This window comes from Lissotriton vulgaris, chromosome 11, assembly GCF_964263255.1.
Source record: "Lissotriton vulgaris chromosome 11, aLisVul1.2, whole genome shotgun sequence".
Classification (NCBI taxonomy): Eukaryota; Metazoa; Chordata; class Amphibia; order Caudata; family Salamandridae; genus Lissotriton; species Lissotriton vulgaris.
Window position 1 is genome coordinate 99,885,799 of NC_141699.1, and position 72,089 is coordinate 99,957,887.

Here is a 72,089-nt window from a genome sequence, read left to right on the forward strand (position 1 = left end):
GAGTAGTAGAGAGTGAGTAGTAGAGAGTAGTAGATAGTGAGTAGTAGGGAGTGAGTAGTAGAGAGAGAGTAGTAGAGTAGTAGAGAATGAGTAGTAGAGATTGAGTATTAGAGAGGAGTGGAGTAGTAGAGAGTGGGTAGTAGAGAGTAGTGGAGAATATTCCAAAGTTTGGCAAAGCACCACTTGCACAACAAGTCCAATCAAATCATATCACTTAGAGTCTTTGTTGAAGCGCTGAATCTTGGTGTATATTCAAATGCTTTTATTTTCCTTAAGTTTATGTACCACAGCCAGCTGACGCATTTCGTTCCGTACAACAGAACTTCTTCAGGGTGTTCTTATTTCCTTCAAGTTATGTCGGTATCCTGTTATCATATAACTAGATATTTCTTCCAAATGTTAGATGAGACATAAGTACATTCTTATTTAAAGTGACTAGGTATCAATTTTACCCACACAATTCGGGCTGACTTGAGTAATTTATAGCATCCTCAAAGTCAGTCTATCAAAAATTCCAAAGTATAGGACATGATAATCCAAATCCAAATGTTTCTCAAGAAAAGTCATTTTCAATCGTTCGGAATATCGGCATTTGGGCAGATATGACCCACGGACTCGGTTTATGACTTTTCTTGAGAAACATTTGGATGCTATAAATTACTCAAGTCCATGGATGCTGCTAGGAACGCCCCCAGCAACACCCATTGCACACCCCTTTAACGCAGGACGCTGCGTTATGGGACTGATATTTATCAGGCAGGATTACGCCACAAAAAGTGGCTTAGTCCTGCCTGATAAATATCACTCAGTCTTCTGCGCCACCGGAACGTCACAAAAAGTGCATCATTCATGACATGGTCAGTGACATCACTGATGACATCACTGATGACATCTCAAATGACATCACTGATGACATCACACATGACATCATCCATGTGACAATCAAATACACCTCATCACACACTAGTATAATCTTTCATCACTCACTGTAAAATAGACAGTTCCATATTTGAAACCATTGACACACCAATAGAAATTTCTAAACACCCACTCAGTTATTCATAGAACTATACACACATCTAAACTCTTACCTATAGATTCAGTGTTATATGCAGTGAACAGAACACTATCAAATATACTTTTGAAAACAAACGTGTAGAACTCAAAAAGGGGGCAGGGTAGAAGGACCCTGACCCCAAGGCCTGCTCAGGGGGTCCCACTAGAACCCCCCAAGCCAAAAAAAAATAAAAAAAATGTTTCGAAAAATCGCGGGGTGCACGTAGAACCTGGCTATATGCAAATCAGTCTGTCCCTGGCCCAGTGCATCATGGGAACAGGGCAGACTAAACTACCAAGCCAATTCTTCACCAGAAAGGAGACAAGCTACCGGGGACCGGTTTCTGGCATTTCAGCCGTCTTCGGCCCGGCTTGCTTGAATCCTGATGGTGCAGTGAGAAAGGGACTCATGTCTGAGTATACCCTGCCATACCTATAGTGGCCAAAAACGATTCAGAAAAGGGGGTGGTGATGAACAGAGTGTCTGAATTAAGCAGACCACTCTTACCCAGTCCAAAGATCAGGGCTTGATCCATCACCGTTATTTATCTCACTGCACCATCCCAGCTCAGAACCTGGCTATATGCAAATCAGTCTGTCCCTGGCCCAGTGCATCATGGGAACAGGGCAGACTAAACTACCAAGCCAATTCTTCACCAGAAAGGAGACAAGCTACCGGGGACCGGTTTCTGGCATTTCAGCCATCTTGGGCCCGGCTTGCTTGAATCCTGATGGTGCAGTGAGAAAGGGACTCATGTCTGAGTATACCCTGCCACACCTATAGTGGCCAAAAACGATTCAGAAAAGGGGGTGGTGATGAACAGAGTGTCTGAATTAAGCAGACCACTCTTACCCAGTCCAAAGATCAGGGCTTGATCCATCACCGTTATTTATCTCACTGCACCATCCCAGCTCAGAACCTGGCTATATGCAAATCAGTCTGTCCCTGGCCCAGTGCATCATGGGAACAGGGCAGACTAAACTACCAAGCCAATTCTTCACCAGAAAGGAGACAAGCTACCGGGGACCGGTTTCTGGCATTTCAGCCGTCTTCGGCCCGGCTTGCTTGAATCCTGATGGTGCAGTGAGAAAGGGACTCATGTCTGAGTATACCAGCCACACCTATAGTGGCCAAAAACGATTCAGAAAAGGGGGTGGTGAGGAACAGAGTGTCTGAATTAAGCAGACCACTCTTACCCAGTCCAAAGATCAGGGCTTGATCCATCACCGTTATTTATCTCACTGCACCATCCCAGCTCAGAACCTGGCTATATGCAAATCAGCCTGTCCCTGGCCCAGTGCATCATGGGAACAGGGCAGACTAAACTACCAAGCCAATTCTTCACCAGAAAGGAGACAAGCTACCGGGGACCGGTTTCTGGCATTTCAGCCGTCTTCGGCCCGGCTTGCTTGAATCCTGATGGTGCAGTGAGAAAGGGACTCATGTCTGAGTATACCCTGCCACACCTATAGTGGCCAAAAACGATTCAGAAAAGGGGGTGGTGATGAACAGAGTGTCTGAATTAAGCAGACCACTCTTACCCAGTCCAAAGATCAGGGCTTGATCCATCACCGTTATTTATCTCACTGCACGATCCCAGCTCAGAACCTGGCTATATGCAAATCAGTCTGTCCCTGGCCCAGTGCATCATGGGAACAGAGCAGACTAAACTACCAAGCCAATTCTTCACCAGAAAGGAGACAAGCTACCGGGGACCGGTTTCGGGCATTTCAGCCGTCTTCGGCCCGGCTTGCTTGAATCCTGATGGTGCAGTGAGAAATGGACTCATGTCTGAGTATACCCTGCCACACCTATAGTGGCCAAAAACGATTCAGAAAAGGGGGTGGTGATGAACAGAATGTCTGAATTAAGCAGACCACTCTTACCCAGTCCAAAGATCAGGGCTTGATCCATCACCGTTATTTATCTCACTGCACCATCCCAGCTCAGAACCTGGCTATATGCAAATCAGTCTGTCCCTGGCCCAGTGCATCATGGGAACAGGGCAGACTAAACTACCAAGCCAATTCTTCACCAGAAAGGAGACAAGCTACCGGGGACCGGTTTCTGGCATCATCACCACCCCCTTTTTCTGAATCGTAATCGCGTAGGCAGCAGATGTCGTGCCATCGGGCAATTTCAAGCAGGACCGGCCAACCCACAGTTCCCCATCAACACTAGAAAAGGGCGTATCTTGTAGGTCAACACGACCCTTTGTTTGTTCTTTAGTAAGGGATATACAGTCATGGGACTCTTGTGACTGGGCTGAGTAGCTTGAAATGGCAATAGTGTAGCAGGATTTTCATTGTGATATGAGGGGCCAAAAGTGTCAATTCATAACCTGTCAAGCGAGCACTAGTCAAATGTTGTATTTTCATTTGGTTTAACAGAGTGTCAACTGAATGGGGCACTAACACAAGCAATCTGTGTGACAAGACTATTCCCACACTCTAACGTATGGACACAGCTGTCGCTGCTACCGCTTGAAAACACACAGGCAAAGCACGAGCGAGTGGATCAAGGACAGCTGAGAAATATGCACCAGTACTCTGCTTTTCACCATGTGTCTGGGTGAAAACCGAGAGCACAACCGTCCCTCTCGTGTACATAGAGTGTGAATGCCTTAGTGTAGTCTGGAGTTCCTAATACTGGTGCAGAACAAAGAGCATGATGTAACGGTTGGAAAGCATTCTGGCATTCGGTAGTCCATGGGAGAGGCAGCGGAGTGTCTTTAGTCAAAAGGGCCAACAAGGGTTTAACAATGTGAGAAAAGCTAGGAATCCACTGCCTACAGAAAGAAGTAAGGCCAATCAGTGCACGAACATCCTTCTGAGTACAGGGCACAGGCGTATCCAAAATTGCCTGAATGCGATCTGGTATGAGCGCACGTTCCTCCTTAGACAGGAGGTGACCTAAGTAGGTAACCTGCTGTCTACAATATTGCAATTTCTTCTGAAAGACTTTGTGATGATGATATGCAAGGAATGAGAGCAATGACAATGTTCCATCTTCACACTGTTCAGGGGTATCAGCAGCCAACAAGATGTTATCGACATATTGAATAAGAGCCACCCCTTTCAGCACAGGGAAAGAATCAAGTTGCCTTTTCAATGCCTGGCTATAAATGCTAGGACTCTCTGTATACCCTTGTGGAGCTCTACAAAATCTGAAGGATCGAATATTCAAAGTGAAACCGAACAAATAACGGCTGTCAGGATGAATAGGTATTGAGACAAATGCGTTTTCAAATCAAGCACACTGAATGTACTTGCAGTAGGAGGAACCATAGTAAGACGTGTTGTGATGTCAGAGACTACCAGATAATGGGGCACCACTATCTTATTGACTTCTCGCAGGTCAATGATAAATCTATAAACCTTAGTATCAATGTCCTTTTTCAAGATAGGGAGAATAGGACTAGTACATGTACTTTAGGGGACTTCTTCCACAACATCCATTCCAAATAAATCCTGAACTATGTGTATCAATGCTTTGTCACTTTCTCGAGAGATTTTATATCGGGGCAATCGATGCAATGAAGCACCTTCCTTCACTTGAATATGTACTGGTGGGATATCCATTAGTATCTGAATAAGCCCACAAGGTACTAGGTAACGATGCCAAGGCAATATCCTCTTTAATAAGACAAGACTTCTCAACCATTGGATAGTTGTCGTTCAAAATAACACGCACACCTTCTGGGAAACAATGCATTGTAGCATGAAATTGTTTACGAATATTGATACGCACAATGTTATCCGGGGTGTTAGGAGAAAGCAGAAATGGACACGATGCAGTGAATTTATCAAGACTAAATGCAAGTGGCTGTGACAGTGGGCTAAGGAAAGGTGCCCCATCGAATCCTATCAATGTTAGCATTGTGCCAGACAGGGGAGCCATAGGAACCAATTGTTTAGACAGAGCACTACGAGTAGCTCCTGTATCAACCAGAAAGTGATCAATAGAACCCAAGACATTTGCATCGACATAGGGACCCCTCTGATCTACTGGGACTTCAACCGATTCCTTAACCCATCATAGGCATTCCTATGCATAATCAGAATCCATAGGACCATCAGCCGAATAATCAGACATTTGGTATTGGTTTCGTCTGTCAAAGGTATTAAAAAAAGTTGGGTTATTTTCAACTGCCTCAAACCTAATACGATTATCTATGCCTCCCCTATTTCCCGCATTCCCCGGGCAGCCTCTCATATTTCCTCTACCCAGCTGATACTGCTGACCTCGCAAATGGGGGCAATCAGAACGCCAATCTCCTTACAATACGCACACTGGTCAGAAGACAGTTGTTTGAGGGAAAGGGGCTACATCAAGGTGATACATTATACGTCCACCTCTCACACTACCTCTAAATAATGGACCATAGACTTGAGTCAACATAACTTTAGTTTTTAAATCCTTAACCTTTTTATCCTCCTTTCCTTTTGCTTCCAATTCCTGATGCTCATAATACTGGGCCATATTTAAAAGTGAGATGGGGGATGACATAGTCCATGAACTCTCGCTGGCTTTTAGGCAACTAGCTATTTCTGGCAACATGTTAGCGACAAATTTGTCGACAAACAAATGTTTACCAGTCATGGAATGTCTCTTTAAATCGTGTAAAGAAATCAGAAACTGACTAATCCGCTTTCTGCTTACAAGACGCTAATGCTGTCCAATCTATTTTCTTAAGGGGTATAAGAGTTTTGAAATAGTTACAATAACTTTGGGAAGATCTAATATCACTTGTTGTGGTTTCTGTGCAGGATCTCTAGCAGCATCTATTTCCTCTACGTGCACCCAAGTATCACCATAAACTACATTATCATCTACCTTCCAAATTGATCTCCACATATCAGGGGGTAAAATAAGCTCAAAGAACATGTCAATGTCAGGCAATGTCATAGCTCAAGAACTAATTGCTCCTTCTACTTCTTCATAAAAGGCGGCTGGATTTTTTTGCGGATCCGGCAAAGCAACTTTAAGAGCTACTCTACTCCAAGGGGTATAGACCCAATTATAAATAAAATATCCCTTCGCATTATCTGAAGATTTATCGTCACTTGTTCCCGCTCCCTTTGGAGGAACATACAAAGGTGCAGCTTCACGCATCGGCTTCACAGTAACTATAATATCACCAGTATCTTTATGTGTCCCTGCAACTCCTTCTCGTCGCGCCGGAGACTGAACTGTTTGTTCAGCAATAGCTTTATCAGCTGTCTTTTTCTCTTCTCACAAACGGAATGCATCAATGTGCAATTTAACCACTCCCCTAATTAGATCGGACACCTGTGAAGAAAGAAAGGTGCGTTCACTTAACTGTTTACAATCATTTATTTATATCAGATGGCTCCAGAGCACCAGAATGTTTTCTAAAACTGAGTATTGCCTCCCAAGTAAACATCTCTAAAAAATGTAGCTGCTCTAAATCTGACCATTGCTGAATCATTGCTATGAGGTCTGGGGCAGAGTCACTCCCACAAGCTGCTTTACGAGCAGCGGATCTATGAGTGGCCTTGTGTTCAGTAGTTAAAGTAGAGCGAGTTGTCCACCCAATTTGCTTATCGTCATCTTTTTCATCTGAAGAAAAATGCTCATCATCAGAACCTTCATTCTCAGGGGCACTAGGGAATTTATACGGGGGCGGAGGTCTATCTAACAAAATAGAATCATCTTGAGGTTTATTAAGTATGGGATAAATGGTGCGCCTAATAGGGTACTGGCCAGTTACCTCTTAATGATGCTCACTATCTTCTTTCTCTTTTATTTTCTTCATCTCTTTATTTTTCAATTCCAATGCTTTCTGATAAATTGTCTTGCGCTGTTCTTTTTCAAGCAAATCCAAAACAAGAGTGCCACTTCAGCGACCTTACCAAACCAGAGTCTCCAACCTCCAACTGCCAAGCTCTGGTCGACCTAATAGTCACTGGAAAAAACTTACGCCAAAGGAGAGCTCAGTCGGGACCGGCACCACCTGGAGGATCAGATCGGGAAAACCGGAAAAACACGTCGGTCTGCAAAGACAAAGAGTTTCCTTGTGCAGGGTACCTCCTCAGTAGATTCCTGTCCTCCGTCAAGACCACTCCTTCGAACGGCCGTGTCTCCGATGAGCCCCACAAGTCGGGCGCCAATTTGTGGAAATGAGCCTTTTTAGGGTCCCACTGGTGCAGCGGTTCACACTTATCTGTCCACTGGTCCTTGAACCAACAAAATAGAGATTGGCATGGAAGTTGGAATATCAAATAGCAAGTTTATTAATCACTCATGAGTGGGACTACATCAATACAACACCCACCGGCACTGTACGAGGTAGTGTCAGGAACCAACGACTTGCGACTACCTCGGACCAAATTCGAGGAATATCCAAGAAACTACATTACCCAGAAGCCCAGATCAGGAGGAGCCTCAGGTTACTTTAGGGAATCATGCATGTTCACCTACATGCGTAATTCAAAGTACGAGGACGGTGTTCCTCGCGGCTGCTGGTTTTGTTTTCAGTTCAGCAGCGGAGTTTTAGGATTCTAAGGCAGTGGATTGTTGCATCTAAGGCCGACCGTGTGAGAAGCAGAACTGGCCCTCTTTTTCTTTTTCTTTATGGACTCGCGGTAGGGATTCATACCGTAGTCTGGAGACAGCGGGTTGATGTTTTCGTTGATCGCCTGAGGGGGAGTGGAGCAGGATTTCATTATCTTTCCGACACGTGGTTACCTTCCAAACCGGAGTCTTCCCACTAATGGCATACCCACAGATAGCGTCACCTGGCAAGGCGCTCGAGGGAGGCTGGGAGCTACTGGTAGTGGCTCTGACGGCGTTGGAGTCTCCTGGCTGCTCGGGATCGAGTGCTTGCAGGCATCAGGAGTATTCAGGCTGGTTATCGAGACACTGCTTAAAGAGGTACTGTGGGGGAGTGTGTTACGAAGAGCCTGTAATTTTGGTTGTTGATTAGGGGTCATGCATTGAAGATTCCTGGATTTCCTTTGGTGTTTATTTTAGCTCAGTTAGAGGAATCAAGGTGTTTCATCAGAGACTTTACTGGTGGCTACACTACGTCCCTTTAAGAGCTGCTGGAGCAAGGATATTTGAACCTATATTTTTTTCCCATTTTTTCTTTTTCTTATTCTTGCTCCTGTCTTACTTTAAATGGGGAGTTCATCTATTAGGATACGTATGTATAAGGGAGGTGGTTTTGTAGGAATGAAGGCCGTTTTGACTGAAATGCTAATTGTATGCTTTGTGTTATAGGGTTATCCTCTTACAGTGGTGAGCAGTATCATTTCTGGTTGAGAGAGTTTTTGAGGAACACTGGCAGATGGAACGGACAGTTCAAGTACTACTCATTGTAGTGAGATCATATGAGAGTAGTAGATATTTAGATTGATATTAATCAAGGTGTCCCATTCCCCGCTGTTCCTACCCTAATTCCTTTCCCTCACTTGCTCGCCTCAACACCAAAGGTGGACCCCTTTGAGCATCACCAGGATTCCATGGAGTACCTTTGGCTGTACCAGGTAGTACAAGGAATACAGAAACCATGGTGCTTATATCCCCAGTTTGTTGCTGAGTAAGCATGGAGACTCAAATAGAGGGTACAGGCCATACACAGGAATAGCTGTCGACTAACATGGGCAGATGGATATCACTTAGTCAGCAGAGTGGGAGGGGATACAGAACTGCTTACATCAGTTGAAACAGCCTGACAGTTACATTCTAAGACAGGTGCATTCTACCAGCTACAGGCCTTTCTGAGCTCATACATTGCTCTCGCTCAGTACTGAAAGAGTTAACTACAGTTGATGACTCAAGCAGAGTAGAAAGGCAAGCAACATTGAAGGCAGAAGATTTATGTGGCTAACAAAAATGGGTGCCACGACCAAAATGGTTTCAGGTCATGCTAACGCCAATTTCTGTTGGTTCCCATGCGATAGAAGGAAGGCACTGACTCCGTGAATTTAACTCAAGAAAGTTTAATCCGACATGCTGCACAGACGCGTTTCGGCGGAAGCCTCCGCCTTGCTCACTTGATATATATATATATATATATATATATATATATATATATATATATATATATATATATATATATATACAATTCAAGGTTGCTTGGCAGCTCGTACTACAAGAATACACATTGTGTAATACAGAGTTCGCCGTATACGCTTTATTCTGTCCCTGTGATAAAGCCTATATAGGCAGCACGATACATAAAGCCAAAATCAGAATTTTGGAAAACTTGAGGGCCATTAAAAACTGTGATAAGGCTTACCCCATGGCGAGGCACTTTCAGACTGAACATAACCAGAATACCAATCTATTGAGATTTTGTGTCCTGGACATGGTAAAACACGATGAAAGAGGGGGCAACAAAATCCAAAAACTTCGAAGATTGGAGTCCAGGCTGATCATTAAATATCAAAGAACAGTACCGATTGGACATAACTGCGATGAGGAACTAGAAACTCATCTAGGTTAAAGGACTAAATTAATGTGAACACAAGCATTTGGGTCCAGGATGTTTTGTTTTGCATTTTGGGTTGAAGACATTGGAGGATCTCTAAGTTTAAGAAATGATACACAAAGGATAGGGGAAAAGAAATCAGTTTGGCAGACCTAACGTATAACTGAGAGAAACTGTCTAAATAGCTTTGAAAATGTAACCACGACTTGGGAACCTCACCGGTCTCTAGGACATGAATGATGATATCTTATAGTCTTGCATTTCTAAATAACAAGAAAATGTTTTTAAATCACAGGGTTATGCTGGAATATGTGTGGTTAATATATTTTTTGTCTATGTATTTTCATAGATACTAATGAAGAATGGAAGAGGAGAAAAATGTGGATGCATGTCAGCCGTGTTATAAGAGGATGAAAAAGAGAAGGATTTTTTGACAAAGACAGCCCCTTTGGGAGAATGAGGGTTATGAGTTTATGCCCACTGGGGCAGAATAACTGTTGTAAAAGTCATGAAATGTTATAAGCCCACTGGGGCATTAGGACTGTTAGTTCCTTATCAACATCAGCAGAGCTATGTTGTTGTGGAAGTGAGGTGAACTGGCTAGAAGTTAGTAGCAACAATTTAATGTAACATCTGACAAGCAGTGAAGTATAATTGATACCCTCAAAAACTGCTGGAGCACATAATTGCATTTGCTAGTATCATTGACTATTGAAAATGAAATGTTTTCAGATTGACAAGGAAATGGAGTTATGAAGTTAAACCCACTTGGGCATAATAACTCTTTGGCACACAGTAGAGGAAATGCAATGTGAACCAGCTAACAGCGAGTAAAAATAGTAAGTCGTAAATAACGATTTATTAGGCATTTTTCTCATGTGTGATTGTGTCATTTCAATTATGCATATGCATGCACTATAATTTGTCAGAATGCACTTTACAGAATGAACAATTGGAGGCTGCTGAGATTATGGTACTCGGTCAAACATCAGCATTAGTATCTATTCACTTGTTATGTTGCAGCGCTAGTCTGCTTTCTATGATTATGCACGAAAATGTCACTTGTTTGTTTAAAAACCTATCGTGATCACAACACTTTTACTCGTGAGCAAGGGAGGTGAGCTCCTGAAACGCGTAGAGTATTTTTGCTTGGAACCTGCAATAAAAGCGTTTCTTCAGCAAGAAGTTGTTCGTGTGTTCCTGACCTAAATAAGGAAGTCAGAAATCGATTTATATATATATATATATATATATATATATTCCACAGAAGTTGCCTGTTGTAGAGAAGGAAGCCGCACCAGAAGATTCGTATTCAGCCACATTTATTCAAGGAGGCAAACAGCGTAGGGGAACACAGCATGCAGCAAATTCAACGTCCTGCCTGACGCGTTTCGTGCGCTCATCACTTCCTCAAAGGCACTGGACTCCACAGGAACTGACACGGCGACGTTCTGGTACCACTATAACATCCTGCCCAGGAGGGCGTAGCCACCCCGTGGCCTGATGGTACTTGTAGTACTATCTTTCACAAGTGTGCTCTTCGTGACAAATCCCCTTTCTTTGTTCACATAAAACCACAGTGGGTTGTGCAGCAGTGCTGTCACGAAGAGCACACTTGTGAAAGATAGTTTACCTCCTTGAATAAATGTGGCTGAATACGAATCTTCTGGTGCGGCTTCCTTCTCTACAGATTAGACATACTAGAACATGTCACTCTGTCCCTCTCAGGAATAGCGGGAAGAACAACACTCTTTTGTTCAAACACTCATACTTGTCCACAACATGAGTGTAGCGACAGGGTAATTTTAGTGCCTTTTCAGACTGGTGGTGACCATAATCCACTACCATCTCAGTCCTAGTTGCATTTGCGTTTATTTGTAGGGCTTAACTATGTACTTTGACAGGGTTTAGTGCCTTTTTCCATTTTCTCGGGCCTATAGGCCCGAAAGCTAGAGAGAAACCATTTTGTACTTCTGCCTCGACTGTCCGAGGCGCTTGCAGGGTAAAGGTAGTGTTTAGAATTCATTCTGTTATTCGCTAGTGAGGAACCGGTCAAGACTGGCCCTTTTCAAAGGAATGTGTTTGTTTCCCCGGCTCTAGATGCAATACGCAGGGGGTCACTGTGGAAGGCGAAGGGAGCCGGTGACTGGTACAGGAATTTGGTGGGAGTCGGCCTAATACCGGAATTTTCCATAGAGAAAGAGAGCTCTATATTATCAAGGAACGAAGAGATAAAGGGGGAGAGCAACGTGTGGAGTAGACCGAAGAAGTTGGTCCAAAGGCTGGTGCATAGAGACTAATACCATCAGCTAATTGAAATCCTGAAACGAAGAAGGAAAGTGATTGAGGATCCTGTAGTGGCATTATACAGGAGTGGCAGAGCCTGAGTCCAGAAGAGTGTTTGAGTATTTCGGAACCAGAACAGCGTAGATGAGGTGTAGCGGTGCAGACGTGTATTCGTGAGCCATAGAGGGAGAGCAGAGTCCCGAGCATATTGAAGACAAAGCGAGAGAGAGAGAGAGGGATCAGCCCCGCTGCTGAAATGGAAAGACACACGTCTAAGGTGAGGCGTTCTGGGCTTAGTGTAGAATATATCTAATCATTCATGTTTACTCCCCTTTTAGGTTATAGGTAGCAACTAACTTAACTCATGTTTCTTTTGCTCATTCTGTCATGTTTAATTGTAGAATAAAGATTTAATGTTAACTATCTTTCAATGTTGTTTTTATGAATGGGATTAACCTTTCCTTTTAACCAGGTGCTGAAATAAAGAAGGATGGGATATGCCCTTCTGAAAAGGTAACTGATGATGGGGGGAGAGTGTGAACTTCATTTGGGAAATAACTTTTAAAGGTGAACCCCCGTTAGTGTACCCATTAGTGTATATCGTCGGGAGACGTTAAAGAATCGTCGGGAGACGTTAAAGATATCGTCGGGTGACGTTAAAGATAAAGAATAGTCGGGTGACGTTAAAGATATCGCCGGGAGACGTTAAAGAATCGTCGGGTGACGTTAAAGATAAAGAATCGTCGGGCGAAGTTAAAGATATCGTCGGGAGACGTTAAAGAATATAAGATGAGGTAATTATAGGATGAGATATGGAATCCCTTAGGTGTTAGTGGTATGTTTGACTGAATAGGCTTGTAAATAGCTCTTTTTCACCTTCTCAGGTGAGTATTCTAGATATCTTGTAAATAGTGGCCTGAGAAGAGTGTTGTTACGTGACGACTGGGTTAGCCACGGTTGGTAGGCTGCCTCTTCTGAGAATCCGGTCGTTACAATGAGTAAACAGAGGCACAGTATAGTTTAAAATGTTTATTTTAACTAACACGCTCTATAATACAGTACACAAGCCAACACTAGCAGCAAAATGCACAAGACTAATATAATCAGCATGGTTACAATTCCATAAAGCACAAAAGGGGAAATCATATTATCATGATAGTGGAAACAGGACTACAATGCCTTACCACCCTACCCATGCTATAAGCTAGTTTATTATAAGTATAGAAGACCTCACCTCTAGGCTTTGTCAGGGGGAGCCCATACCTTCAAGTCTAAATGTAAGGAATCACATCTCAGGACAAGCACAGCTCTTCTTCGTTGGAATGAATCTCTCCAAGTGCCTTTTCATGCATGCAATGCCATATTAAAAGCACCCGACTTTCAGTAGTGCAGCTGTGTTCTATGTTGTGTCTATGGGTGCGGGTCTGACCAAAGTGTATCAACAGCATACATTGTCTTTCGACCTTGAACACGCTGTGCAGACTAGGAGCACAGTGTACAGCTAAATGTGTGAAGGGCAGCAGTTCTCATGCACAAATGCACCAGCAGTTTATCCACGAGAATAAAGCCATATAGTAACGCTTGCAAAACGGCAAAATGGCTGCCAAGCATTTACGAACTAATGCTAACTTAGCAATGTCTGTAATTAATCCCATGACCTCACTACACCCTCTCCTGGTCAGTCCATCGGACAGAGGTTAATGGAGATTACAGAGTTCAAGTAGTCTGAGCAAGAAGTTAGAGCATCGATCACTAAGTGATTGCAGATACCGGCAGAAAAAGTAAATTTTGGAATTCAGCATATCAATTTGTGAAGAAAGAAGAGAGGGAAAAAAACGTTTGCCCTATAACACGGTCGACATATACAATATGTCAATAAAAGACGAAAGAGAGTAAAGGGGAAAGATAGAGAAGGGAAGAAAAAAAAATCCTACAGATGGTCGGTGCCAGCCAGGTTAATCCATCAAAGTGAATGAGCAGTAAGCTGCAACAGCCTCCAAAAGGAAGTCATGGTTATCATCAGAAAAAAAGAGACGCCATCCATTCAAGTAAACTGAAAGAACAAACATTTTCCTCAATAAGGTGTGCTTCCAGCACCATCGGAGGACAACCTGCGTGATACTCGATGTAACTTTGTTGTAGGAAATCTTGCGCCACTGCACAGATATCCCACTGCGCCAAAACTTCAAGCGCAGCTGCACAAGCCATAATCCCAACACTGGAATACTCGTGCTCATGGGACACTAAGGGACTCATCAGCAGATCAAAATCCAGGGCAGAATACACCGTATTGGAGAGGGAAAGGTCCAATGCCCATTCAGATGAACATTCCAAGCAGGTGAAGACAGATTGCACGCAAGTGTAATATGGAAAACGAAAGGACAATCCGTAAGCTACACTGAGTGTGGCCTTGGGCAGAGTACCATAGCATTCAAGCATACGGCTACGAAGCATCTGCAGTTGGTCTTGGCTGTGTAGGGCCACAGGAAAAGCAGCCATTGCGCAGCAGGCAAATTAAAAGCAATACTCTAGCAGCTACAGCAAGTAATAGTGGAAACACACCGAAAACACTGGAAAAAATAGAATGAATAAATGCCGGTATTACACCAAAAATGGTTTGGAAAGAAGACCCAAGGCCAGAGCCCACAATTTTCAAAAAATGGGCCAAGCCGGTAGTATGAGAGGCATTGAAAATAGTATGAATCAAAGCACCGAAATGCAGTGGGAGGTCAGTATTAAGAAGGGCTTGCACCTCAGATCGGGTATTGGCCACATGAAGGATGAATGTCTCACGTGCATCTGTGAGAGAAACTTCTTTTTGGGATAACAATGCTATAATTCTGCTCAAGGTATTGAAGTCTGCTCTCAAGGTCGGAATAGAAGGCCAGACCGAGTTATCAAGGCTCCCATGTGGGGGTGGAAACAGTAAATTCTTACAGCAAACCACACGTTGGGAGACTGTCACAATTTAAGGGATTTGGAAAAACAATGAGAGAGAAAGGGTATTCTACAAGGTGCTGCAACAAGGTGCTGCGACACCTGACTACAGTGGAGCCCATGAGGCATGCTAGCTTAGCGCTGCAAGATTTCTCTTTTTTAGAATCCAGGAAAGGAAACATAAACCACCACTGTGAGTACTAAGTGGGGTTCGTGATTAGCCATGGGTAGGGTACACCTTAGAGTGTGTATACCGCCCGGGTTACCTCCATTGGGCCTGACAAAAACCTGATAGACATTCATGAGTTTGAAACATGTAGACCATTTTTATTCTTCACTTCACTTCTGATACCACAGGCCAACCTAACCTGGCATGGTATCCCACACATTTTTATTGTCGCCCAGTTACTACAGAATAAAGAGTCTTTTGTAGAGAGTTTTAAACCACTTTTTTCACTTACATACAAAAAAACAACCCGCTCCACTGTAGTCAGGCGTCGCAGCACACCCTGATGGCACTCGGCTCTCCGGGTGGGACCCCGATGATAAAGCATGTCACCAACTAGGTTGGTGAGTGAGGGGTATTCTAACAAAGGATGAATCTGTCCTTCTCTTGTACACCTCTATCTCTTTGGCGGAGGCATTGAGGTGCCTCCAGGGTGTACTCCTATTGTTTAGTGACAATGTAAGGGATGCCAGCAAGCATATGGCAGCATTCTTCATTATTTAAAAGCAGATAACTACAGTTTTCAAGCAGAGTGAAAGTTGGTGTAATATTGGGCACTGGAATACCTTTCAGAACACATGCGAGATTCGTGGCTGTTAAGTTACAGGTGCTGTGCAACTGTATATTTTTGCAAACCAGAGTGACCTATGGTTGAGTCGCATGATTCCCCAGTTAGGTAAACTTCTTGATCATCCTGCAAGCATCTGTAAGTGAATGGTAATGACCACACCTCATCCTAGCCCAAGAACAACACTGTGTACTCTGCAATGTGTGATTTCGCAAAGTTAAACTTACAGGCCTAATCCGCAAACAAAAATAAGATGTGGTTCACTCGACAAAGATGCGGCCATAACTCGTCGTCCGTGAGATAAATATCATCAATGTACGGGTACGCATCAAAGTCTGTGCCGTCTAACAAAGAGACGACACAGGCGGGGAATACACTTGGACTGTTCTTATAGTCCATGGCCAAACGCCAAAATAGTTTTTGTATTGCGCCGGCGGTAAAAGCGGTCCATTGACTGCTTTAAGTTGACAGATTGCGACTGAAAAAGCTATTGGAAATATCACGGGTAGTTTTATATTTTTTACGAACAGTAATGTCTACTAGAGCAGAACTATGGGTATTCTGAATCGCACAGGTTCGACAATGAGAATTCAAATGTCGGTAATCCAAAACTAATCGGTACGACCCATCGGGTTTGGTTACGGTAAACAGAGAGTTTATTCATCGGTGACACACAAGTCTCAATAACTCCTTGATATTCTAATTGATCTAGAATCTCAGAAAGGGGAGCTTTTGTCTCCCACCGGATGGGATACTGGGGTTGTGGCTGTGGCATAGGCAGTAATGGTATCTCATGCGGGGGAGAATTTTTATCCCGGCCCACATGAGTACGGTACAGTGCAGGTGCAAGCACCAAAGCCGACTCTTCTTCAAAAGCCTGTGCATGCTCCTTGGAGACGTTATTTGAAAAACTCAGGAGTATTACTTCCTCCCCCCTCGGAGCGGCAAGAACAAATGGCAGGGGCCAATCCGCCTCTGCCAACAAAATGTCATAAGAAGAAGTCAGATTCTCCCAAAATATCGCTTTAATTACATGCTGTATGTTACCTTCAATCATAAGGCCTAGTCATATAATCTGTCAGTGGGGAGCCACTTGGGTGTCAGCCGTTTCAACTGTGATGAACGTTTCAGTTGCTGTCGCCTCCAGAAATGGACGCAGTGCTTGCCGCACTATGGTAACCTCTGCTGCACTGTCTAGCAGCGTTACTGCCCTTGTAAAGTTCCGGAGTCGTTTCCTCACCATCTGTGGCATATCTCGCTATTAAAGCAGCAACTGTCTTTTTCTGAAACTGTGGGCGCTGATGAGGAAAATCGACAGGTATCCCTTTTCCGTCAGTCTGATGAGGTTGCTCACGTCCTTGTGGAACAACCAAAATATATGGAAGGTTCCCCTGGTAATATACACAGGTAGGGGTAGAGTACTGTTAAAAAAGGAAAAACCTGTGCTTTGTGGTAAACTAAATAGAGTCAGGAATGCTGACTTGAGTTAGACTATACTAGGGAAAAACTGATTTCTAAAGGTGAGTCATCACAGTACTCTATGGTAGTGATTAGAATATCAAGCACTGTCCATTTGTATAACTCCACACAACATTATAATTAATAAACAAGGTATGTTTCTCTTTTAGTCATTAAGAAGACTTCTTAGTCAACCAGATATGTATGTATCATCCGGTAAGTGTGCATTATCAGTATCTGCAGATTTGTACTGTGACCTGTTTTTCAATTCAAGGTGCACAGTAAAGAAACCACGGAGGAGCCACCGGACTTGTCTTTCAATCGTAGTCTATGTGGTGCAGTCTTGGGTCCTTTTCGGAACTTTTAAGATCCCACACTTATATGGTCTTTATTTCCAAACGGTGTATATGTTTAAGTGGCAGAGGTTCATCACCTGAAAGTTTTGGGTCGGCCTCCCTGCTCCTCCGTGTTCTGCGTCATCCGAAATGATGACGCAGAACACGGAGGAGCAGGGAGGCCGACCCAAAACTTTCAGGTGATGAAGAAACTTCTAACAAGATCAGATAAATTGTGAACCGTCAAAGTGTCCTGAAGAAGGTGTAAAAAATGTAAACGAACACCGAAACGCAGCGTCGACCTTTGTTACTTTGACCTTTTGTACTTTGACCCCCTTTTGGTTTTTTAAAATTTACCTCACTTCTGTGAATGTTTTATTGGATTTTATTTAGATTGTAACCCTCATAGGGAGGCATTTTAATAAATTGTGTTTATACCTTTCAAATTGTATCTTTGTGTATTTACCTGTTATACCTTGTTTATTAATTATAATGTTGTGTGGAGTTATACAAATGGACAGTGCTTGATATTCTAATCACTACCATAGAGTACAGTGATGACTCACCTTTAGAAATCAGTTTTTCCCTAGTATAGTCTAACTCAAGTCAGCATTCCTGACACTATTTAGTTTACCACAAAGCACAGGTTTTTCCTTTTTTCACGTCCTTGTGGGGCACCTCGACCTCTTCCGGGCTCCTGGAGTTCCCTGCCACCAGCCTGTGAACCTGATGTGTCCTGTAAAGAACGAGGAGAACGCTGATCAGGAACCTGAAATCTATCAGGAGACCTGATTCTCACGTGGTCGTGCAAATCATAAGTGCGTTCAGAAGACTTGGGTACCGGTGACACTGCATGCGACCCTTGTTTCTGTTGTTGCTTTGCCTGCTTTTTATTTTTCCAATTTTTCTTAGGAAATGTTGGACGGTCGTCTTTTACAGACTGTGCCATTTGTGTTTGCTGTTGCTCTGGTATTCTAGCAAAAGGTTTAACACCCAAACTTTTGCAGCCAACTGTCTCATAGGCTTCTGCAATGATTTTGGTAATTCGCGGGGTTTCTCATCTTCCAGGACAAGGCGCAAGGCATTAAACACTTGAAAGTTAACTGCATCTCCCTTGACATTAGCAAGGATCAGATCAGCAACTACGTCGAACACTCCAACTCATCCCCAACTCCACAGCCGCCTACGGTCCGTACTCATCTAAAACACGCATAATCACGTAGGGGAGCACTGTCATAGATGGTGTGCCAAAACATTTCACATACACTGTCGCGAACACTTTAACCCAATTTTCATAATCGGTTACTTCAGGTATTAAGTCTTTTTGCAAACTCAGCACTCTCAAATAAATATTGATTCATACATATTTTTCAATATAGATCAATTTGAAACACCAGCAAACCAAAAGAATTTAGTTATCTTTCTTTTCATCTTTTCACACATTAACATTTGAACAAGAACCGAATAGGCACCCTATGAACATTGATACAATAATGGTTCATTAAGCCATTGTATACAACATTTATTTATTCATGATTATTTTTCTTCCTCTAACTTCACCAATGGTTATAATCAATTTGGTAAGCTTTCGTGCACATTTTCACTCATTGATTTATATTTTTTAGATTTAAAATGATAGAATTAGATACAAAAATCAATACGGAACGTTTTAAAAATGCCACTTATTAATGGCCGCCTTTGGCTCAGTAGAATACGATAAATCTGGTTGCATTAGTCCATCTTCTGTTTTCATGAAATGAACGGAAGAGGCAACCCATTTGACAAGATGTCGTACGTACTTGATGGGAAGATGCTCTAAAAACAGTGCCAAGAATTGGAATGATGTTTGTTTGACCTACTCGGAACGGCCTCAGTGCACAGCGGAATGCTTACGGACAGAGTAGTGTCAACGAAGTGGGAGTTTTAGAGCGTTTCTACTCGGAATCGTAAAAGACCTTCTTTCTAATGTTTTAAAAAAACGCTTTGGCAAAATCTTTCTATATTCTGTGAATCAAAAATTTGCTAGCATTTGCGACAAGAATTTTCAATTCTATTAAGGACACGGAGGCGAGGATTATGCTTCTCAATCTTTACTGCATTAAACACAGCAGCCAATGAAAATGGATATTTTCACAAAAAGCAGTAAACAAACTTCATTTCCCATAAGTACACATGAGTATAGGCACGCCCCCATAGTCCATAAGAACCCCGGCGTGCTCCCATCATCCTCTTCCTTTGAGGCGAAACAAGTCCAACAAAACTTGAACAATCATAACTCCTCCAACGTGGAAGAACAGCTTCAGGTTAACATCCTGACGTCCGACGTCGATCAATCCGACTTCTTATCAGATCCTGCAATAAAGGAAATAACACCACCGTAATCACTGAATAATTGGGTGGGCAAGCTTATTACATTATTATTATTATTATTATTATATAAAATTTATAACGCGCTCAGTTACCCAGGGGCATCCCGGCGCTGTAAGGAACGAGAAGGGAAAGCTCAGACTCAGTCACTACACCGGAAACAAATGCGTCTTCAAAAGTTTCCTAAAGTGCAGGATATTGGGCTCTGAACGAATCTTAAAGGGCAAGGAGTTCCACAGTGCCGCCACTAGCACTGAAAAACGCCGGCCCCCAGAGCGAGCTCTTTTTACTCTGGCTGACTGGAAAAGATGTCTTTGGTCCGAAAGCAGTGGGCGTGTGGGCTTATAGGGGCGTGCCATAATGGACAGGATAGAGGGGCCCCTACCATGCAGGATTTTATGAGCCGTGCATAACGCTTTGAATTTCACCCGCTCCTTAACGGGGAGCCAGTGAAGCATTTTCAGGGCCGGGGCAGCTGAGTGTCTTCTAGGAACCTCCATCAGCACTCTAGCGGCTGCATTCTGCACCTGTTGAAGGGTTTTAAAAGTCGCTTCGGGAGCACCAAGAAACAGCGCATTCCCGTAGTCAAGTCTCGACAAGATTAAACCACGAATCAAGAGCTTCCTAGATGGATTAGGGAGCAGTGGTAGCACCTTGCGAGCTGACCGCAACAAGCCAAAACACCCCCCCCCCCCGCGGTCTTCCTGGCGTTCGTCCTGAAGGACAGATCTTCCTCTAACCAAACTCCCAAGCTCTTGATCTCCTTCTTGGGAGATGGTGGGTCACCCAGAGACCGAGGCCAACAGCTAGCGATGAGTGAGGGACTAGATTTGCCCAGCAACATAAGCTCAGTTTTCTCTCCATTGAGCTTAAGGGCAGAGTAGGACATCCAACGATGAACATTGGCGAGGCAGTCATGAAGGACTTCGGGTTGTTCCGCCAGCTGGGTGAGGCCTACAACCAGCTGAGTATCATCAGCATAGCTGATGCTCTTCACTCCTGAAGGGGAGACCACTCTTTCAAGAGGAGTCATATAAATATTAAATAAGGTAGGGCTCAAAGATGAGCCCTGAGGGACTCCACATTGTAGAGGGAACAAGGTCGACTGCTCTGCCCCTTCCCAGACTTGATAGAAGCGGTTGGAGAGGAAGGATTCAAGCCATTTCAAGGCCATCCCTGTCACACCCACCTCTGACAGTCGTTGGAGGAGCACCTGGTGACTTACGGTGTCGAAGGCAGCACTCAAGTCCAGGAGGATCACTGCCACTGACCCCCCTGTATCAAGAATGCTCCTTGCTTCCTCCACCACTGCCAATAAGGCTGTGTCCGTCCCCTGACCAGGGCGAAAGCCCGTCTGGGAGTCTCCCAGCAGATGATGGGATTCTAGGTGATAAGAGAGCTGGCGGTTAGCCATCTTTTCTGCGACTTTTGAGAAGCCGGGCAAAAGTGAAATAGGCCTAAAATTGGCCAGATTTGAGGAGTCTAATCCTGGTTTTTTCAGTAGTGCTTTGACAACTGCATTTTTCCATCTCTGAGGCACCGTGCCCTGGGAGAGTGAAAGGTTAATGAGGTCAGTAAGCGGAGTGGACAGAGTGTTTGCCACTTGTTTGAGATATTTCATAGGCACCGGGTCACTAGGAGACCCACTCTTCATCCCTTTAAGGACTTTTACGACCTCCTCCTCTGAAAAATGGCCGAAAGAGGACAGCTCAGAGGGGCATATTACTGGGCTAAAGTCCATCTCCGGGATCTGAGAGGTCGCAGGCAGCGAAGACAGAATCTTCTCTATTTTCGAATGAAAAAAGTCAGCCAGCTCTTCACGTTTTTCTTGAGGGTTGTCGTGCACAACTGAAGGGACCGGAGCCTTCAGGAGTTCCTTAAAAATTTTAAAGGATTCCCCTGGTGAGTTACTTGCCCTCTCGATCCTATCGCTGAAAAAGTTCCTTTTGGTGTCTTTCAAAGCGACTTTATACTTCCTCATCGATATCTTGTAGTCTTCCCGACTTTCTTCCGTCCGCTCTCTCCTCCATGCCCGTTCTGATCTTTTACATGATGTTCTGAGACCCCTAAGTTCGGGAGTATACCAAGGAGTGGAACCGACTCTTCTTTCCCTGATGGGCCTTCTCTTTTTCGGAATCAACGAGTCCAGAGTATTAGTCAGCCAATTTCCCACATGCTGATCGGCAATAATGGGGTCAGTGACAGGGGGAGGACAGGTTCTTGCCAACTCGGCCGCCCAGCTATCCACTGGCAGCCTCGACCAGTACATACAGTACATTAAGCCGGATGGGATAATCCTCGCCTCCGTGTCCTTAATAGAATTGAAAATTCTTGTTGCGAATGCTAGCAAATTTTTGATTCTATTACAGGACCGGAGGCTTCGGATTATGCTCGTTTAACGCTGAGTAAATACCACTGAAGTAATATCTCCCACCTGCTTATAATAAAACGTTTTAAACGTTGACTCAGAAGACCAATCTGCACAACGCATGATATCTTGGATACTTGATCCCAAACCATATGACTTCGACGCCATAGCGCCTCTCACTGAATGAGCACCAAAGATCTGTGTATCAACACCTGCTTCTTTCATTAAGAAGCGAAGCCATCTGGCAATAGTGGCGGCCACCACAGGTTTAAAGGGCTTTTGAATAGCAATCAACAATTGAGCACAGCCCTGTGGCCGCAAGGCCTTCGTACATTCCTCGTAAGTCTTCAAACATTGGACCACACATAATTTTTCATTTTCAGGGAAAGAATTGTAAGAAATATGTCGAGACAATGTTTTAGTACGACCTGTAATATGGAAAGAAACCCCTTCCGGGGTAAACACTCTACCTGTTACGTCGAGTGCTCTCACATCCGAAGACCTTCTGCAAGACGATAAGCAAAGCAACATGGCCAATTTCGCCGACAATTGCTTCCTAGACAGGAGAGTATTAACCGGCCATCTGTTGTACAACGAGATCACTAAAGAAACGTCCCACAACCCGGTATACTTGGGTTGGGGAGGGTTAGCTACCCTGATTCCTTTCAACAACTTGCAAACTACCGGGTGCATGCCTACCGGTTTCCCGTCTACCTGAGCATGCCCCGCCGAGATAGCGGAACGAAAATTATTGACCGAACGGTACGCCAATCCATCAGCAGCTTTCTCCGATAGAAAGTTCAAAACTTGGAATAACTCTGCCCCCACGGGATCCAGGTGTCGTCCCACGCACCAATCCACCCAGTTCTTCCAGGCTGCGGAATAACGTTTCCTGGTGGAAGGAGCCCATGCCTGTTTGATAAACTCAGCAGTTTTGCTTGAAACTCCCGGCAGCTGCCACTGTTCCGGGAAAGCCTCCATGCCATCAGCGATAGCCTGCCCTCCAACAGCAACGGATGCTGTTCCTGACGAGGGCCCTGCAACAACCACTTCGAGTCCGGTAATAACCGGAGAGGATCGCAGCTCCACTGCAACAACTTGGGAAACCATGCGTGTCACGTCCACCACGGAGTCACCATGACTATTTCCGCCCTTTGTCTGATCACTTGAGTCGTCACCCTGGGAATCAATGAGAAGGGGGAAAGGCATACTGAATCTCTTGAGACCAATCCTGCAGAAAGGCATCGGTCGCTGTCGCTATCGGGTCCAGCTGAAGAACCGGGGAACAGGGCCGGCTCTAGGCATGTGCAAACTGTGCACCTGCACAGGGCCACCAAACCCCAGGGGCCACCACGCCAATATATATCCTTAATATATTAATCCTCTGAGGATGGATACATATTTGCGTGGTGGCCCCTGGCAGGGATTTGGCGGCCTCCGGCTCTGTTCCACTTCTAAACTCCCTGACCCCTTCCCCTCTTTACTGGCCTGCGCGCTCCACCCCGCCCGGACCCCCTCTTCCAGGCCCCCTACCTACGCTCCCTGCCCAGGGCCACCAGAAGCCTAGAGCCGGCCCTGCGGGGAATTTGATAAGTCAACCTGGAGGCGAACAGGTCCGTCTGAAAAGGACCCCAAATTGCTTGTAACCAGTGAAATACCTTGGGAAGCAGCTTCCAGTCGCTGTAATCCCTTAGGTGTCTGGAATTCCAGTCCGCCACCTGGTTGGACTGTCCTGGAATGTACTCCGCTATTACCGAGATCTGGTTTTGGAGGCAATAGTGCCAAAAGTCCTTGGCTATTTGGACTAGAAGCGACGACCTCGTGCCACCCAACTTGTTGATATACCTCACTGCGGACACTTTGTCCAAACGGAGGAGGATGCAACAAGATGTCTGCTTCGGGGATAACGTGCGAATCGCAAACGACCCCGCTAGCAGTTCTAAACAATTTATGTGAAGTTCGAGCTCTTGCGTCGACCATCTGCCGCCTGTGGCAACATCTCCGTAGCGCGCGCCCCAGCTCCACCTGCTCGTGTCTGACTCGATTACTACCTCTGGCTGTGATCTGAAGATCGCCCTGCCGTTCCAGGCGTCCACTTGGCCTAGCCACCACTGAAGCTCGGTTCGGACCTCCTCCGATAGGGGAACAGAGTCCGTGTACGAGAGTCCCCTCTGAAGATGTTTGATCTTCAGGTGCTGGAGGGCCCTGTAATGCAGGGGCCCGGGGAATATCGCCTGAATCGACGATGCCAAGATCCCCACCTCTCTGGCCAGCGTCCTGAGCGTGACCGATTGCTTGTCCAACAGCTTCACTATTTCTTTTTTCAAATCCCTCAATTTCGCTTGGGGAAGACACAGTTGTGCTGATTGGGAGTTGATCGTGAACCCTAGGAATTCTATTATCTGTGTCGGGACCATCACTGACTTTTTCAGATTTATCACAAATCCTAAGCCCTGGAGTAGCGTAGTAGTCATGATCAGCTGCTGCCGCAGAATAGACTGGTCTTGCGCCATGATCAGGATATCGTCTAGATAAATGATCAGTCACACTCCTCTTTCTCTGAGATAGGCTACCACCGGTTTCATCACTTTGGTCAAGCACCAGGGAGCCGAGGAGAGACCGAAAGGAAGAGCCAAGTACTCGTAACATTGGCCGTCCCAGAGGAACTGCAGGAACCTGCGATGTGGAGGAAAAATCGGTATAGAAAGATATGCATCCTTGAGGTCCAGACGGACTAACCAATCCCTTTCCTGCAGCAATTCTGCTAACAAATGAATACCTTCCATTTTGAAATGGTTGTAGGTCAAGTACTGGTTGAACTCTTTGAGGTTGAGCACTAACCTGTTGCCACCCCCTTTCTTCTGGACAATAAAGACGTTGTTGGAGAAACCGCGAGGGCCTCTCTGACATTGAGCAAACGCGCCTTTCTTCAGGAAGTCTGCCACCTCTTCGTCTATGAAACTGTGATCTAATTGGGAAAAATGGAGAGGTGGCGGGGGAAACGCTTGCGCCGGGTGAGAATAGAACTCCAGCTGAAACCCCTGTATGGTCTGCAGCACCCAAGCGTCCTGAGTAAAGGCTTGCCACTGTGGCAGACAGTGCTGCGTGCGCCCCCCCCAGCGGAAGAAGAGAGACATCTGTTACACTCACCGGTATTCTGGTGCGACTTTAGGCTCGCTTTGTTGTTTCCTCCTTGGAAACGTCCTTTGTTGAATCTTCTTCTAGACGGATAGAAGGTGCCACCGCGGGTGGAGTCCCACTCTCCACGCCCGCGACCAAAATCTCCTCGCTGGGAGCCTTGTTGGAATCCTCGGCCTGACGAGCGACCCCCGCCTCGCCCGGCCCTGTTGAAAACCCCTTGAGTAAGGGCGCGTTTGATTCCACTCTGCGCCTTATCCAAGGCGGTGAATGTCCCTGCATACTTAGTGACATCTTTAACGAATCGGTCTCCGAAAAGAAAACCCCCAGCCAGGGGGCCTGGTTCAGCCTCAGCGAGTTCCGTCAGGTTACTGTCCATCCTGAACAACAAGGACTTGCGCCACTCCGAAGAGATTGCGCAATTTGCATTGCCTACAAGGCAAATGGCGCGCTGAGCCCAGCCCGCCAAGATGTCTGGATCCACCGGAGTCGTCCCTTCCTTGGCCACCAGGGCCATTTCCAGGATTTTCGCCAGGGGCCCCACAACGTCAAGCATTTTATCTTGGCAGCCTCGCCAAGCCCGGTCTAACCCTCGTTTGGGATCCTTCGAAAATTTCCTTAAAAAGGTTAACATGCTGGCATCTATCTCCGGAGTGTCAGCCACACTGTCCGGAATGTCTGGGCGCGGACACTCCGACCGCAATCGGTTACGGACCTCCCTATTGAAGCTCTTCCTGAGGTTCTCGTGAAGGTACTCCGAGACTGCCGGCGGCGGGACCCAGTCCGAAGACCGGGAGTGTACTATGTCCGAAGGATCAAAGTTGAAGGTTTTGACAACCTTGTCCTCCGCCGCCTTGGGGGTAATCTTAGCTTTCTTGGGAGGGGGAGGATGCTCCTCCGAGGTATCAGTGTCTGTATTGGTATCTGTATTCGTGGTGGTGGTATCCGTGTCCGCTGGAATCGGTCGTTTTCCCTTCGTTTTTCCAGCTGTATAGGGCTGGTCTAATGCCCCTCTTACTGGCAGAGAAGCCATGGACTGCTCATGCGGCCATTGTTTCTGCTCAGCCGAACCTGTGGCGGAAGAAGAAGAGGCTGCCTGCTTTTGCTTTTTCTTCTTATCATATCCGTGGCGTTTCGCAAAACCCTCAAGCTGTTTTCGTATGGGGCGTAGGGCCACCGCAAGTGCCTGTTGCACTGTCTATCAATCAATCAATCAAGGACATTTATAGAGCGCACTACTTACCCGTAGGGTCTCAAGGCGCTGAGGGACCTTCGTCTCCATGGCTCGATTTACTGAAGGTTGGACCGAGGCATCCAAAGCTTCGACAATATTGTCCTCTAAGACAGCTTCCTGCTGTACCTCAACAATCTCCTCCCCATCTGCGTACTCCTCATCCGGGTACTGTACCCAATCTTCCATGGTGCAGATATACACCTCAACGTATAAGGGAGAAGACCCTATGAAATCTCACACCTGGGGGGTACATGGGGGGGGGTCAGCCCAAAGCACACTTGTATAATTAAGTCTGGCAATGTTTCCCAAACCCCCTCAGCAAAGCTGTAATCAGTTAGGTCAGTGACCTTGGCCCCAAAGTCTCCTGAGCGTGTGCACACTCTGGGCCTCCAATATTTTACAACCAAAAAACTCTGGCGATCGAACAGGAGCAAGCCGGTGTGTGGAACGCTTGAAACGCGCGTTCCTGTGAGCCAGGGTATCGCGCCGAGGCACGCAGCCCAAGCGCTACCAAAACTACCAAAAACTAGCCCAATTTGGTCAGCGTTTTGGGCGCGCACGGCGGCCGAGAGCCACCCGGCCTGAACGTCAGGCCGTATCAGGGAAGCCCATGCGCGCCCTCAGGCTGCCGGTACCGGGCTCCGATGAAGTGCGCAGCGGCCCCTTGCCGGTCAGAGACCGTCTCTACGAGCGCCACAGCGGGAGCAACCACGGCAAAACGCCGATCGGCCCAAACTAAGTACGTGGGAAAAACCAAGGTCAGAGAGTTACACTTATTGCACCTGAACAACGATCACCAAGAGTTCAGAATAACATGTGCTAAACACTTTAAATCACCAATAATAAGCGGATGATCCCGCAATATCATTAAATCATACAATATAAACCCCCAACAGCACCCCAAACAACAAGCAGAGTGAGGGGACCAGAGGGGAGGTGCACTTAACTCTGACTTGTGAGCAGCAAAGAAAGAGGATGATGGGAGCACGCCGGGGGGTCTTATGGACTATGGGGGCGTGCCTATACTCATGTGTACTCATGGCAAATGAAGTTTGTTTACTGTTTTTTGTGAAAATATCCATTTTCATTGGCTGCTGTGTTTAATGCAGTAAAGATTGAGAAGCATAATCCGAAGCCTCCGGTCCTGTAATAGAATTGAGATGTTAAGTGGAGTTAAGTGGAGAAGTGTGGCTCACTGGTTAGAGGAGGCAGACCTGGAAGCAGAGGTCAGCCCGGGACCAGGGTTCAATTCCTGGCTCGGCGGGGTCTTGAGTCCTAAAATGTCCATGGACTCGACAATTCTCGCTCCGGTGCCTATCCAGTGCCTACTCGATTCACTGGTTCACACTCTGCGACTCTGGGCAATAGCTTGCTTAATCTCCACAACGGCCCCTCGCGGCGGGAGGCCTGGCTTTCACCTTGCGGATACCCTGCCGGGGTTATCTCACAGGGGAATACCAGGACGGGTTCCCTAAGCAAGCGCTTAGAAACCGCTCGGTGATTTGCGCTATGTAAATTCCTGTACATTTACATTTAAGTTAATACTATATGAGTCAGCATCTGCATAGCCCCTTTACCTGTAATTTTTAGGACCGTTCTAGAAATATTAAGTACACTACTGCTACAAAAACTTAAATCATATGTTGGGATGGGGTTGACTATACTTAATAGATTCTGGGTATGGGATAACTAGCAGTATTCACATTGCTGCATCTGACTCAAGACTTAAATAACACACACATTTATGGGGATATGTGTATGTATTTCCTAAGTATTTACTATATGCAAATAATAAATCCTATATCTTTTTTCTAACGTACAGATCATCATTTCTCTTACATTTTCAGAGGCATATCACAGCCCTACATTCTTCGCTTATAAATCTGTAAGTTGTCAATTTTGGAATTGTCTATCTAAATAATTGGGACTACACTTTATATATAGGTGTCTTGTCTTCTTGCTTTTTATCAACGATTAATTTTATTGTGTGGCTCATGATGAGCCGGGTTATAAATTCTTTTGGCTGAAATAAATATGCAATAAAATTTTGGCTAGAATAAAGCCGTTTTAAAAATAATATTTGGAGCTAATCAAGGAATAGGAATGGCCTATTGGTAGTGGACCCAATGTGACGAGTTCCTTACGTAATTCTTATTGCATGGCCGACTATGGACAATGAAAATAAAATTTAAGAAATTGGCAGATATCAATCACACTACCATACAGTGTGTTATTTTTATCTTTGAAACTACAAAGAAGATCCTATAATTGACTTACGAGGGATACCATTTGCTTCTTCTTTTCTTTTGCAGATGACTTATATTGAATACATTTTAAAGTATGGGGTGCTACTTTCCTTACTAATAAAAATACTATTTAGAATAGGTATATATGCTATAATTTTTATACTTTCTATGAAGTTTTCGCTATATATAAGAGACTAATTATCCACTCTTGGATTAGGATCTCTTTACAAGATTTATTTTTGCCTTCTCTCATTACTATTTACTAGGAACTGATTATTTCCACTGCAAGGCCTAAATGTCTACGGAATAATTTTGGAACTTATCCATCAATTATTGAAGGTATTGTAATGGGACTTGCTCAGTGTAGTTCCCATCATTTGTTATGTTTATTCACAAATCTTTGGTTTAATTAAATACTCACATCTTGGTGTACGAACACTGCATGAATGATGTTATTTCACTATTCGATGCTTTGGGTCTATTCTTACTTGATTTTAAAAAGAATCAAGTTCGACAAATGGGACCTAATCGGGATTACTCAGATTAAGGCTGTCTCGGGAGAGGGCACAGTTCAAACGTTTCAATCCCTTAAGCAGCAATACCAACTTCAAGATAGTGAACACTACCGTTACCTTCAGGTTAGCCATGTGCTACGTACACTTGTCCCCAGAGACACGATACTCCCTGACGCTCCCCCCCTCGAGGCCTGGGTGTTGGATGGTCACCTTCCTGAAAAGACTACCTCGCTAATCTACAAGAAGCTAATTAACAACATGGCGGACCCATTGGCACTTATAAAATCGCACTGGATCGAGGATGGGCTGGAGTTAGACGATGAGGATTGGCAGGAAGTGGTCTCCTCTCACCGTGTGGTAGTGATACAGATGAGGCTCAGACATGTACAATTGAAGATCCTACACAGATTGTACATCAAGGGGCCTTGTTTAGTTCGTATGGGTCGCTCGGAGGGTGGGGAGTGTAGGAGGGGGTGTGGGGAACCTGGTACGTTTATCCATATACTGTGGCATTGTACTGAGATACAGATTTACTGGGGGAGGATTCATGACAAGTTGCAAGAGGTCTTGAGGGTGAAGCTGTGGCCCGAGGCCCGCAGGTGTATCTTGAACGTTTGGGAGCCAACAGACCTGAACATATATAAGAAGCAATGGGCGACTTTGGCATGCATAACAGCTAAGCGGAACATTGCCCAGTTGTGGGGAGCGAGTCAGCTGCCCCGCATTGAGAGATGGATGGAAGACCTGGACTGGTGCATGTTCAGGGAACGAGCAGTCTATGTGGCTAGGGGGTGTCCTGGGAAGTGGGGAAAGGTTTGGGAGGCTTGGAATCATTACCGAGGAGATATATGTGCACCCCTGGCACGCCTGGAAGAGGAGGAGGCGCAGGTGTCCCCTTGATCCAATATCGCTATTTTGTATCATTGTTTTGATGTATGGAACATAAAGATGACCACCTGACAGAGCTTCCTTTGTCATCTGCTGTCTTTTTCTTTTTCTTTGATTTATTAATAAAAAGAATTAAAAAAAAGAATCAAGTCTTTGTATTCTACTATAACACTATGGCTGTTAAATACAGTAGATCTTGTGCACATAACTTCTTTTCTCTCGTTGTTCCCAAAAAAAAACCTCTTATTCCTGTTTCCTATGTTGTTTTATATTTTCCTTGTTATAAACATTGGATTTTTCTTTATGGCATTACTTGCAGCCTTGAAAAAGTTTCTTTGAAATGAAACATGTGTCGGCTGGCGGTCCATCGTCTGACAGGAGGATTATTGTATCAAGCTTTCCATCCTTGGAATACAATGATTTCGCTTCTGAATATATGGCCAAAATTGTATGTTCCATATGTATATTAAATTGAACAGCAAGTAAAAATGTTTTTGTTTTGCTGGTGTTTCAAATTGACCTATATTGAGAAATATTTATGAATCAATATTAAATTAACTAGAGTGCCGAGGTTTATGTATATGTGTTGACATTACTACTTGGTTCTTTTGGGCCACAGTAGGTTGACACCTTAGGTATTGGGGTGTAGATTTCTAACCTTGAGGGGCACCAATACTGTGATGCCAATATATAATGCACATAGAGAGTGATGTGCTACCAATAAGGCCACCACTACCATTTGTAAATGATGTCTTTTTGCAAACTAATAGTTAAAATCCTGTGTTTTTCTACAAGAGGTGTGTTCGAAAATATCGCTTTCAGCTGGTCAAATTACTCTGCAAGCCTGTAAGGTAAATCATCCCTACTCTCCGAATCAAACATGACAGGACTAAAAGTTAGTCCGCAAGGTCCAGCTGGTTGCGCTGCCACCCCAGGTGCTCCCACCTGGAGGTTGCATAAGAGTTATTGCACCAGGGCCCTGTGCACCTCCATTTAGGAGGCGTGCAAGACATGCAGTTCTTCCAATTTTACTGTCAAATAACATGGATGTGGTGTGTATCCTCCAAAACTGGCCAAGTGGCCCCTGGAATTGATAAAGGGCCTAAATGGACCGGAGTCACTGTGTGGGGTACGGCACCATTAAACCAAATATGGTGTTGCCATGCCAAAATCGGAACTTCAAGAGTTCTTTATGGACGATAAACATTAGGTGTTGCAGTGGGAGTCTATACATGGAACAAGTTATCATCTCCATTCACTGCTGGAAAGGTAACCCAAGAATAAAACACCTCAAAGTGGTAAGCCGGATCAGCTCCAACCACAAAAATAAGATCGATACCCGAGTACGGCACTCCATATGCTTGCAAATGATGATGGAGCGGTGCGCGGCTAACTGCCGCAATATCGACATCAACCATAAGGACTAAGAAAGAAGAACAACTCAATGCATGGCAGCGCAATAAAGGGTAGAAATTCAAAAGGAAACCTTTTGAATCAAGCTTGAAAAGAACCTATAAAAACATCAGTATAGGTAGGTTATGCCGTCACAACTGTTTACCGGAAAACAGAAGCGAAGGTATTGTAGACAAGCACCAGTACTGATCGAGTGCCTCTTAAATAAGAACTAGACCAAATATTAGGTGCGCCATGTTGCAGGGATTCTGCACATATTCAGAACTATGTGCAGGAAACCAGGACCTCGGTGTGTAGTGGTGTACCAGAAAACCCAACTCGGTGCCCAGAACCCCCATCCGACTAGGTATAGTGTCTCATTCGTTCTCCATTCTACAGCAAAGGTACCAATGATTAGACATCCTAGAAAATGTCACTCTGTCCCTCTCAGGAATTGTGGGAAGAAGAACACTATTTAGTTCAAACACTCATACTTGTCCACAACATGAGTAAACAGAGACACTGTATAGTTTAAAATGTTTATTTTAACTAACGTGCTCTATAATGCAGTACACAAGCCAACACTAACAGCCAAATGCATAAGAATAATATAATCAGCATGGTTGCAATTCCATATAGCACAAAAGAGGAAATCATATTATAATAATAATTCTAGAAACAGGGCTACAACGCCTTACCACCCTCCCCATTTTATAAGCTAGTTTATTATAAGCATAGAAGACCTCTAGGCTTTGTCAAGGGAACCCCATACCTCCAAATTTAGATGTAAGGAATCACATCTCAGGACAAGCACAGCTCTTCTTCGCTGGAATGAATCTCTCCAAGTGCCTTTTCATGCATTCAATGCCATATTAAAAGCACCCGACTTTTAGTAGTGCAGCTGTGTTCTATGTTGTGTCTAAGGGAGCGGGACTGACCAAAGTGAATCAACAGCATACATTGTATTTCAACCTTGATTACGCCAACATTCTGTACGCAGGAATTCCTGCATGTCACCTCCACCGACTTCAGCTGGTGCAGAATCAGGCTGCTCGCCTGATCTTCCGTCAGCCCAAACACCAGCACGTCACTCCCCTCCTCCGAAGCCTGCATTGGCTCCCTGTTTCCAAACGCTGCACTTTCAAACTGGCATGCACTACTTTTAAGGCCCTATCGGACGCAGCTCCCAGGTTCATCTCTCTGGCCTTGTCTCGTCACACTCCTTCCAGAGCCCTTCGCTCAGCATCACTAAACCTCCTTGAGGTCCCAAGATTTAAAAGGAAAAAGCATGGAGGTTTGAGTTTTTCCGTACTGGCTCCCTCCACCTGGAACGCCCTACCTTCTTCTCTCCGTCTCTGTCCATCGTATGACTGCTTTCGTACACTTCTAAAAACCCTGCTTTTTCAAGCTGCCTATGATTAATCCCTTACCCTTGATCATCGCTACATGTCACCCTCGACCAACGCTATATGTCAACGCAATATGTCAATGAGCGCCAAGAAACCGCTGGTGATAGTGCGCGTTATAAATAATTTTAATAGAATAGAACCTTGAACACGCTGTGCAGACTAGGAGCACAGTGTACAGCTAAATGTGTGAAGGGCAGACAGTTCTCATGCACAAATGCACCAGCAGTTTATCCACGAGAATAAAGCCATATAGTAACGCGTGCAAAGGCGGAAAATGGCTGCCAAGCATATACAAACTAATGCTAACATAGCATTGTCTCAATGCCCCATGACCTCACTACAACCTGACTCAGGACTAACCTTGGCCGTGGCCACCCTATCCAGATATTGGGCTGGACCATCCTGTGGGACACTCTGAGCTCTGCATAGTGTCTCATAAAATTGTTGGAAAGTTGCAGCTATCCCCTGGTCCATGGACTGTACCTGGCCCAGTGTATCCATGTCTCCGGGGGTGTGGGATGCCTGTCTCTGTGCACGCAGCCTATTAGCCAGTAGCTTCCCAAACCTGTCCCCCCCACATAAAAGGCATGCCGAAGCCAAAGGGCGGCATATTCGGCCCTGTCCACATCCAAGCCAGCTAACTGAGCCCTTGCTGCTTTAATTTCTTTCCAGATCCTCGGGCACCTGTTCACTGGTGAATGCGCTCTAGCTCGGGTATTGTGCTTGAAAGTTGTTCCCATTTCTCCCTCCTAAGTCTATAGTCCACCGTAGAGATCCCCAAAACTGCACTCTGACGACCGCTTTTATGGCATCCCATAGGGTCTCTATCGAGACGTCGGGGGTACTGTTGTTCGTCAAGTAGTCCGTTATAGTTTCTGTGCCACCCGAACCGCAGAGTGGTCAGACAAAGGGCACGTAAGAATTTCCACGTCCTGAGACTGTTGTGTAAGTATGTCAGATGTTAAGATGTAGTCAATCCTAGCATACATTTTGTGGAAATGCGAGTAGAAAGTATATTCCCAGAATGCTGAATGATGGGACCTCCAGACATTCATAAGCCCTGTGTCCGTGAGCAGGCGCTTCCTATTGCAAGCGATGGCCCCAGTTTGTCCCGTCGGCTGAGCAGGCTTATCCATCTCGCTATCGAGAACCAAATTGAAGTCCCCCCCTATAAGTAGGGAACTGTCAGGGAGACTCGTCAGCTCCTGGAACACCTACCGAAGGAACCCTTCTTGCCCTCATTAGGGACAAGTACTGAGGCCACTGTAAAGGCGTGTGGTCCTACTGTGAAGGTATAAGCTAGTAGTCGACCCCGGAACTCGGCCCACTTATGACCTATGGTGCTCTGAATCCCAGCAGCGACTAGGATTGCCACCCCCACCATTTATGTGGACTGGTACGAGAATAGTTGGTGAGGGAATGCTCTAGACCACAACCTATGTGTATCGTGAGGTAGAAGGTGCGTTTCTTGAAAGAGACAAATGTGGGTATCTGAGTTTCACAGAAAGGACAGTACTGCTCGCCTCTTAATGGGGCTATTAAGGGCCTTGACATTGAGAAACAGGATTTTAACTGAAGCCATCACGAGAGTAGTTACCAAGATGCCGAGGGAAAGGCTTGGGATGAAGGGCCCAATCCCACCAATATCCACACCTTGAAATGACCAGCCAAACGTCCCCGCAACCCCACGGCTTTCCATAAATCTAATAAGATGTCCATGCATAGAAGAAGGAGGAGAGGACCCAGTTCCCCAACAACAAAACAAACCAAACTGAACTTGTACAGTCCATAAGTGTCCTGGGTGAATAAACCCATGGTGTGGCGTAAGATGTCCAGCAGGAATCCCCCGCCGCCCCGATTCCACCTAAGACCCAGCCTGAAAGGCCGAAAGGGACCCCTCTAACAACTCGCCCCAGTGATATCAGATCTATATCATCTTCATTCTGCTGCAGCCGAGTCATCCACTAGGGTTGCAATAACTGCCTTACGGTTCCTTTGCCATGGTATCAGTCGGGCGCAAGGAGTGTCCAGGCAGGAATACCAATACCCCAGAAGCGAAGTTATGCCTCCACGTTTCCCAAAGGTGTTTCCCTCTCTGTGTTACAGAAACACAACAGTGAGGAAAGAACCACTTCAGAAAATGAAGAGACCAAGGACAATATGTCCGCAGCTAAGAGCCATAAGCTGGAGGGAGTGGAAAGGCTCTCAAAGGAATATGGTGGAATCACTGCAGAGGAGGAGAACACAAAACAAGAATTACTCAGGTAAGTATCAAAACAGAATATACTAAGCGTATTCAATGTTGCCTCCCCACTGTGTGCTATCTCATACTCACCAGCGAACATCAAGTAGAAGGATCGATACCTAAGGTCTTGGTCTCTTGTATAACAAAAGGATTGTGCAAACTATGCACCAAAAAGAAACATAGGTTCCCAATTGTGTGAAAACGAAAAGCTCCAAGAGTCCTTGTGAAATTTGACACAATGTCCCAAATGTCTTGTAATGAATTCGTTGTGCAACAATGTCTAAGTCAGAGGAGCAACGGAATGTATCCAGGTGAGTCATACGCGAAGAAACGAAGCGTGTTATCCAGGCGAATTCACAAGTAGCAATAAAAGTATCAGGGTGAGTCACACGCTAAGGAACGATGCGTGTTATCCAGGCGTTTCCACCAACAAGGATCTGGACACGAGTTTGTTCAGGTAAAGTTTTCAAAACATAAAAAAAAGGAAGCGTCTGCCCGTTACTCCACGAGGACGCCCAGCATCGGTGTTCGTGAGGAAAATCAGGCGCGTCCACTACGAGAAGAGAGAGAAGGTAGAGCGCACACTGGGAAAGGAAAGCGGGTCTCCAGGTAAGCTGCTGTAGAATCGCCGCGACTCTGAAAGTTCAAGGGAGGGGTGACGGGAGGCACGACTCGGCAGATGCACCAAAAGCTACGAACAACACGCAGCTACAAAAATGAATATGCCAAGCAAGGGGAATATCCGTTTATCAAAAGCGGAGCTTGACTCCGAGGAGGCGAAGCAGGAAAACAGGGAATCCAAGGCAGGATACTTCAGGACTGAGCAGGAAAGCCAAGCGCCGCCATTACTTCTCTGATAGCTTAAGAACCTCCCCTGGTATCAGGTGACCCATCGCAAGGCAGTATGGGACAGCACACGATGCAACCCCTACACAAGGTATTATGGTCTTTGTAGTACCTTTCCTGTAGCCCTGGTTCGAGGTCTAACAGTATCCGAGTCAGGGCGAAGGCGCAGAGAAGCATTCCCCACCCGCTGCCACCTGTCTGCTCCCCTGCGCCGACCCCCGGTGTTTTCGCCTGCTGGGGTTGCCGTGTCCTCTTCGGGCAAGTTAAGGAGCAATGAGGCCTCCTGTAAGGAGGTGATCTGGCGTAGCTTGCCCCCCCACTTAAAGACAATCCTGAAGGGGTGTCCCCATGAATAGGGAATGTCCTTGGAGCGCAGTAAAGGTTTGACAGGCCTAAACGCTCGCCTTTTCTTTAGAGTGGAGGCAGCTAAGTCCTGGAATAGGGGAGGTTTAGCTGAACGAAGCTCTATGGGGTGATTGGCCCATGCTTCCCAAAAGATCTTTTCTGTGAGTTGAAAATCATGCACGCACATTAAAATGTCCGGGGGGGAGCAGTCGCCTGCCATCGAGGTCCGGCTCCATGGGTCCGGTCCAGCTTGAGCCGTTGTTCCGGAGGGGCACCCAAGATATGACAAAAAGCTCCATAACGAAGGATTTAATATCCTGTCCTTCAATACCCTGAGGAACCGACCGGATCCTGATGTTGTTCCGCCGGGATCGGTTCTCGAGGTCTTCCGCGTGGGCCTGGAGGTTCAATTGCTGATCTTGAAGTCTGAGAACCTCCTGCTGCAGTGTCGCAGGGTTTCCGTTCTCTCACAGAACTGTGCTCAGAGACCTAGAACCTGGGTGAGTCAGGGTGACCCACAACTCACCTATGTTTCAGAAATCCCCTTACCAGGCTAGCTACAGTATCTCATCGGCAGTAAATACTTCCCGATGTCTTAGACAATCCAGAACATGAACTTAGAATACCTCAGGTATCGTGGAACACATGAACACTCTTTCGTTATATTATCATTCCAAACCGAAACTGGGAGGCAATGAGAACACGTGCAAGTTTGAAATGTTTATTTTTTCAATGCAACATTCTCAAACGCAGTATCTTGTATAATACCAACATACATATTATAAAAATCAGAGTCAGCAGCATAGTCACTAATCCATAATAAGCAAACTGTGATAACATATTATGATGCAAAATCTATAGAATTCTGTATCACCTATATTTCGCGCACCCTAATTAGCATATTATATTATATCTAAGAAGGTCTCATTTGGGCTTTAGCTGGCCGAACCCATACCTCAAATTCTCAGTAGTAGGAGATCACATCAACAGCTACCAGCTCTCAGCATGTCCAGCATCAAGTGTGTTTAGAATTTCCTGTAACTGTATCTTGAACTCACGTAAAGCCCAAAGTTGGCACAAACATTATTTGTGTTATGACTAACGTAGTGCGAGGATCAGGCCTACAATAACCTTGTGTTAGAGTTTGCAGCTCTCAGTGTGCAGACAGTTGTTCCAAATGTTCCAGGCACGACTGATATCAGTGTAATAATATATTATTCTGAAGTAAATCAAATCTTTCTTCTAGGTTAAAAGCTGAAATAACAATTAGGTGTCGTGTGCAAACCGAAGCAGAAAGAAAAGATGGCGTTTAAACTTTTAACAAGCACATGCTAACTTAACACAACCTATGGAAACGTAATAACCATATGACACCCCCCCAATGGTCCGAGGACGGTCAAAAGACAAATATATAAGCCAATACTCTATGAGAGGCAAGACTTGAAAGCAGAGTTCAATGATATTGAGCCAAGCTAAATGTATGTAATGTATGTAAAATTTAAAAAATACAAAAACTATGTATGAATGCCTATAGTGGCCACACAAAATATAAAAAGTCGAACTTGAGGCCTAAAAATAATAAACAGGCCTTGAACATATGAAAAAATCGAATGTTCGTATTGAAAGTGGCACCATTCAGAATTACTAAAAAGTCACGTGCCATATAGATGGAAGTATTCAAAGTCATCCCTCGTTGAATGAATATGCAAAATATGTAGCAACAGCTTCCAACATGAAATCACTGTCATCATCCGAAAACAGTTCAGCCATCCAATTAAGCAATGGGAAAGAACATACGTGCTCCTCCAGTACTGAATCCTCTAGCATCATCAGAGGACAACTCAGCGGGTTCTCGAGAACGCTTTGTGCCAGAAAGTCATGCGCTGCTGCGAAGATGTCCCACTGACCCATTAGTCCATGCATCGCTGCCATAGCCATAACCCTTTCGCCAGAACAGACCAACTCATGAGCCACTACGGGGGACATCAGCTGATCAAAATTGACGTCAGGAGAAGTCGGTAAACAGAGACACAAATCAATGGCCCAGTCGAAATCACAGCTTAGGCAATGAAACACAGGCTGGACACAGGTGAAATAGGAAAATCTGAAAGATAATCCAAAAGCCGTGCTTAAAGTCGCAAGCGGCAGGGATCCATAATAATCAAGCATCCGGTTGCGAAACTGCATCAGTAGGTGCTGTGCGTTTCCTAGCGCAGGATGGACATCCATGTTTCATGAAATAAAATATCACCAGAACGCCTGCAGCCAAAGCCAGCAAAACAGGAAATCCGCCAAACAGACTAGCGAATATAGAATGGAAGAACGCAGGGATTATACCAAATACTTTTTCAAATGTAGTCACAAGACCACTGCTAACCATTTTAAAAAAATGAGCGAGGTTGGATGTGGAGGAGGCATTAAAGATCTGATGAACCAGCTCGCAAAAATAAAACGGCAAATCAGTACTTAAAAGAGCTTGTACTTCTGTGCGTGTGTTTGCTATGTGAAGGACTTAAGTTTCACGGGCAGAGCTCAGGGCCACCTGTTTTTGAGACAAAAGGGCTCTTATACGGCCTAAACCATTGAATTCAGCTCTCAAGGTTGGTATTCTCGGCCAAATTAAAACTTCTGCATTCCCATGCGTGGGTGGATACAACACATTCTTGCAGCAAACGACCCTTTCAGACACGGTAACCACATATCCTATTCCAGGCTCTAGCCCACAACAAAACTCGTTATTTAAAAGTAAATAACTACCGTTGGACAACAACGTGAACGTGGGAACTATTGCAGGAACTGGGGTCCCTTTCAAAACACAGGCCAAATTAGGTTTGTCCTGATTACAAGAACCATGCAACTGGATGTGTCTGCAAATAAGTGAGCGGTCTGGGGACTGTGTACATTCTTCACCATTCAGATTCACTTCATTCCCATCCTTAAGACATCTGTAAGTGTATGGTAAAGACCATGTCTCATGGAGGAAAGCACTGCCTAATGGTTCATAGCGCCCAATGGCAATATATTTCATACAATTTGTTAATTTATACAAAGCAAAAGGTAACGTTATAACACCATGAATAAGCCATGTTGCTGCAGTTACTTCAGCCACCGAAAACGGCAGGGATTCTAATTTTTCAATATGTAACATAGAAAATGTAGCATCTCTCATTGACAACATGCGCTGTTTTTCAGTCAAATTAAAAGGGGCAAATAATGATGAGATGTTTAAAAAAGTCCATGGCACTCGACCAGACTTAAGAGTCTGTAGTGTCCATGCAAACTGCATCACAGAACGCAATTGATTTTGACCATGATACAACACGGACACTTCATCATGTACTATGTCGACAACAGAAGACACAATATTATTTAAAGTGTAAATTCGGGAAGAAAGAGTGTTAATGCTGTTATCAACCACCGCAAGCACTTTTTCCAAATTAGCTTGATCAATAGCCCTTAGGCGTTTAGCAGCCTCAACCTGGTTAACTTTCCAAATTTCATTGTAAATTGCATACAGGAATCGCTTAGATCTACCTTTAGCAGGGCCTTTTATAAAATCGTTTAAATCCACACTATCATGTAATTGAGACAAATGTAGTTTAACTGCTGCTAAAGTAGAATGTTGTAACCAATTTTGACACAGCTTACCCACAGAATAAGTCGTGACAGAATAGTCTCCCTCAAAACGTGGATCGGGCCTGAGTTTTGTGAATCCCTCAGCCAAACCCATAAAACGGCGCTGGCAAGAATCAGCACTTTTTTGCCATACCAGCCAACCCTTGGAATCCAAACTGGAAATGTCAAAGGATGAATTGTGTAAAAGAGTTTGCAACTCTTGAATGGAGGAAGCAGTGAAATTACCCCAACCAGTATATTCATTTAAATCTGGGATGGTTGGTGTATTTAATTTTTTAGAAGTAGCCAATCCAAAGCATGTTGTCTGGAAAATGGTAGAATTTAAAAACAACATGTGATTCGGGATGAGACATGCACGGTGCAAAGCCTCAGTGCCTTGTACCTGCCAATCTTTGGTACCCCAAACCGATTTAAGGTCAATTGTTCCTTTCCAGAACTCGTAGCCATCTACAGCCAACCTGTCTAAAAAGGACTTCGAATACAGCAATTTTGTATCGGTAAGTCTAACTTTGGAAATGGGCTTTTGTGTCATTTTAAAATAAAATGACTTGGGATTAGACTGATCAAAGTCTGTAAAATATGTATATTTTTTCAGAAATGTATTGGAACTGCCACTGAATGGAGCAGGGCAATGTTCCCATTGTGTATAATTCACAGCAACCCTCCTGGAATTTGTCTTATGTAAAAAATGATTACCATAGTGTTGAAAACAAAACAAATCACCATAATTAATAGAATCAGTATACAGATCCTCAGCATCGAAGGCAGCATAATACTTTAAATCAGAGAATAATGCTTCTACGGCCTGAATATCCCAATCATCAGAACGTACATTTTGTTTAATCACATCTCCCATGTTTACTCTAAGCACATTTGGAACATTAATCACTTCAGTAGGCCCATGTATCTGAAACCTAACCGCATCCCACACAATCCCGTCAAGGACAGGCCATGCTGTAATGTTAACTGCTTTTAAGTTTCGTTTCTGTCTGAGCGCAGAATGTGAAGAGGAGAGAGGGTTCAATGTTCCATTAAGGTACCGAATTCCTGTTCTTTCTTTAACGTAGTGACCATCGATCAGGCGGAAAAAATAAAACACAAAACCAATTGACATAAAAAGATAGAATGAAAATAGGATTAACCAAATGTATGTCCAAGGCGGAATTAAAAAATGTTTTTTGAACAACGTGGCATATCTTGCAATGTTTGTGGGTTTCTTTGATGTTTCCGAAACAGAGTCAAAAGAGAATCTGGACTGGCCTGCCAAACGGGTCTGCAAATCAGGCATCGATAGATCAGCAGGATAAGTGTAGGTTAGCTCATCAATGTTAGTATCAGGAATAGTATTTAATAAAGGTCTGGATATGGCAGGCATCTCGAGGGACATCTCCTGTTCTGCACCTGATGTAATAGCCAGCACAGAGTGCCTCACCATGGAAGGACAGGATACAGCCGGTGTCATGCTATGAAGAATCGGCCACCCTGTGTGTCTTGACATTGTCAATAGAAATAAATCTGTTTTCCTTACGACCTGGAAGTGGTGGTAAAATGACTGTTCTTGTGCCCTTCACTCCAAGTACTCGGACTGGTGCTCGATATGAGGGACCAAACTCTTTTTTGTTATCGATCTTCTCTCGAACCAGTTCTCCAACTTGGGGTAGCCAGCCAACTACCGGGATCTGCAACGCATCATCCGATGTGGAGGGCAAATGTTCCTTTGCAAGACTGTCTCTGGTCTTTTGTAGATTCTGTAAAACATTGCAATGTTCATCTACGTCAAAGGCCCCGGCCTGGGCCTTGTAGTCCGGCCCATCAAGGTCAGGTACATATATCTTGATACCAAAGAGCATTTCGTATGGGGTCCGCCCACCCAGAGACCTTCTAGGGAGATTATTAAGCGCACGCTGCACGCCTATGAGGTGGGCTAGCCAGTTTCTACTAGTGCCTATAACTCGGGCTGTCAAAGATTGCTTTAAGTCGCGGTTCATTCGTTCTACTACACTATTACCCTCGGGTCTGTAGGGGCTTGAAAACTTGACTTGGACTCCCAACGAAACCATAGCAGCCTTGTATGCCTTAGAGGCAAAAGCCGGTCCTTGGTCCGAATGGAAAGTACCACAGGCAAAAATTCCCACAAAGACACGCAAATCCTTAATGACAGTCCGCGAATCAGCGCTTCGATGCGGCCATACCCATACAAAGCGTGTGCATGAATCAACTGCTACTAAGATGTATTTGAACGCAGTATCAGAAGAAAAAGGACCGCAGTGATCCAAATAAACGCAACCAAGTGGTTTATTAGAGATGTACAACTGTGTCTGAGGCGGACGCGTAGCAGTACAAGGCTTAATCTGCTGGCAAATGTCACATTGAAGAACATATTCACGCGTCTGTTTGTACAGACCCCGCCACCAGAATCTCTGTTGTAGCTGAGTTACAGTGGCCGAGACGCCCGCATGCGCAGACGCCACACCTTCATGCGCCGCTGTAATCAAAGCAGCTCTGCGATCCGAGTTGGGAACTAGACGTTCGCCAACTTCAGGGATTTTCACATAAGGAACCTTATCGGGACTTAAGTGGTATGTGTATTTAGAAGGGAATCCCGCAGGATATTTACTTCCCTTCTCCGTTGCAGCTACAGCTGCCAAGATGTCATCATCGATTTTGCTTTTGGACCTCGTGACTGCTGCAACCAAGTATTTTGATACCGCTGACTTCGCCGCTTCATCAGCAAGCGAGTTGCCAACAGCGTGGACCCCCACGCGCTGATGACCGAGAGTATGAATCACAAACACGAGTGGCAGTTTCTCTTTAAGTTCCGCCACTCGGACCCAGATAGTTTTATGTTTTATTGTGCTACCTTTCGAATCACGAAAATCATTCTGAATCCAAAAGAACAAGTTTTCATTGTAAGACTGGACACAGTAGTAAGAATCGCTTACGATTAAAGTCGTCACACTTGGATCTGCGTACTCCAATGCAAGCATCAGAGCACGAAGCTCTGCCAATTGTGCGGTGCAGTCTCCAAGCGTCTGCGTGTGCACAACACTGGACTTGAACTCATCGTTCTCCATGGCACCGACCACAATGGCGCAAGCGGAAACGTAGGCATGTTTAGAGCCATGCGCAACCTGCGCCGAACCATCAGTGTAAATGATGCAATGGAAATCCTCCAACGGCCGCATCGCTAAAGGAGCAGGATGAACAAATTCATACTGTAAATACTCCTGAGACCGTAAAGTGGCGTCAAAAATAAACGCGACATCCTGGGATGCCAAGGATGCAGCCCATTGAATCCACCGAGGGTGCAAAGCTTTGGAATTAGGTACACTGGCTTTCGTAACCGCCTCTAAGGCAGGGCACGGGGTAACAACCAACATGCGCTTTCCCTGTGACAGGGCACGTTCCTTAAGAATTGCCATCTGCACAGCCGTTAAAACTTTCTCCACAGTGGAAAAACGCAATTCAGCCGAAGTGTACAAGTGTGACTTGTAAGCCATAGGTACTGTATCTCTTTCATTAAAAGTCAGGTACGTGAAACCCACCGCCCCAGGGATAATTCTTATCACCAGGTTGGTCTGGTTATCACGAGTCTGTAAGTATTCAGAAGCGAGCAAATCAGCCTGCAAAGACTGCAGAATTGCCGAATGCTCTGGCAGCCAGCATGATTTGGAAAAAGATGGTTGTATCAAAGCATACAAAGGCTTGATACGCTGGGCATATTCCGGAATGTAAGTCCTCCCGAAATTCAGAAAACCCAGAAGAGATTGTAATTTTTTCAGTGTTGTCGGAGAGCACAACTGTGCACATTTCTCCAGGAAATGGGGTGCTAAACCCTTCCCTTCATGGTTAAGCTCGTAACCTAGAAACAACACTGTGTACTCTACAATGTGCGACTTTGCAAAGTTAAACTTGTAACCCACATCAGCAAAGTTACAAATTATGCTATTTACTCGACACAGATGCTCCCAAAGATCGTCGTCTGTGAGATAAATATCATCCACATACGAACAAGCAACTGGGTCGAAGCTCTCCAAAAGAGAGACTATGCGCGCGGAAAAAACTCCCGGACTGTTCTTGTAGCCCATTGGGAGTCGTTTAAACATTTTTTGCACGCCGCCGCACGTAAAACTGGTCCATTGAGAACTTAGACCATCTAATCTATGTGCATAAAAATCATTGGAAATGTCAAGCGTGGTTTTGAACCGTTTACGCTCAAGACTATTCACTAACGCAGAGCCATGCGTATTCTGTACTGCACAGTTACGGCAATGCGAGTTCAAATGCCTATAATCTAAAACCAAACGATATGACCCGTCCGGTTTGTTTACAGTAAAAAGGGGGTTATTCATCGGTGACACACACGTTTCAATTACACCTTGATATTCCAATTGTTCAAGGATAGCTGCGACTGAAGCTTTCGCTTCACGCCGTATGGGATATTGGGGTTGAGGCTGTGGCTGTGACCGTAAAGGAATCTCATGGCTTGGTGACAATTTATCCCAGCCACACTGATTGTGGTACACAGCCGGCGCAAGCGCCAGAGCCCACTCTTCTGCAAAATGCAGCGCCTCCACCCTCGGCACAGTGTGCGCGAAGCTGGGCAGGATTACCTCCTCCCCTCGCGGAGCTGCGAGAACAAAAGGTGGGGGCCAGTCAGCCTCCGAAAGCAAAATGTCATACGTAGACGAGAGATTTTCCCAAAATACCCCTTTTACAGTTCGCTGCATGTCACCTTCAATTAACAGGACAATTTCAAAAAGTCTTTCAGGGGGAGCAACATGCGTATCTGCAGTTTCAATCACAACAAAAGTTTCAGTCGCTGTCACCTTCAACAGTGGACGGAGGGCCTCTCTCACTATGGTAATCTCTGCAGCGCTGTCCAGCAAGGTCAGAGCCCACGTCAGATTCCGAAGCCGCGTTCTCACTATCTGGGGCATAACGATGCGCGGTCAGGGCAGCGACTTTCTTCGTAGTAAACTGAGGTCTCTTGGGCGTAGAGCCTTCCTGCTGATCTCCACTGGAACGCGGGCGGGGCTGACCACGTCCTTGCTGGCCACCCCGGCCTCTGCCGCCCCCTCCACCACCGGTTGACGGAGCCGATGAGTCCTGAAAGGAACGAGGAGAGCGTTGTTCAGAAGCCTGAAACCTCTCAGGCGATTTAATCATCGCGCGGTCGCGCAAATCATAAACACGATCCGACTGCACAGGCAATGGAGACGCAGGAGTAGAAACCTGTGTTTGTTGTTGTTGTTGCTTACCCTGATTCTGTTTTTTAGGCCAATTTTGTTTCTTGGACTTTTGTTGACCACCAGTTTCCGATGTCTGACTCTGGGGCTGTTTCTTTTCCTTTTCAGAAAAAGTCTTAACCCCCTTTGCATTGCGGCCCACCATTGCGTAAGCATGCACAATAATCTTTGCTAACTGTCGGGGTCGATCGGGCTCGGGAACCAACGCTAACGCGTTAGCAACCTGAAAGTTCACTGCATCACCCTTGACATTCTCAAGGATCACACCGCAAACCACTTCAAAGGAGCCACACAGGCGCATGCCCAATTCAACAGCCGCCTCCGGTCCATGTTCATCCTGAACACGTTTAAGGACCCCACCTAGGTTGGTCACAGACGGGGAGCCATAGCACCTCGAATAGACCGCCGCAAACGTTTTTCCCCAGGTTTCACAGTCAGCAAGTTCAGGAGCCAGATCCTTCGGTAAACTCAGTGTAAGAATCCGATGCTTATCACCCGGACACGTATTAGGAAACACAGCCTGTCAGGATTGCACTCCGCAGGATCCGTATGCAGCAACAATACTCCACCTCCGGACCCTCCGAACACCCTGAAGTTTACACACAGGGTGTTCAGACGATACGGCGAGGGAAAAACCCCAAAAGGGGAAAAAACCCAAAAGAATAAAGGGAAGAAGGAAAGGGGCAGCAGGGAAAAAGAAGCTGTAAGAAAAATAAGCAATGGTTAATACAATTCTTAACCCTACACTCAGTAATTTCTCACTAGACAAACATCTCCTTAATTCACCTGTATAACCACATGTGTATACACCACACTGCTGTTCCTCTGCCTTCTTTGTTATCCTGCATGAACATAAGAACAAGTGTAAGAACACCGGGGACATATACACTACCTGCCTAAAGTATTAGTACTCAATAGTAACATACCCTATGACCAGTCACTGGAGAGCTCTGAAGAAATAGGCAATCCGAATGAGTATAAAAAGTGCAAGTAACTTAAATGTAGCAAGCCAGTGTTTGTTGAATAACAAAATTAGTTCCCAACCAAAAAACAGATGAACAGAATCCTCTTTGCCATCATAGCGCGAAAGTATCCCTTATAATGGCAAGACAAGAAAGTACACCAAACACGGCATGGCGTAGTTCCTTCACTACTGCCATCCGCTTTGGTAAAGAAATCCAACAACCGAATAGATGATTCAACTCATCACGAGTTCATGCCGGTAGTGCGGAGGTCCTCATCCCCCCCTGCACTCCGGCACTTGAATTCCAAGTCTGAGAAATCCTTTCTCACTAAAATATTAGAAAATCCTTTCCCCAAAACCAAGTACTCCAGGGAACAAGTGCCCAGTTCTATTACCGCTACTCGCAGCCGCGAGAAGCTATCGCAATGTCAACAGAAAGAAATGAGCAAAAGGTAACATAGAACATACGCGCTAGCCAGCGCGATCTCAAATACCGTGCAGAAAGTCAGATCCTCGGCGGAGGAAAGCACAGATTCCGATGCAGGAACTCCGAGGCACCGGAGAGCAGCCGCTCTCGCTAAACAAACAGGAATCACGAGCACCGAATACCTGGCTCCGCCCTCTGATATCCTGTTGACCCACCGGGAATCATGGGAAATGTAGTTTTTCCCCTAAGGCTGCTGGGAACTGTATTTTAGGTAGGCGCACGCTGTCCTAAACCCTGACAGTACGCCCTCCTCCCAAGCGCCTCCTAGGCCCCGGCTTATCAGGAAACCTTGCATGGAAAGAACGGACTGCCCTAGGAGCGCTGACGTTGTGCACCGGCTCCCATGAGTCCTCCTCCGCTCCGTAACCCTTCCATGAAACCAGATACCAAAGAACCCCCCTGCTGAACTTGGAGTCTCGTATAGCTCTCACCTCGTACTCCAGATTCCCATCACCAGCAATAGCAGGGGGGCGTCGTTCTGCGTGACGTGAGTGCTCTCTTCAACAGGTGCACATGAAACACCGGATGAATTCTCAGGGTAATAGGCAGCTTTAATTTGTACGCTACAGGGTTGACTTGTCTTACTATTGGATAAGGCCCTATGTAACGTGGATGGAAAACACTTCTCAATTTGAACCGGATGTATTTGGTTGAGAGCCACACCTTGTCCCCTACCTTGAACTGAGGACCAGGAGCACGGTGTTTGTCCTCCCATCGTTTGTACACCTCTTTAGCTTTTAGCAGATATTTCTGTACCGCCTTGTGTACCTTTCTTAATGTCTGGCCTCTTTCTTTCACGGAGGGTTGGTTCATTAAATCCTCTGGGATATTAATAGGCAAGGTGTTGGCATCGTAACCAAAATTAGCCTTGAATGGTGACATACCTAACGAACAGTGCCATGCAGTGTTGTAAGCCAACTCTGCCATCCACAGCAGCTCCACCCAAGACTCATGTGCTTCCTTGGAGTAGCAGCGCAAGTACTTTTTTAAAGTCTGATTCAAACATTCCGTTTGTCCGTCGGTTTGAGGATGGAAGCTGGTAGAGAGCGCTGACTCAATACCCAATGCCTTGCACCACATTCGCCAGAAACGAGCAATGAACTGCGGCCCTCTGTCCGACACTATTACTCTTGGGATACCATGCAGTCTTATGACTTGGGAAGCCAATAACTGTGCTGTTTGACTAGCAGTGGGGAGATTTACACAAGGTATAAAATGCCCCATTTTTGTGAGGTTGTCTACTACCACCAATACAGCAGATTTCCCCTGATCAGTAGGTAATCCCGTGATGAAGTCTAAACTTATATTCTGCCATGGCCGATCAGGGGTGGGCATTGGTATTAACAAACCCTTCTTTTTGGTGTTTTCCCCTTTTGCTCTGGCACAAGTATCACACCTTTCCACCCATCTAGTAGTGTCGCTGACCAAAGACTCCCACCAAAAGTGCCTCCTAAGCAAACTCACTGTCTTGGTAACCCCCGGATGTCCAGCAGCTGGAGCTTCGTGACACCAACAAAAAGCTTTCTTTCGTATTTCCTCTGTGGGTAAAAACAAACGCTCCCCCTGAAAAGGCAAACCCTGTCTCACCTTCCGGTCTGCTTTGGCTGCTGCCCAACGATCCCAAGACCCCGAAGACCTAGAGCCCTTGATATCGTCCAAAAACTTTTCAGCCCTAATCACACACACCACCTTAGCAGAAGGGATGATGGAATGCACCTCCTCCTGCTGTTTTGCGGGGAGCTCTTGTCTGGACAGCGCATCTGCCTTCCTGTTCTCAGTACCTGGACGAAAAGTTACCACAAAATTATATTCCGTAAAAAAGAGCATCCACCGCATTTGCCGTTGTGTCAGATGTCTCGCGGAGGACATGTATTGGAGGTTCCGGTGATCAGTATAAACTGTCACTGCCTGACAAGCCCCCCAAAGGTAAGGCCTCCACTCCTGAAAAGCCCTCTTTATCGCCAATAGCTCCTTCTCCGCTATAGAATAGTTGACCTCAGCCGAACTCAACTTCTTTGATAAATAAGCCACAGGATGGAGCTGACCTGTGTGGGAATCTCTCTGGGATAGAACTGCCCCTATTGCCTCATCCGAGGCATCTGCCTCAACAATAAAGGGATGTTCCAAGATGGGATGTGCCAACACCGGGGCCGTGGTAAATGCTTCTTTCAGAGCTTGGAACGCATTTTCAGCCTCCCTCGTCCACACAAAACTCATTCCTTTTCTCAACAATCTGGTAATGGGGACTGCCGTTTGAGAGAAATGCAAGATGAACCGTCTGTAATAATTTGCGAACCCCAAAAAACTCTGCACCTCTCTCACGTTCTTTGGGGCTGGCCAATCCCTCACCGCACTCACCTTCCTCTCCGACATCTGCAAACCACTTGGGCTGAGATTCACACCCAAAAACTCCACCTCCTGCACCCCAAACTCACATTTGCTCAGTTTCACGTACAACCTATGTTCCCTTAATTTATCCAGAACCTTGCATACATGGCTAGTATGACATGAGACATTCTGCGAACATATCAAGATGTCGTCTATATACATCACCACGAATTGGTCAACATAGTCTTTCAGCACGTCATTGATAAAAAATTGAAACGCTGCAGGAGCATTGCAAAGCCCAAAAGGCATCACCAAATACTCATACAGCCCATACCGCGTCTTGAACGCCGTTTTCCACTCGTCCCCTTCTCTTACCCTGACCAGGTGATACGCCCCACGTAAGTCCAAACGGGTATAGATCTTGGCCTCTCTCACCTGGTCAAGCAAGACTGAAATGAGGGGAAGAGGGTAACGGTTGCGGATGGTGTTCTTGTTCAAGACGCGGTAGTCCACACATGCTCTCAAGTCCCCGTTGGCCTTAGCTATAAAAAACAGAGGGGAGGCAGCAGGAGAGCGGGAAGGCCTGATGAACCCCAACCTGGTGTAATGCTCAATGTATTCCTTCAGATAGGTGGTTTCAGGTACAGATAAAGCGTATACTCTGCAAGAAGGTATGGTTGCCCCCTCCACCAGATCTATACGGCAGTCGTATTCCCTATGAGGGGGTAGAGTTTCTGCCTGTACCTCACTGAACACATCCATATAAGGCAAATACTCAACAGGCAGTCGTACATCCTTTTCCACAGCAGTAGCTGCCATAAAAGGGGTGGATAACACCATAACGTTAGCTGAAACACATGGCGCTAAATGGTCCTGACAAGTCTCAAGCCTAAAATGGAACTTTTTTGCCTGCCAATCCACCACCGGGTTGTGCTTACGCAACCAGGGCATACCCAAAATAATCTCATACTGTGGTGCAGCAATTATATTCAAAGCCAAAACCTCAGAATGCACATAGTCATGTAACACCATAGACAAACCCAACTCGCAGGTTTTTTCTGTTATCTGTCCTGATGTTAATGGTTGCCCATCAACAGCCAATACGTCTTCAGGGTTCTCCCTCGGGACACGAGGTAATTCTAACCGCTTCACCAACCCTTCATCCACAAAATTGCCGGTTGCTCCGGAATCCAACATTACCATTACCTGATAACGTTCCAAGTCGCATTCCAGCGTCATGACTACAACTAAATGTGATTTGGTTTCTTCAGTACCAAGAGAAGACAATGAGGTGAGTTTCCACGCATGTCCTCCGTCTACACTACCTACGTCGTCTCTCTTCTGTTCATTCTCCTGCGCTATATTTGAGACAGCGACCTTTTTAAACTTATTGACATTCCCTGAAGACTTGGGTTTGGAAGGGCATTCCCTAACGTAATGTCCCTTCTTCCCACAATACATGCATAACCCTTGTAATCTTCTTGTCCCACTCTCTTCTCTCGACAAAGGTGCTCTGATTGCTCCTATTTCCATGGGTTCAGGAGGGTTTTCTGTTCCCCCAGTCATCTTGCGAGGGTTTCTTTCGCCACTGTAAAACCCTTTGTCCCATTTTCTCCTATTACTCCCTCGGTCCGTTAACCTACTATCCATTCGTAACACCAGGTTTACCATATCAACAAAAGAAGTAGGCTGAGGATCAACATGTGCCACCATATCTTTTAGGTCGTCATGCAACCCCTGATAGAAAAGAGACATTCTTTTCTCCTCAGGCCATTCAGCCTCGGCCACCAGTCTATTAAATGCAGTAAGATAAGTGATTAATTCTCCCCTACCTTGTCGTAATGCTAACAGCTCGCGATCAGCACTGAAAGTCGTGGCTCTTCTATCAAAAACCCTCTCGAATTCAGCTTTAAACGCTGCCCAATTTGACAGGAGAGCGTCGTCACGTTTAACCAAAGGCACAGCCCAATCAGCTGCATCCCCCACCAGATATGAGATCAAAAAAGCCACCCTCGAATGGTTTGTGGGGAATGCTGATGGCTTACAGGAGAAATGCATGAGAACCTGTGTCATAAACACATGCACTTTCCGGGGATCTCCGGAGAACCTTTCTGGAGTAGCCAATGGTATGGGTGGGGGCACAGTAACCTGTACATTAGAGGACGATGCAGAAGCGTTAAAAGGATTCCCACTCAGGCGCTCTACTTTTTCCCGCAAAGCAGCGGTTTCGGCCTTAGAAGAGGCCAACTCCTGCTGCACCAAGAGCAAAGCCTGCATCACATCCTCCATGGACGCCATTGCTACTACACACGGACCAGGCGGAGCGAAATTCGTGGGCTCGTGATTCTGTCAGGATTGCACTCCGCAGGATTCGTATGCAGCAACAATACTCCACCTCCGGACCCTCCGAACACCCTGAAGTTTACACACAGGGTGTTCAGACGATACGGCGAGGGAAAAACCCCAAAAGGGGAAAAAACCCAAAAGAATAAAGGGAAGAAGGAAAGGGGCAGCAGGGAAAAAGAAGCTGTAAGAAAAATAAGCAATGGTTAATACAATTCTTAACCCTACACTCAGTAATTTCTCACTAGACAAACATCTCCTTAATTCACCTGTATAACCACATGTGTATACACCACACTGCTGTTCCTCTGCCTTCTTTGTTATCCTGCATGAACATAAGAACAAGTGTAAGAACACCGGGGACATATACACTACCTGCCTAAAGTATTAGTACTCAATAGTAACATACCCTATGACCAGTCACTGGAGAGCTCTGAAGAAATAGGCAATCCGAATGAGTATAAAAAGTGCAAGTAACTTAAATGTAGCAAGCCAGTGTTTGTTGAATAACAAAATTAGTTCCCAACCAAAAAACAGATGAACAGAATCCTCTTTGCCATCATAGCGCGAAAGTATCCCTTATAATGGCAAGACAAGAAAGTACACCAAACACGGCATGGCGTAGTTCCTTCACTACTGCCATCCGCTTTGGTAAAGAAATCCAACAATCGAATAGATGATTCAACTCATCACGAGTTCATGCCGGTAGTGCGGAGGTCCTCATCCCCCCCTGCACTCCGGCACTTGAATTCCAAGTCTGAGAAATCCTTTCTCACTAAAATATTAGAAAATCCTTTCCCCAAAACCAAGTACTCCAGGGAACAAGTGCCCAGTTCTATTACCGCTACTCGCAGCCGCGAGAAGCTATCGCAATGTCAACAGAAAGAAATGAGCAAAAGGTAACATAGAACATACGCGCTAGCCAGCGCGATCTCAAATACCGTGCAGAAAGTCAGATCCTCGGCGGAGGAAAGCACAGATTCCGATGCAGGAACTCCGAGGCACCGGAGAGCAGCCGCTCTCGCTAAACAAACAGGAATCACGAGCACCGAATACCTGGCTCCGCCCTCTGATATCCTGTTGACCCACCGGGAATCATGGGAAATGTAGTTTTTCCCCTAAGGCTGCTGGGAACTGTATTTTAGGTAGGCGCACGCTGTCCTAAACCCTGACACAGCCTCCAGCTGGCCGAATTTCTCAGCAAGCCAGAACGGAAAATCGTCCTTTTCCAAGGGCTTTTTACCCATCACGGAATTAACCATGACCGGGTTGATTTTCAGACCAGCATGTTCTGCTCGAAGCTGTGCGCCTCTAGGGGCCGCTTCCTGAACATTACGGCCAATGTAATGAACAAGCGCTCTAATTACTCCCACCGCGACTTCATGAAGCCGCCGCAGATCAGCCACGTTACAAGTGGCACGTTGAGGGTGAGGAGTAAAACCACCCAAAGCAGGCCATGCAGTGCCCGGAATGGACAAAGGACCTAACCTCGGAGCGGTTAAAGCGTGCGGTAGGGCGCCACCAAACCAAACTCCATGCTGCCAAGCGTCAATAGGAACCTCCAGTGCTCTGTACGGAGCGTACGCAGCCGGTACTACCGTAGCTGTGTATGTGTGGAACACACCAGAATTAGCGTCCACCGCCGGAAATGTCACCCACGAATAAAACAGTTCGTACGGGTAAGCATGTTCCGCGCTCACCACCAGAACCACAGCCAAGCCATCTAAAGGGACATCATAGATCCGCAAATGGTCACGCACCGCAATGCGACTATGCTGCGGGATGTCCACGGCTTGAGCCATGTCAGCACAGGAAGAAGAAAAAACAAAGTATACTTTGTAGCACAACTGGGTAGTAATTCAAAGAAACCGTTTTAGATAGATTCAAGCTTGAAAACAACCTATTTCAAAAATAGGTAGGTTTTTCCGACACTGCCGTTTTCCGGAAACGGGAATGTAGGCGTTAAGGTTTGAATGATATACTACTCGAGTGTCATGTTATAGGGCCAACCAACGTATGGGCGCCATGTCGCAGGGTTTCCGTTCTCTCACAGAACTGTGCTCAGAGACCTAGAACCTGGGTGAGTCAGGGTGACCCACAACTCACCTATGTTTCAGAAATCCCCTTACCAGGCTAGCTACAGTATCTCATCGGCAGTAAATACTTCCCGATGTCTTAGACAATCCAGAACATGAACTTAGAATACCTCAGGTATCGTGGAACACATGAACACTCTTTCGTTATATTATCATTCCAAACCGAAACTGGGAGGCAATGAGAACACGTGCAAGTTTGAAATGTTTATTTTTTCAATGCAACATTCTCAAACGCAGTATCTTGTATAATACCAACATACATATTATAAAAATCAGAGTCAGCAGCATAGTCACTAATCCATAATAAGCAAACTGTGATAACATATTATGATGCAAAATCTATAGAATTCTGTATCACCTATATTTCGCGCACCCTAATTAGCATATTATATTATATCTAAGAAGGTCTCATTTGGGCTTTAGCTGGGCGAACCCATACCTCAAATTCTCAGTAGTAGGAGATCACATCAACAGCTACCAGCTCTCAGCATGTCCAGCATCAAGTGTGTTTAGAATTTCCTGTAACTGTATCTTGAACTCACGTAAAGCCCAAAGTTGGCACAAACATTATTTGTGTTATGACTAACGTAGTGCGAGGATCAGGCCTACAATAACCTTGTGTTAGAGTTTGCAGCTCTCAGTGTGCAGACAGTTGTTCCAAATGTTCCAGGCACGACTGATATCAGTGTAATAATATATTATTCTGAAGTAAATCAAATCTTTCTTCTAGGTTAAAAGCTGAAATAACAATTAGGTGTCGTGTGCAAACCGAAGCAGAAAGAAAAGATGGCGTTTAAACTTTTAACAAGCACATGCTAACTTAACACAACCTATGGAAACGTAATAACCATATGACAGCAGCTGGGTGAGCTCTTCGTCCCTTGCCGACGCCTGCATCTCCAGGGACCACTCTTTCGCCCACCAAATCAATGTCTCAACAGATTTCACGGAGCTCCAAGGAGATTTCCTTCTTCATTGCGTGGAGCTCCCCTGTGAACGTGGCAAAGAGAGACTCAAGGACACTGCGGGCGACTGGGCCATCATGCTCTGCAGGGTGCCCCCCTGATGTCGGCGCCGCCCCAGCTCCACCAATACCCGCCTTGTAGAGAAGGTCCTTAATTGACCGCTCCTTCCTAGTTTTGTTGGCTGCCATAGTCCAGAGGAATCGCAGTCCGCAACGAGATCAAGTATCGGGGCACAGGCAACGGCCGGCAGCAATGTGACAGCAGGAATAGTGAGAAGGCCCCAAGATCAGCAGGCCTCAGGAGCTCGCCACCAGCCCCCTAGGGCGACCACTTCAAACTCCCGCCTCTCAAAGGCCGCTCTCGGGGCAAGCTCCCTCAGGACTTGTGTCCACCTGTAAATGTGCTACCCCCCCCCCCTAAGTGGGGATCAGTGCATGTGTTGGCACGTAGGAAATGTCTCAAAGGCCAACCTTCGTTCTCAAAGTTCACACAACCTCCCTGTGCAAGGAAGTTGGGAAATATGCAGCACTGCTCCCCTCCCCCACCAAGCAGCGTGACGGTGCTAGGTCCTATGCCGGTTCCTTTCACCCAGGACCGTACCTCGACTCAGCCAGTCTGAAGTCCCGCTGCCACACCACGCTGAGAGAGCCACAGGATGCAACTCCACCTCTCCTCTGCCCATTCAGTGCAGGTAGGCACGCTGGCAGCCCGGCTCCGGCATGTCGTCTCTCCGACTGGCAGGCCTATCTTCTCCCGACTCCCGCTCCGGCACCGACAACACCGGGTCCCACCAGGCCCTTCATCAATGCAGGCAAGGAGCTAGGTCCTGGGGGGATTGGGGTACACTCGCTTCCGCGCCAGGCTCACCCGCTCAGGCCACGGCAATCTCAGTCGTCACGTCACTCGTGTGAGACAGGCCCGCCTCCCACGAACCGCGGGAACCGAGACCCGTCGGGCCCGGCCAACGTCCACAGGCAGTTCCGGCCACCAGACCGGCCCTCTGGCCGGGGTGAGACCACACCTCCGTCGAGGTGGCCCAGACACTTGCCAGTGGGGCCTTCCTTAGGCAACGATCCCGGGCGGGCGCGTCCCAGGCCTCAACCACCAGTCAGGGCCGCGCTCGCCTGCCATCCGCCAGGCATGCCTCAGGTGCTGCAGCGCAGCATCTGCAACGCCGATCTCTGTCGCCCGTGCCTCGAACCAGCTCCACTCCCGGGACCGGACTACCGCACCAGCAGTCACTGGCAAGATGGGCAGATATGCACACCGTCTGGGGTCAGCAATATGCAGCTTGTAGGCCAGGGCCCAGGAAAGGGACCGGAGCGGCGAGCAGGCACGTCCAATTTAAAGGAGTTAGGGCCACCTGGGGACATTAGGCCCTGATAATTATATCATCCAAATAGATGATCATATGCACCTGTCAAGCCCACAGGGAATCCACAACAGGCCTCAGGATCTTTGTGAAACACCATGAAGGCGGATGAGAGGCCGAAAGAGAAAACTCTAAATAAAATTGTAACAAAGACCCTGCCACAGGAGCCGAAGAAAACATTGATGAGGGGGGAAAAATAGGGATGGTTAAGTAGGCGTCTTTTAAATATAACTGAATCATCTAGACTCCTTGGTAGATATCCCGTAAAAGATGGATCCCTCCATCTTGAAATGATGGTAGACTATCCATCCATTGAAGTCTTTTAGGATTAACACCAGGCGAGATCTGCCCCCTTTCTTTTCCACAAACAATTTGCAACTGAGAAACCCGTTGGTGTGTGGAGATGACATTTCTACAGCGCCTTTCTTTGCTAGTGCTTGGACCTTTGATGAAATTAAATCTTGTTTTTGTTGGGAATAATACATTGTGGGCGGTAGAGAAGGTGGGATAGGGGTGCTGTAAAACTCTAACTTGTATCCATGAATGGATTTGAAAAGTCAAGGGTCCTCTGTTAGTATTTGCCAGTTGTGGAGAAAATAACCTGGTTTAACACTGCCCTCCAGTAAAACCTTTGAAAGTAGAACAATCCTCACCTGTGCAACCAGATTCCTGGAATAGTCCTTGTGATTCTCGATATCGCCCCTTCTTGAAGCAATTTCTTTTGGCTCGGGAATGGGTGGGTAGACGATGGAGTTGTAAGAGGGTTATTGATTTCCTCCTCTACCTCCTTGGTAGAAGTCTTATTGTGGGATTTAGTGGTAGCCACGGTTGAACATGAGCCCCATCAAGCATCCGGCCATGCCCAAAAGTGTCCTGAACTCTTACATAAGGGATCCTTGTGCCTTATTCAGATTACTATAAGTAGCAATAAACTTTGACAGTTCTTTTAGAAGAGGGGTCCCAAACAAGAGGCCTTGAGCTATTGGCCTTGAATCAGACGACCCGAGCTAAGTGAGCTTTGCGGCGAATTTTTAGGAGGATGGATTGTCGCCGTTCAAATTGCCTAGTCGGCATATAACTTTTTGGGCCAAACCGACTAAGATGTCTGGGTCTACGGGCGTCGCTGACTATTTGGCTTGGTGACCTAATTCTAGAATTTTAGTTAGTGGGCCAGAGAGGTCCAGTAACTTGTCCTCACAGTTGTGTCAGGCATGATCAAATGCCTCTTTTGGATCCTTAGAGTATTTCTTTAGATACATTATCAGGGTGGGGCCCACCTGAGGGGTTTCTACGACTTTGCCGGAGAGGTCCAGTCTGGGGCATTCGGAACATAGGCGAGTCCTGAAATCTTTGTCACATCTTTGGCAGATGTGCAATTGCACATACTCCACAACTCCTTGCAGGGATAGCGTACTGTAGCTCGGGAGTGAATTATATCTCCTGGCTTAAAGGTGCTGAGCTGCATCTGGACATTGGTATTGCATGATGTGAACTTGCGTTTAATAGAGTCAGGTTCGTCGTCTTGATTTGAGATGATCCGTATCATCTAGGATCGGAGCCCAGGCCGGGGTGGAATAGGAGGAGCGCCATAGGCATGATCTCTAGCCATAGAATCCATTAATTTTTCAAAAGCCTGGGCATGAGGGGGCTTTAGGCACTTTAGTGCTGGGCTTGTCTTGTGTGGCCAAAGGGTCACCTTCAATATTCAAAAAGGGTGTAGGGATCCAACCCTGTTGCATGGCGTAGCAACACAGGTGGTGCTTAAGAGGGGCTATGGCCTTCACTAGGGCTTTGTTGGCTGACTGTTGTACTCAAGAATCAATGATGAGGGAAAAGAAATTATAGTTCATTCTGCTTCCTTAGGCTAGAGCAAAGAATCAAATGGGGGGAAATGAACCACTTGTCCTATGTTACCAGGTCTATGAGGACGTGGGGTTGGCCATCTTCGTAAAAAAAAACTCATATTCGAACACAGGCGAGAGGCGGTATATCTTGGTTTTCCGCCATTCAGTGGCTTCCATAAGGGCCCTGATAACAGAAAACTTTGGCTTAATGCCAGACTCAGAAATTGTATGTCCCAAATATTCCAACTCAGACACCCCAAACTTGCATTTGTCCTCTCTGACAGTCATCCCTTTACCCCCCAGAATGGACAACACTTTTCTCAACAAAATGTTATGCTCATTCATTGTCTTTGCGAAAATCAAAATATCATCCAAATACGCTTGGACCCCCACCAGATCCCCAAACAAGGAGTCCATCAATCTCTGAAAAACACTGGCTGCCGAAGCCAACCCAAATGGTAGCCTCAAAAACTTAAAAGCACCGAATGGGGTAACAAAGGTGGTCAGTTCCTGCGAATCCTTTGACAAAGGGATCTGATGGTAAGCGGACTTTAGGTCCAAAAGTGAAAACCATTTGGCCCCGCCTAAATTTGCTAACAGCTCCTGAATTTTTGGGAGGGGGTGATAGTCAACCTTAATATTTTTATTGAGACCCCTGAGGTCCGCACATAGCCTGATTTCATTATTTTTTTTACGTGCTACGACGATGGGGGCGACCCATTGAGAGGATTCCGATGGTTCTATAATTTTGTCCCTGCATAAATCCTCCAGCATTTTCTTAAGTTCAGCCCTGACACTCAGAGGAACTGGACGTACTTTATGAAAAACTGGGGATGCCCCTGGAATTAACCTAATTTTGTGTTCAGCCCCTTTCACCAGACCAATTTTATTGCTAAAAACATTCTTGAACTCATTCAACAGGACAGTTCTGTCAATTTTTGCTTCTTCCACAAAACAGACAGGAAACTCCCGCACTTTAATAGGGTTTTCATCACCTGGGACCAGATACAAACCCATCTTAGCAAGGTCCTTCCATCCCACAATATCCTTCCCTTTTATTGCCACATAAATTTTAGTAACAATAGACCTGCCAAGAACTTGTACATTTCCCAAGAAAAAACCTAACATATCTATATCTTTCTCTCCGAAAGCCTTCGGATTGACATCAGATTGAATGAATTTCATATCACTTCCCCATTTGTCATAAAACGTAGTGTCCCTGAGAATAGTAATGGGTGCACCAGAATCTGCCATTATTTGTACCTTAATGTTATCAATTAAAGCTTCACATAAAGGTCCCTTAATAGCATCAGAACACCCATTGACCTCCACCATTAACATAAGGTTGTCAAAATTCTCACAACACTCGTCCATGTCCACATAGTTGACTTTAACAGGTTTCTTTTGGAACCTGCAGACTTTTTGAAAATGTCCTACTTTCTTGCACAAAACGCAGCGTTTGTTAACAGCAGGACACCCCTTGAAATTCCCAATATGGAATTTAGAACCACATCTAAAACAAAAATGTTGTTTGTTTTGACTCGGATTTGATTTACTTTGCCACTTATCCTTATTTTCTTTACTAGAAATAGCAAATAAACCTTCCTCTGACATCTCTTCAGAAACAAAATTTACTTTAAGAGAAGAATCCACTGACATAGCTTTTGTGGAAATTATTGATCTTTGAATACTAAGACTGAGATCAATAACTTCAGATATGGATGGATTCTTGCAACTGAGAATCCTTTCCTTAACCTTAGGGGAGGCACAATTGAACACAAATTGATCACGAATATAGTTATCCAGCAGGGGTCCAAAATCACAAGTAATTGCCAACACCCTTAGCGCAGAAATATATTCATCGATTTTTTCATCATCCTTTTGTTTTCTTTTATAGAACTTGTGTCTCTCTAACATAATATTAGGAGATTCCTCAAACTGTTTCTTTAATCTCGCAATAGCCTCAACATAAGCATTCCACTGACTATCACCAGATTGAGCAGATGGAGGTGGAATAGGTACAAGACTCTTAAAAATGCGTTGAGCCGCTAGACCTAAACTGCCAAACAACAGAGCAAACTTCCTAGGAGGTGAATAGTCAGCAGCATCAATCGCCATAATGTGATTCTCAAATAAGCCAAACCGCTCTGACCACAACAAAGTAGGTTTTCCTGGCTTTTCAAGAAAAGGAGGAGGTTGAGTGACTTCTCTGACAGAAGACATGTTAAGTGCGAAAAACAGTCAGTAGCAAATAAATAAACACAATTTAAAACAGCAAACAAATCGAACACAAAAGAAGGAAAAAGTTAGTAAATTAACTGTTCAAACAGTACCAAACTCTTTGTAGAATAATTCTAGCGCCTGCGTATAATAAATTATTCTTGTGTCAGTGCACTAGAAATAAGGCGTGTGAATCGCCGTTAAACAGATCACACGGTGATTGAAGCCTTGAAACTACAGCAAAAATGGCCGTTGCACGTAACGTGTAACGTGAAACGTCACGCGTAATGAAGAATTCCCAGAATGCAGAAAGAAGGTGAATGACGTGTAGGAGATCCGTTCTGTAGATGCGCAGCAACTAGTTCCAGGAACAGAAGTTCAGGCACGAACGCTCCAGACTGCAGAAGGTTCGGTAAGCGCATGGAAGGCAATGTTGTTTTATGAACAGATCGCTTAACAGACAGCGATAAATTAAATCACCAGTAGAAAACCTAAAAATTAGATCCAGGTATTAGATCCAGATATCGAGTGAACTGGAGTCATCGCCAAATCCCGGCATGTTCCGCTCCTCCATAAGACATCCAATTGTCTGTAAATATTTTCCTTGACTTTTTGAGCAATAAAACAAAGTTGAAATGGGTAGAAACACCACCGCTCAAAACACAGTTCTTTTCTTTTCCAAGTACATAAGAAAAGACTTCAAAGTAACGATCCAGAAATCCTAGAAAATCGTCAATCAGTAGAAAATTTTCTTGCGTGGGTCGGTGATTGGAAACAAAATCCCGATCGTCGCCAATATGTAGAAGACTAGTTGTCTTATTAAATCCAGAACCAAGGTTGTCTTCAAAGAAGCTTTATTCCATATGTTTACCAATCACAAGAGGAGCGCCTCATCAGCCAGGAGTCCGACCAGCAACTGAACATACACAACGGACACCTGGCTCCTGAAGGCTCCCAACATTTGAAAGAACACATGTATACATTCTCTGCATGCGCCCACGCATGCGATACAAAGAGCACAAGATAATAACATTACGTCTAGTACATTTCACTACAAGCAGACACTGGCAGAGGAAGTTACGCATTGAAACAGGCTGTAATGAGCTGATAGAAAGAAAATGAGTATTGCACATGCAGGTGAGGTACCCCATGTGCTGGCACAGAAAGAGAACAGCGTGGAAATCAACTGCGTGTCTTCGCTCCCCTTCTGCCACTCCACAGATGACAAGTGGACAGACCGCGAGTACTTCACAGTGCACCCACTGGAGGAGTTAATTTTGCAACTTTGACTCTCGATTTGCTTCGAACACTCGCGCCCTCGCTTTTTTGCTATCTGGTCAGATCACTAATATCCATGATTCGACTATACTGTCCCTACATACGATTTACATTTTATTTGGCATTTTGAAGCCTCAACCAGCCTGGTTGGGAGTATCACCGGCAGAGCAATTTTATTATTGTCTACTTCGCATTTACCCCTGAGGAAGAAGCAGGAGCAATTCCATAAGCGACGAAACACGTGTTGGCTGGTTTTTCGTTTGCTCTTGATGAATAAATCATGACCTATGTTATGAATTCTTTAGATGTGGACATTGACATTACCTCATAGTGTTTGTAACCTTAATTCACGTGTGTCCAGGTTTATGCGTTTCAAGTCGTGGTTCTTATACTACTTTCTTAATATATAGCTTGGTCTCCCCCTGGGGCCCATTGTGTATTATGCTATTTACTTACGTTCTAGTATGCTGATATTGTGTATCTAGCTCTTAAATCTCATAAAGAGGTTAGTAGAGAGTGTTTAGTAATAAATACATATATTTTATAGATACCTTGTTTGTTTCTCCTTTCATTTGGTCATTCATGAGGTGATAATTTGGTAAACCAAGTTGCTTTACACTCCTTCAAGACTTAGCCAGAAGACTGCTCTCCATAGCTACCACTAGGATAGCTTTGAATAAAGGTTGTCTTGTACCTATTCATCAATAAGGGTTGTTTGGACTGGTGCAAGGTGCCCACTATAACTAGTGGACAGCATATACCAGGCCAACTTCTCACATAGGGCCATATGTAGGTAAAAACTAAATTGCAAGTTCTTAATAGCGATTTTTAATGAATCGCTAGTAAGAACTTGCAATATCCGATGTAGATAAAAAAATCACTAAATAGCACCAATCGCAGAGTCAAGGAGGCGCAGTGCAAGGCATGGTCCAGCCACAGGACAGTCCTCTGGCGAGGGCAGTGTGCAGGGTGAGCTGAGCAGTCCTGTGCGTGGGCGCAGGAAATGAAGCCATGCTTCAGCTGACATTGGGAGATGGGTGAGGTAACCAATTTATCCAAATTATAAGGGATGACAATGAGCATGCAGTGTATCAATGCCATGCTGGGATTGTTGACGCACTGAGCGGCTAATATGGTGCTGCGGTGTGAATTCCTATTGCCTGACGTGAGGTCAATAAAACACTCTTACACATTTGCAATTACTCGCTTTGTCTCATTACTTACTCAGAAATAGTTGCGTGTGATATCAGCCCGTCTGTGTCTCCCATCTGGCGCTGCTGCAACACCTGCTGCGCGGTGCAGTGGCTGTGGACATTCCTCATCATCATCCTCTGATTCAGTGAGTTCCACGGTGTACCCTTCAGGGCCGGACTGGCCATAGCGGGCACCGGGCAATCCCCCGGTGCGCCGCACGGGTGGGGGGCGGTTTTGAGCCCCTGGGGGGCGTTTTTGTTACAGGGCCGTTAATGCAGCATAGCTGCAAAACCGTTCCTGTACCAAAATCGGCCAAAAACCAGCCCCTGAAAATAGTTTGGCGGTACCTCCAACCCCCCGAGTGGGGAGTGGGGGGGGGGGGCGAGCACTTTGCCAGGGCCGGTTGTGGTTCCCAGTCCGGCCCTGGTTCCCTTCTGTATGGCCAGGTTATGTAGCATGGCACATGTTGCTATTATCTTGCAGCAGATCAGAGGGCGGTACTGCCGTGCACCTCCACTTTTGTGGAGGCAGCGGAACCTGCTTTTCAGGAGTCCAAATGTACGCTCCACCACATTCTGTGATGATTTATGCGCCACATTGAATCTCTTCTCACTTCGGGTAGATGGGTTGAGGTATGGAGTCAGGATAAATGACCGCACTGCATATGCGCTGTCACCTAAGTTGTAAAGGAAGAAACATCATTCACAGTCAGCAATAGATACATTCAAGGTATACATCAGGGTGTGTCACATTGATTTACCTAGAAGGCACCCTTCTCCAAATTCACCCCCAGCAAGACGTGTATAGATCCCACTGTACCTGAAGATGTAGGAGTCATGCGTGCTCCCTGGAAATTTTGCGACAATATCGGTGATGATGTGAGATGCATCACAAATGACCTGTACGTTGATCAAATGTGTTGATTTGCAATTCCGATATATGTACTCAGTAGCAGAGGGAGGGGCAGATTGGAATATGTGTCCCATCGATGCACCCTATGACATGTGGGAACTGGGCCTTCTGATAATAATCTGTCTTTGTCTTCTGCAGTTCCGTGTGTGTGCTGGGGAACCGGATGTAGTGGTGCATTCTTTGCATCATGGAATCCAGGAATGTATTGAAGAAGCGTGACAGGCAACTCTGTGAGACACCACCAGCCACAGCTATGACCCCCTGGTAACTACCTGATGCAAGTAGGTGGAGGCAACCAAGTACCTGTACATGTGGTGGTATTGTGTGCGCCCTTGCTGTCTTGTGCTCCAGGATTGGGTGCAGGTCACGTATCAGCTCTAGGATGGTGGTGGAGTGAAGCCGGTACCTCTCATGGATTTCTGCCTCTGTGAGTTGGAATAGTGTGATGCGCAATCTGTATACATGTTCCTATCTTCTCCAGATCCTCAGTTCTGCAGCTTGCATCCGCATTGCAATGACATATGGGGCCGCCATTGTCTTCATGCAGATGCATTCTGAGGCGGTTTATATGCAGTGCACCTGGTTACTACCTGCTTTGAGTCCGTGTTAATTTGCGACTTCAAATTAGAGATTTTTTTAAAAATCGGTATTTGCGATTTTATGTACATTGGCATGCGACTTTTTATTGCGATTCCTTATTTAGCGACTCGCAAAATAGTGAGTCGGTGTGGCATATTTGCTAAATAAATAATCGCTAACTGTTTTCCTTTAGTTTTAGCGATTCTTTATTTAGCAATTCATTTTTTCTGGCTCTACATTTCACATGGGTTATTTGCAATCGTGAAAATTCAGCGAATTTCTGCATTTGCGATCGCTATTTGTCTACCTACATCTGACCCTTATTGTTTTAAAAGTTTACATTTGATTAGCTGCTGTGAATAAAGAGTACGGAAAGAGAAGCCTAATCTGAGTCGCTGGTCCTTACATAGAATATGAAATTGTGACCTTCTGGTCATAGCAATAAACTAGAACTCACCAGAAACATTTTAAGGCCAGAGGGAATTGCCCAGGGTCCCCAGGGATAAGGAATTTCCTTTTAATCAGATTTGTGATTCCCTATATGAACCTTAACATAACTCAATATTTTTTGCATCAAGGGGCCTCAATTTTCAGAAAACGGACAATATAAATCAAAATAGTTCCTAACAAGGGGCACCCAAAACATGTATGGCCCAGGTGCCCCAAAAACCTTAAGTTAAGTTGACATGGAAAAAGTCATGACTCACTGTAGGAAGCCGCATTGCACAGTGTGGGCACATTTTTCCCGCACTGTGCAAATATAGCTCCTAGTTAGGTAAAAACAGATTTTCTAAGACAGCCTCATCTACCCTTTAGGTGTGTAGGACCAAGACAGAATGCAACTTCAGAGAATGTGTGTTAAGCCGTTAGCCTTACAAGTACAATAGTTGCATCAGGAATTACTCAGTAAAGCCCACAAACCAATTAAGGTAAATCAAAACCTCTTTTATGATTAAACAAAATAAAAATGTGATTAATCGCTACAAAGGTGTAGCTTCTTAAAGTGACATTTCTATTTCACATGGCACCTTCAAGCCAAAAGAACAGTCAATGAAAGGTCCTGTGCAGTACTCACAAGTGGCCACTGGAGACTTCATACCCCTCCAGTTGCAGAGCTCCAGGCCTTCTCTATTACGGGCCGGAAGGGCTGAATGAGAGTCACTTCCTTTATGCAGTTAGGCAGAGTTCACTGTTTCCAAACCTTACAGTTCCAGTGATGTCTCTGGCTTCTGTTCACACAGCAGACAGCCTCTCTGGTCTTTCCAAATCTACCTCAGCCAATAGACGGCACCCCACCCCTCCTTAGCTATAAGTCCAGTACCTGGTATTTACTTCAAATTCCTTGCATTCCTCTTCAGAGTATTTTTTCCGTATACCAGTTCCCAATAAGTGTAAGTTAACTTCGTCACACACTTTTCAGTTCCCAAAAAATATCTTCACCAATTCTAGTGCTAGACCACTTTCAAGTACACAAGCTGTCTGTTAGACCTGACAGCCTTGGTGTGGTCTTCCTCAAAAATTGCTTCCTACTCACCTCCTGTTGCTGAAATTTGTTTTTGTTGGCGTTAGGACTCTGTACACTTTACCACTGCTAAACAGTACTAACATGCTTGTGCTTACTCCTTAAAACAAGGTAAAATAGGTCTAAACCTATTGGCAGATGTAATTTTCTATGATTCCCTCGCAAAGTGGTACAACTTGTACCCAGGGCCTTTAAATTAAATGCTGCTAGCGGGCCTGCTGCACTTATTGTGCCACCCACTTAAGTACCCCCTTAAAATGAGTCTCCGGCCTGCCATTGCAGCCTGTGTGTAGTTTTAAACTTCCAATTCGACCTGGCAAAGAAAACCTTTTGCAATGCCTAAACCTTCCTTTTTAATACATATAAGTCACCCCCAAGGTGGGCCCTAGACAGCCTGCAGGGCAGTGTGCCGTGTATTTAAAAAGTTGGACATGTACTTTTTTTTAATGAAATTATTTTATTGTGTTTTTCAGTTCAGTACATCAACTCAGTAAAAATGTTGAACATGTACTTTTAAGTATTACATAAATGCCACTTTTAGGAAGTTACCATTTTCTTGTCATAACCATTTGGTGCCTGCATCCTTTGCCCTGGGTCACATTACTGGTTGTAGTTGGCCGTAGGCCTTTGTGTATTCCTCCCATACAGTAAGACAAAAGGGGAATAGGTGTTGGCAGTATCAGTTATCCTGCAGGATGAGAGGGGCAGAGCAGTTCCCTGCCCCACTTACATTTCAAAAGGGCTGCCTTTTGAAATGTGGGGGGAGTCTAGAAGTGTGACCCATTTCAAAGGTTGGCACCAGGTATAAAAAGAACAAATCGCCAATACACTCCTGGGCCTGTGGACATCACAGAAGAAAGACTGCCTTGTTCCCCAGAGAACTGACTGCCGATTGAGGGATTGCCTTGTTCCCCAGAGGAATGTCCTGCTCCTTGGGGTCTGTCTTAATTCTGCCCTGCTGCTTGAGGCCTGTCTTGTTCTTCAGAGGACTGCCCTGCTGATTGAGGCCTGCCCTGCTCTCTGAGAAAGAAGACTAGACCGGCTTCCTTCATCCTGGAATAACCTGAGGGGTTCCAAGGTTCAGTTGGCTGATCCTGGTCATGAGCCCTAGGACACAACAAATTCCAAAGGCCTCCCATCAACTTCCAAGTGACCTGCTGCAATTGACCCTGTGTGGACCTGCAACTGGGCCTGCCAGAGCCCTGCTGGATCTCTGCCGGAGTGAGTTACTGGTCTCCAAGAGGTGCCTTGCCAGGGTCTGGACTCTTGGCTGACATCGGTTGAGCGCCTCCTGAGAAATCCTGACATTTGAACTCTGTGTGGCAGACTTTGAGAAGATAACTTTTTTAGAGGGACTAACGAGATCCTTGTATCCTGCCCGCTCTCCATCATGGTCAGCCTGAACTTGTAACTTTGTCCTGGTCTAGCACAACCAGATACTCACAACTCTTTCTGCTTCTTGGAGCTATTTTTACTTAAACCTTAAAATTTGCCAATCTCTGCCTCTACTGATTGGATGTTTGGTCTTATTTTATTTATTAAATTTTACTCTGTTTTTCTAAATTGGTGTGGGATATCTCGTGTTGTGTTTTCACTTTATTACTGTTTGTGTGCTGCATAAATACTTAACACATTAACACAGTACCTCTAAGTGAAGCCTGACTGCTTTTGTGTCCAGCTACCAGAGGATTAAGCACAGGTTGGTTTAGTGATGTTTGTGGGTCACCCTGAAAAGGATTGTGGTTGTTGCTTGAGAAGGGTTTTCACTTCCCTCAATAAAAAAACAATTTTGTACACTGTCTGCTTCACAAGAAGTGTCCTTGTGTGCCCTTTGATTGTCTACATGAGATAACGGGAAATTAGCCAACACTGACCCTTTCGTAAAACAAAACACACATAGCTTGATATGCCTTTATGGAATCTTTGTATTTCTTTACACTGTATGGATCATAGCAATTGACATCAAACAGCTGTGTTCTAGCTTTTCGGCGCATGCATTTCGTGATAGCAGCACTATATTTTCTGCTCTGTCAAAAAGTTTATTATAAAATTGTTGTCATCTTTCAAACTTTTGATTGCTTCTCGCTGTTTCTGTTGTTGACTTGTATCAAAGTACCTTACTGTTTGTGTTAATTTTTTCAAAACTATGACCATAAGATAATTAAAGATGTCAATGTCTTTGATATTGGTTTCAGGTATGTATTTTAATTTTTGCTTCAGACCACTAGATTCCATTCCTAGAAGAATGGAGCTTTCCATTTCTAAAGTTATAAGGGTTTTAAGGGGATCCATGATCATTAGCTGGTTCAATCAATGATGCTGTCTGTTGTCCCAGTCCTATGCTTGAATAACTGGTCTAGTCCTAGTATTTTTTTAAGACCAGCCATCACCAAAACCTTTTTCATCATGTGAACGAGAAGTTGTGGGGCACAGGGCCATTGTGAGAGAGTGAATCTTTAAATCTAAACCCTCTCCTAATCTGCCCTGTAGTGTAGTTCCTATTTTCCCAATAGGCCCTGCGCATTGGAATAACATAAACAGTAGTATCGATGTAGAAGTGCGGATCTTCCAGGCCTCTACTGACTATGCTAAACTTAATTGGGTTTGTTACCAACTAGCTCAGAGGTCACTGGAAACTTTCTTGACTGAATAGGAAGTGATCAGCTTCCCTGGTACAGACAAGAAGGGATTCAGTTTTCCAACAACCGTGCAACATGACAACTTTGCTCCTCAGATAAGAGTCAATCTCTAGAGTCGTGTGAACAATAGACAGTTATTTTACTCAGTCAGTTGTTGTGCAGATTACTTTCACAATATGTAGAGAATAGAGAGATGGGCGTTTTCAATAAAGGGTAACATTTATTGAACAGTCTTTCTTCTCGTACAAGAGAAATGAATTGCCACAATTGCAAGACATGTTATTATAAAAAGTACGTACAGTAAGATGAGTATTGCGAAATAATACTGTAAAAGCATTGATATGGTTTCTTAGCCATACAATGGTTTAAAATGAATAAAACATATATACATTTATATATACATTAGGCTAAAATACTCAACTGGTGCTTCTAACTACGCCTACCCCAGTGTACCTGACCTAAGCCTAATACTTGGGAGGGGAGTAAGTAAGTAGCTTTAAGTTAAGTTGGTTTTGCCAAGGTTTGCTTCAGGAATTCTCTCTAAGGTTTTAGTCAACACCATACCTCTGGAATAGAATGATGGAGGTCTGTTATCTCCTTCAGGGAACTCGATATCCCAGTCACTCGCAAGAGTGGGCTGGAAACGCTGGAGCTGGATTTCTCTGCAGGAGAAAAGACAGCGTCTCTCTCAGCGCGTCGAGGAAGAGGAGGAGCAGCATCCGCGGGCAGCTTGCATCTGCTGGGCTCTTGCAGGGGACGGCTGTTCAGCTCCTAAATTCACCACACCATCGTTCGCTCGTTAGCAGTGATAGCAGTAGCGATAGCAGCGATGGTATCATCAGCATAACAGCAGCAACTTCACCGATTGCTTAAGGCAACGTTGGTAATATTTATACCTGAAAGGTGCCTTGTTTGACCTACGTTTTTGGACATAAGACATCAATAAAGATGTCACTAGGAAGTGATCGTCTATCAGTGCTCATTAGAGTTCTATTACTAATCAAAACATAGCAAGCGGGGCTTTCCCAGGTTGCTGAGTTTTTATCTTGTTGAAGAACTCGGAGTGTTAATCTAGGAATCTTAGATAGTAACTTCTGCTATGTCATTGCACTAATTAGCTGCAAAGGAAGTTGCAGAGGAAGCGATTCTGAAATATGGCTCTGTTCGTGTGAGGCCAGAGACGAGTTTCTGAATATTGCATGTTATCGGTTATGCCAATATAGGGGAATAAGGGGATTATAGCCGTATAGGGGCATAAGGTCACAGTATCGATCAGGGTCCTAGATCAGAACGCAACAGCCCCAAAACACACAAAAAATATTCTGAGGCTGCTGCTGATGTCAAGCAGAGGTGAAAAAAACTCAGCTGGACATTAGCTGTGCAGGGACCACACACGAGCTGGAAACTCGTTCTCTGCAGGGGTTTTCAGCTCCCTTTGTGTTGCACCCTTGGCTGGCACTAGGCATAGTCAGTGTGGGCAGCTGCTCAAGGCCCCCACACTCGGCCCACCACCATGGTGCCCTGCACTAGTGTGACACAGCTAGGCCATGACACACTAGTGTTCTTGTGACCCTTGCCCATCCAATTAAGAGAGAGGTATATCATTGCAATTGTGCCCACAGACTAGCCCTGTCCCCTGGACCTTTGCAGACATGGTGTAGGGTGACAAGACCTATGGAAGGGGGTGCCTCCTATGGACCCACTTGTAAGGAGACACATTCTGCATGTTTGTCCTGCCTTGCTGCAAATGAAAAGGCACCACAGGACGTCCATTGTGCCGCAGCGTAGTGCCCCAGCAGATTACCCTCTCAGAAGATAAGTAACCCTAACACCTTCAGACCTTTATGCTCTATAAAGGAGGTGCTTGTAGGTGACTGAGAGAGAGGGGCTTGCAGCCTAGGGGTCGTCTGCATAACACAGCTTCAGGAGTGTGGAGGAGGGTTGGGGGTGGTGAGGGTCATCTCTTGAGGTGCAAACAACCCTGAATGTGTCATGTTTTATGCAAATTAGAGGGGCCTTGCTCATTCCTTTCTGCCCAGGACTCCCAAAATCCTAGAACCATCCCTGGTTGCACTGCTTGATAGTGGCTCGACTTCATCAGGTTACCATAAGAAAGGAGATATTTTGTGAGACATGGTGACGTTTGTGTTGAAAAATCAGTATTTTCGTTTCATTTTGGAACTTGTAATCCTGGTTTTATAATGGGTTTTATATAACTACAAATACCAGCATGCAACAAAAAGAACCCGGACTGGATGAACCATTTGTGCATGGAACTTAGTATTTGAAAGCTTTGCATATCCACTATAAAAAAACAATTTCAATGCAATCAATCTTGCATTTGTGAAAGTTAGAGCTCTTGGCATTGAAAATGACAATGTTTTTTACTTTTGTTTTTTTGGATGTAATGGAGTGATGATATTTGTATAGAGCTGTTGCCATTTGTATGACTTTGCGGTGCCGGAGAACCAGAAAATGGGAAATAGGTTATGATTGAGGGGAGATAAGAGTAATATGCTGGCTCAACAAAAAAAGTAACCACATCCTGGATAAAGCAAACACTCAATGGGAATGCAATATTAAGTAAAGCATGTGAAATTTAAGTAGGAACAACATGGTTATCTTAATGCTTTTACACTTATTATTCAGAAATCAATGAGTGTTTTTCCCATTTTGCCTGAAAAGTTAAGGACATGACTACAGGACACTGAAGGAACCTGTTTCAATGTCCTGCTTATATCCTTATGAAACGTAAGCAGTATGGTTTAAAAAGACCACATTACTGAACACAGAGCTGCAGTACACATTTTATGAACCAAAATAAGGAAAACAGCTGATAAGGATCTTATTAAATATTTTCCACTCTACGCTTCAACCAGGTATTGCACTAACTCCAGGAATGGTGCACTTCCCCATCCGGGGATAACAATGTTCTTGAAAGAAAGACGAGAAAACGAAAGTAGAGCTTCACTAGCAAACTCAGTAAAGTGGTGCTACTGTGTATGGTTGTGAATAAAACCACTCTGTCTTGCTTTATTTAGCTTTTTTTCCTATTTTGAACCTTTTTCTTCTTTCCATCCTGAGGCTGCACTTTGGAATAGAAAAATGTCAGAAAAAGACGATATTTGCAACCAAAGTATTTCAACAAATAAAGGAGAGGATAGAGATGAAAGAGATGGTAAGTGCTGTTGGTTGAAGTCATGGTTTTCAAAAAGTGAGGAGGAGCGAGACAGAGACAGAAAGAGAGGGAATAAGAGGATGAAAGGGGGGCAGCTGCCAGCCGCAGAGCAGGAGACATGAACACTGTAGGGAGGTGGGCAAGTGAGATGAGTGTAGTCAGAGGTTCATCATATTCAGAAGGGACCCCTACACTGCAGCGAGGCAGATAAATAAATGCAATCTGTTGGATTTATTGCAAGTGGACAAGACGAGCTGAGGAGCAAACCTAATGCTGTCAGCTAAGTACGGAATCGCATTACTGTCCAAACCATGAAGCGTGGCATCCGTGAAGCAGGCACTGTGCTGGTACACAAGCTGAGGAGCAAACCTAATGTCGTCACCTAAGCACAGAGTAGCTTCACCATGCAAAACATGAAGAGCAGCGTCCCTGAAGCGGGTGCAGTGCTAATACACGAGCTTGGGGAAAGCAACAAAAAAAGAGTGTGCAGGAAGGAACCTAGATTAAAAAAAAGAGTAAGACCACAGGTAACAGGGGCAGTCTGATGGGAGGGTCCAAAAAACCAAAAGGCGGGACTTATTAAGCATATCTACCAACCAAAAGCATGCATTCAGTAACGGCACTAATAGGACCCAATAGAAAAGATGGGAGGTGCTTTAAGCACATATTCTGGATACAGCATGCCTTGCAGTGCAGCCCATGGGGTGCGTAGGCTGGACCTAAAGCCAATAGAAAAGATATGAGGTGATTTAAGCACATATTCTGGATACAGCCTAGCCTTGCAGTGCAGCTTTGTGTGCAGCCTTGGCTGGACCTAAAGTCAATAGAAAAGAGGGGAGGTGCTTAAGCACGTATTATGGATACTGCATGTCTTGCAGTAGAGTGCATGCAGTACCTGGGCTCGACCTAAAAATTGGCACAAAGGTTTGTTCAGTGAACGTTTGTTTGACTTTCTGTTGTTCAAT